Source organism: Rhinopithecus roxellana, chromosome 20 (assembly GCF_007565055.1).
Source record: "Rhinopithecus roxellana isolate Shanxi Qingling chromosome 20, ASM756505v1, whole genome shotgun sequence".
Lineage (NCBI taxonomy): Eukaryota > Metazoa > Chordata > Mammalia > Primates > Cercopithecidae > Rhinopithecus > Rhinopithecus roxellana.
The window spans coordinates 52,212,916-52,282,742 of NC_044568.1; the positions used below are offsets into that span (position 1 = coordinate 52,212,916).

General features: G+C 53.5%; 1 protein-coding gene across 3 annotated transcripts; it reads left to right on the plus strand.

The window, feature by feature from the left end:
* Positions 1-14,726: 14,726 nt before the first annotated feature.
* C20H16orf74 (chromosome 20 C16orf74 homolog) lies at positions 14,727-58,250 on the plus strand. 3 transcript variants are annotated; one of them, XM_030924930.1, is made up of 4 exons: positions 14,742-14,930; positions 29,889-29,934; positions 55,479-55,622; positions 57,693-58,250. In XM_030924930.1, exons 1-4 carry the CDS (start codon positions 14,793-14,795, stop codon positions 57,749-57,751), a joined length of 387 nt encoding a protein of 128 aa, XP_030780790.1. In that variant the 5' UTR covers positions 14,742-14,792; the 3' UTR covers positions 57,752-58,250. The 3 variants fall into 3 exon arrangements, 2 of the variants coding, with proteins under 2 accessions (XP_030780789.1, XP_030780790.1); XR_004055417.1 differs by having other exon boundaries at positions 14,761-14,930; positions 55,501-55,622; XM_030924929.1 differs by lacking the exons at positions 55,479-55,622; positions 57,693-58,250 and adding an exon at positions 31,790-32,429 and having other exon boundaries at positions 14,727-14,930.
* Positions 58,251-69,827: the final 11,577 nt, after the last annotated feature.

Here is a 69,827-nt window from a genome sequence, read left to right on the forward strand (position 1 = left end):
TGGAGTGTGAGTCATTCCAACTGAAATTAAATGAGATATTGAAATTAAATGGCATGTAGAGAAGAGAGTTCATTTTCTTCTCACCGTTGGCTGGCAGCGCCTGGAGGGAAGATCGCGTTCATTTGATGCACAATTCATTTGCTTGTGGAGGAGAACTCGCTGCCGGGAGAGAATTTCTGAGCATCTAGCTTTTTTCTGGGGAGCTGCAGGGAAGCCATAACCGCCCTCCATCCTCAGCTGAGGCAGCCAGGGGCTCCTGGGGAGGTGAGCTGGCTCTCCAGGCTCCCAGGACAACTTAAGGGCGGGCTCTGGAACTCAGGGTTCCCCCTTCTGTGCAGACACCACTCTGTCAAATGTTTTTATAGCTGGAAGATGGAAAGATGGGGTGACTGGTTGTGAAGTCCTCAGCAACCTTTGATACGCTGGTGTGTTGGACCTTGGTGTGCCGGGGGTGCCCTTCCAGAGAGACTGGGCCATGTTGGGAGAGGGCCCAGCCCTGAGGCTCAGCCGTGAGCCGTCAGCAGCCAGCATGGGTACCACCTGCCTCTCAAGGGGTTAGCCCTGGGCACCAAGTGCTAGTGGGTGATGTGGCACCTGCAGACTTTAAATATAATTTTCAATCTCTGGAAAAAGAAAGAAATGAGCATTGATTAGAGGCAGTACACAGAAGGGGGTAAAAATGCAAATTCTGAAGCTGACTGAGTTCAAATCCTGGCTCCGCCACTTAACCTAGCTGGTAACTCTGGGCAACTTACTTCACCGCGCTGTGCCTCAGCGTCCTAGCTGTAAAATGGGATCATAATGAGTGTCTGCCTTTTATGCATGCTGTGCTTACGTGGCTTTTTGGTGTCTAGCACATGGCAAGCTCTCACTAAATGTTCACGACTGCTAATGTTGAGGGGCTTCTGTTTCCAGATGCTGGTCATTAAAACATGGCTGCATTTTTGTCTCACATCAGAATAGCACTGTTGACATAGGTACTGTCAATGCCTGTTTTTCAGACATAGGAAATGAAGCACAGAGAGGCTAGGTGACTTTCTCAAGGTCAGTCATTCTTTTTTATTTTATTTATTTATTTATTTATTTATTTATTTATTTATTTATTTATTTATTTTGAGACAGAGTCTCGCTCTGTCGCCCAGACTGGAGTGCAGTGGCGCAATCTCGGCTCACTGCAATCTCCACCTCCTGGGTTCACGCCATTCTTCTGCCTCAGGCCCCTGAGTAGCTGGGATTACAGGCGCTCGCCACCACGCCCCACTAATTTTTGTATTTTTAGTAGAGATGGGGTTTCACCATGTTGGCTAGGCTGGTCTGGAACCCCTGACCTCAAGTGATTCACCCACCTCAGCCTCCCAAAGTGCTGGGATTACAGGCATGAGCCACCGCACCCGGCCTAATTTTTGTGTTTTTAGTAGAGATGGAGTTGCACCATGTTGGCCAGGTTGGTCTCAATTGCGATCTCGTGATCTGCCCTCCTTGGCTTCCCAAAGTGCTGGGATTACAGGTGTGAGCCACCACACCCGGGCAAGCCTGGAATTATATCAGGGTCAGTTCCGCGACTAGGCAGAGATCCCCTTGGTAAAGGGTCTGGGTGTCCCTGCGTTTTGTATTCCTAGACCTGCACTGTCCTGACTGGCAGCCACCAGCCACAGGTGGCTCCAGAGCCCTTGACCCCTGGCTGGCTCGAGTCAAGGTGTGTTTTAATGTAAAATACACACCAGCTTTCCAAGACTTAAGGCAAAAAGAAGAGAAATGGAAACTATCTTATTTTAATATTTTAATATTAAATCAAATATTAACATTGATTTAATATTAAAATTAAAACAATTTTAATATTGATGACATGCTGAAATAATTTTTGGATAAATTGGGTTAAATGAAAGACGTTATTACAATGAATTTCACCTGTTTCTTTTGACTTTTCTTTTTTTAACGTGGCTACTGGGAAATTGTAAGTGGCACTTGTGGCTCGAGCTAGATCTCTATTGGCCTTAGGCCTTGCCAGCCTGGCACCCCACAGGAGGTGCCCAGGAGAGCTTTGTAAATGGATGCATGGATGAATGAATGAATAAGTGGGTAAGTGACTGAATGAAGGAGTATGGGAGTGACCAGACCCTTGAGAACAGGACCACGGTGCATCAGAGTCCCGGCTAGCCCCATCCCTGGTGTTCTCAGACTGTACAGAGAGGCAGGTCCCTTGGTGAGGGGTCTGGTGCCCCCAGGTGAAGTGAGTGAATGGGCCGAGGAGCCGTACCCATGAAGGACTGCCCGAGCATTCTCCAGCCAGCCTACTCCCTGGGCAGGGCCTCACGGAAAGCCCCATGCTGACCCAGGAAGCAGCATCCTGCAGAACAGCTCAGGCCCCTCTGGGGTCTGGTGTGCACCCCTGGCCCCTCCCAGCCCCTGGCCGATGCATGTGACACCCCCATGCTTCTAGTGTTGCCTCCATGTGTTTATCCAAAGCCCACGGGGGCCCAGGACCACACTGTAGCAGGCTTCGAGCCACCTGCTCTGCCTGCCCCAGAGGCCTCAGAAGAAGAATGTCAAAGCTGTGCTCAGTCCCCAGAGCGTGGTGCCCAGGCCAGCCCAGGCAGGGGCCTGCACACCACAGCACCCACTTTGACGCTCGAGAAAAATTAACTTTGAAGCTGCCAGTCTGGGCAGCTGAGCCAGGCAGGCTTTAGGAAGAGTGCTAAGGCTTCTAACTCTGCAGCCTCTGGTGCACCCATGTACAGATGGGGCACGTGGTCTGAATTTCGCAGGGAAGCCCACTGGACTCAACAGCACTCCCCTCTCTTTTCAAAGATGTGCAGAAACTCTACTCATTTGGAACACTTGGGAACAAATATTTTACTTAAGGTCTCAGGTAACTGACTTTTAGCCCTTAAGCGCAATGCTTAGTTAAACATGGTAACGGTTTAGGGGAGGAGTGTCTAACAATGGCATTCTACTTTTCTTTATGACCAGTGGTGGTGTAGGGAGGTACGAGGCTGGACTCTGTGGGATCAAAATGCTCTTGGCACTACTGGGCATGGAATACTGGCTTGGGAGTCCCTCCATAGCTCTCCCAGCAGCCACCCTGTTTGGATGTTGGGTCTCCTTTTCACAGTTCTTCGCTCCCCTGCTCTGGTCATCAGCTGTCCCTCCTGTGCAGGGCAGGGCAGCGTGCTCAACCTCCTTCCCTCCAGCCTCCCCCACAGCCCACCTAAACCACCTTCAGACGGCTGCTGCTGCTCCACTCAGCTGGAAAAGCCAAGCTTATCCAGCGTATGTACAGTTAGGCCCAAAGTTTGGGCCAGCTCTTGCCTCTGATCACTGGGGGGTCTTTGGTGCCAGACTTTGGGTCTCCCTAGGCACCTCTGCTGCCTCCTGATTCTCTGTCGAGGTGTGGACAGGTGAGGTCGCCAGGTATGCCCTCAAATAAATGGCATTCCTGTCCTTCTCCGGATATAATTGGTCTATGAACAGAAATGGCTGTTGCACGAAGGCAGCAAGCTCCCTACAGTTAGCAAAGCACCAATCTGTGTGTCTTCGAGATGGTTTCAACATCTGCTACTTCCTGAATTTGGCGGGAAATAATTAATTCAACAAAGCAAGTTCACCCATGGGCTGAGGGGGGCACAAGGCTGAAATCTGGGAGCTACGCTTAATCCCTATCCACCTGGCCACAGATCCTGTCCCTTCCCCTACCCCACCCACACCACGTCTCAGGGACTCACTTTACCTCAGCACTCCCCCACCCACCCATCCCACCTTTCCCTACCATGTCGTCAACCCCAAGCAAAGCTGGGGCCTCTGACTCTCTTGTTTTGGGAGGTCCCACTCCTGAGCCCAGCAAGCTTATAAAAAATTCCACCCATTTACACCATTAAATACCATTAGTTCGGAACATTTAAAAAATATTTTTTGTAATTTTGCATTTGAAATTATTTGGCTATGGTAACTTAAATGGTGGGTAACTTAAATTTGGCTATAGGTAACTTAAAACGGTGGACCAGGCGTAGTGGCTCACACCTGTAATCCCAGCACTTTGGGAGACCAAGGCGACCTCACTTGAGGTCGGGAGTTCGAGACCATCCTGACCAACATGGAGAAACCCCCTATCTACTAAAAATACAAAATTAGCCGGGTGTGGTGGCGTATGCTATAATCCCAGCTACTTGGGAGGCTCAGGCAGGAGAATCGCTTGAACCCAAGAGGCAGAGGTTGCGGTGAGCCGAGATTGCACCATTGCACTCCAGCCTGGGTAACAAGAACGAAATTCTGTCTCAAAAAAAAAAAAAAAAAAAAAGTAGGCCGGGCGCGGTGGCTCACGCCTGTAGTCCCAGCACTTTGGGAGGCCAAGACGGGCAGATCACGAGGTCAGGAGATCGAGACCACCCTGGCTAACACGGTGAAACCCCATCTCTACTAAAATTAAAAAAAAAAAAAAAAATTAGCCAAGCGTGGTGGCGGGTGCCTGTAGTCCCAGCTTCTCAGGAGGCTGAGGCAGGAGAATGGCGTGACCCGGGAGGCGAAGCTTGCAGTTAGGAGAGATCGTGCCACTGCACTCCAGCCTGGGTGACAGAGTGAGACTCCGTCTTAAAAAAAAAAAAAAAAAGTAACGGAGGCCATGACTGCTTGGCAATGACGCATATTCAGGAAGATTGGTGAAGTTAAACTTCATTTTGCTTCTAAACATACTGAAATCGTTGTGAAGACTACACTTAATGACAGAGTTTCTGTGTCTTAAGTAAACTTTTATTAGCTTGGATTTTGCAGTTTTCTCCATATTTTAGAACCCATAAGTTTTTTTTTTGTTTGTTTGTTTTGTTTTTTAACTTTTGGACTAGATAATACATTTTCATGATCCAAGTTGCAAGAGGAACAAAGGACATAGAGAAAAAGTCTCCCAGGACCTCTGCCCACCCCATTCCCTTCCTCACAGGCAGCCAAAAACCCTGGTTTCCAGTGGAAACGTATGCAAATGTTTTATGCTTTAAAAAGTGCAGATCCAGATTCTCCTCCCTTTTTGTTTTATTTTTATTTTTATTTTGAGATGGAGTCTCTCTCTGTCACCCAGGCTAGAGTGCAGTGGCGTGATCTCAGCTCATTGCAACCTCCACCTCCCAGGTTCAAGTGATTCTCCTGCCTCAGCCTCCCCAGTAGCTGAGATTACAGGTGACCACCACCACACCCGGCTAATTTTTGTATTTTTAGTAGAGGTGGGGTTTCACCATATTGGCCAGGCTGGTCTCGAACTCCTGACCTGGTGATCTGCCCACCTTGGCCTCCCAAAGCACTGGGATTACAGGCATGAGCCACTGCACCCGGCCTCTCCTCCCTTTTTTATGCAATGATTGAACATTTGTATGGTCTTCTACACCTTGCATTTTTTCACTTGGAGATCTTTCCATAGAAGCACATAACAGCCCAGGCGCAGTGCCGTGCACATGTAATCTCAGCACTTTGGGAGGCTAAAGCGGGAGGATCGCTTGAGGCCAGGAGGTTGAGACCAGGTTGGGCAATATAGTGAGACCCCGTTTTTACAAAAAATGAAAACAATTAGCCGTGCATGGTGGCGTGCTCCTGTAGTCCCAGCTCCTTGGGAGGCTGACATGGGAGGATCGCTTGAGCCCAGAGGGTAGAGGTTGCAGAGGGTGATACACCACTGCACTCCAGCCTGGGCCTGGGCCACAGAGCAAGATCTTGTCTAAAAAAAAAAAAAAAAAAAAAAAAAAAAAAAGGCAGGATATATTCTTTGTCATTCTTTCTTTATGGCTACAAAGCAATCTTTTGCTTTTGGTTTTGAGGGTTTTTTCTGCCCCAGAACATCTCTATAGGCTCCTAGAGTGCTCACTGACCCAGGCATTGCCCACCTCCTGGCACAGCCCCCATTCCCCTGACTGAGCTCTCTGTGCCCCAGCAGCCCTGCCCTGTGCCCACTCACCCCAGGAGCAGGTGGAGCCAGCTTCCCAGGCTGCCCGTCCCTGCTGAAAATGCCTCCGTAGCCAGCTGCTAGCATTGGCACAGAGTCCCAGAACAGGACCCCAGTGCCTGCAGGTCTCCGAGGATCACACCGCTCACTCCCTCGGGTCCAGCCCGTTGGCCTCCTAACCAGCTGATCCTGCCCTCTCAGCCCTGTCCTCCCTAATCCCAGCCCCGCCATCTGCCCCTCCGGCCCCTCCACTTTGCTTCCACACCCACCTCACGCACACTGTCAGTCAGGATCTCTGCCCATGGCCGCAGGCTCCATGAGGTGGGGGTCTTACTTGTCTGTTCCCCAAACTGCCAGCACGTGAGCGAGCGTCCAGCACTTATGAGATGCTCAGGAAGTAATGTCAGGAATGAACGAGCGAGTGTGAGACTGCCATAGTTCTTCCTGTCCCAAGCATGGGCTAGGAAATTTGAGACCTGACTCCTAATCCCAAATGCCCCCTCACTCATGGGGGACCTCTGGCAACTCGCTTCCCATGTGACAGTTTGACTCTCCTTGCCTGCATCAGTGGGGTGCCCCCAAGGCTGGCGCAGCTCCTCCGTCCTTTTCAGCACCCTGCCCATCTCTTTTCCTCCCCTTCATCTCCTGCTGTCCCGTGGCTTCTGCTTTCTGGCTTCCTTCCTCTTTCAGTGTGAATCCTCTTGTTTTCTTAGCACCCACTTTGCCCTCGTACCTCCTCCCTGCAGGAGGGCTGCCCCCCACCATCAGGGGCCAGGCTGTTCCTCTGTGTGTGTTTTTGAGACAGGTCCTCACTCGTTTATCCGGGCTGGAATGCAGTGGCGTGATCGTGGCTCACTGCAGCTTTGAACTCCCGGGCTCAAGTGATCCTCCCACCTCAGCCTCCCGAGTAGCTGGGACTACAGGCGTGCACCACCATGTCCAGCTAATTTTTAAATTTTTTGTAGAGATGAGGTCTTGCCATGTTGCCCAGGTGTGGAACTCCTAGCCTCAAGTCATCCTCCTGCCTAAGCCCTCCAAAGTGTTGGGGTTACAGGTGCACACTGCCATGCCTAGCTATGTTCCCCCCTCTCTGCTGCAGAGCCAGCCACTGGAACTGCGGGGCCCATGCACCCTCGGCTCTGCCACAGCAGTGGGGCTGCCTGGCATCTGTGGGTTATACGGTCATGCCAGGGCCTGGCTGCTGTGCTGGGTGAAACGATTCTTCCCTCCCTTGACCTCCCTTCCCTCCATTATTGTTTTATTACACCTCATTGAGGAGGCATTTTCTTTTTTTCTCTTTTTTTTTTTTTGGAGATGGAGTCTCACTCTGTCATCCAGGCTGGAGTGCGATGGTGCAATCTCAGCTCACTGCAACCTCTGCCTCTCAGGTTCAAGCAATTCTGCCTCAGCCTCCTGAGTAGCTGGGATTATAGGTGCGTGCCACCACGCCCAGTTAACTTTTGTATTTTTAGTAGAGATGAGGTTTCACCATGTTGGCCAGGCTGGTCTCAAACTCCTGACCTCATGATCTGCCCACTTTGGCCTCCCAAAGTTCTGGGATTACAGGCGTGAGCCACTGCATCCAGCAAGGAGGCATTTTCATGCCATAAAATTCACTTGTTTTAAGTATTCAATTCAATACTTTCAGTGAATTGACAGGTCTCTCTGCCCCTTAAATGCCCACCTCCTTCCCAGCCTCAGTCCCAGGTAACAACCCATCTGCTCTCTGTCGCTAAGGACTTGCCTGTTCTGGACATTCCATATAAATGGAGCCATACAGTATGTAGAGTTGTGTGACTGGCTTCCTTAAGCATGTTTTTGAGGTTTATCTACATTGTAGCATGTATCAGCACTTTCTTTCTTTTTATGGCTGAATAATACTCATTCATAGTCCGGGCACAGGTGCCCACATCTATAATCCCAGCACTTTGGGAGGCCAAGGTGGGCAGATCGCTTGAGCCCAGGAGTTCCAGACCAGCCTGGGCAACATGGTGAAACCTCATCTCTACAAAAAAATACAAAATTTACCGTATTTTTGTATACAAAATGCTGTGGTGGTGCAGCATGCCTGCAGTTCCAGCTACTCAGGAGGCTGCGGTGGAAGGATCACTTGAGGTCAAAGCTGCAGTGAGCCAAGATCATGCCACTGCACTCCAGCCTGGGTGACAGAGTGAGACCCTGTCTTCCCCAAAAAGCAAAAACAAAAACATCCGCCATCATCTGGCTGGACCACATTTGGTTTATCCGTTCATTCGTTGACCCACAGCCCACAGTTGGCTTGTTTCCATCTGTGGCTACTGCGAGTCAAGCACTGTGAACACGTGTGTCTAAGTCTTTGTATGAACATGTGTTCTCTTGGGTAGTACCTAGAAGTGAAATTGATGGGTCGCATGGTAAACAAATGCTTAACTTTTTAAGATTCTGCCAAACTGTTTTCCAAAGTGGCTGTATTATTTTACATTCCCAGCAGTAATTTAAGCATTCTTACCCACCCTTACCAACATTTGTTTTCTTTTTTAAAAAAAATCACAGCCATCCTAGTGTGTATGAAATGGGATCTCACTGTGGTTTTGATTTGCATTTCCCCGATGACTAATGATGCTGAGCATCTTTTCACGTGTGTTTTGGCCATTTGTATATCTTCTTTGGTGAAATATCTACTGAAATCTTCTGCCCAGTGGTGTTTTTGTTTTTGAGACAGGGTCTCGCTCTGTTGCCCAGGCTGGAGTGCAGTGGTGCCATCATAGCTCACTGCAGCCTCTACCTCCTGGGTTCAAATGATCCTCCTGCTTCAGTCTTCCGAGTAGCTGGGACCACAGGAACACACCACCATTGCCTGGCTAATTTTTTACTTCTTGTAGAGACGGGGTCTCCCAGTGTTGCCCAAGTTACTCTGGAACTCCCAGGCTCAAGCCATTCTCCCACCTTGACCTCCCAAATTGCTGGCATTGCAGGCGTGAGGTACTGCACCCAGCCCAGTCTTTTGGGGGTTTTTTTGTTTTTGGTTTTTTTTTGAGACGGAGTCTCGCTCTGTCGCCCAGGCTGGAGTGCAGTGGCACGATCTCGGCTCACTGCAACTTTCGCCTCCCGGGTTCAAGCTATTCCCTGCCTCAGCCTCGTGAGTCTTTTTTTTTTTTTTTTTTTTTTAAAGACTGGGTCTTGCTATTTTGATGATGTGGCCGACTATCCCCTCTGTTGGGAGATGCTTTTTGTGCTAGGTACAACGGCCTGGGCTTGCTTGGGTCCGTTTCCTGTTGTCCCTTTAACATCTGGGCGGCCACTGTGTGTGACTCTGATCCATGTCCACTGAGGGACAGCACAGTGAGCATCCACAATCAGACTGCCTGATGGGAACCCAGTCTCTGACCCCCACTCACCTCTGCAAAAGTGAGGACACCGCTCCATGCATCAGTCACTTCATCTGCAAAAGGGGAACCAAAATAGTACTGACCTCAGAAGTCTATGCAAAGTTTGCATTTGAAGTATGCCTGGAACTTAGGCAGCTCACAACAAATACTAGTTATGATTCGTCTGGTTCCCTCGACTTCATGGTGAATTTACACTCACGCTCACTGCGTCTTCACAGTGGTCCTCTGAGTGGTTCTCCTCAGCCCATGCTGGGGTGAGACACTGACACTCAGAGAGACCAAATGACATTGCTAAGTTCTCACACAGCCCGTGAGGGACTGCTGAGGCCTCAACCCAGGTCAGGGGATTCCAGATCCCCTGCCGCCTCGCTCCCCCATGGCTGCTCCCAGGAAGACAAAGTGAGGTTCATTCCATCCATATGAAAGCTCAGGCAGAGGCTGTTCTGATATCCCTGGGCCCCACACTGATGCCGCTCAATACACCAGTGTGTGCCAGGGGCTCAGGCATAGGACTGAGTGGTAAGAGACTCAGCTCCCGCTGCTGCAAGAGGAACCCTTGGCCCTGAGGGAGGCAGAGCTGTGAGGACACAGGGTGGGGATAGAGGCCGCCAGTGTTTGGGGACACTCAGGAGGCCAGTGTGGGGCATGAGGAGGGGGCATCACAGAACGGGGGCTATGGAGCCACAGGCTGAGCCTCCTGCATGGATGGGGCATCCCTGCCTGTTCCCCCTGCCAACCCCGCTCCTGGGGCCTGTCTCCCCAGAGCCTATACTTTTTGAGACAGAGTCTCACTCTGTCACCAAGGCTGAAGTACAGTCATGCATTCTTGCCTCACTGCAACCTCCGCCTCCTGGGTTCAAGTGATTCTCATGCCTCAGCCTCCCAAGTAGCTGGAGCTATAGGCATGTGCCACCAGGCCTGGCTAATTTTTGTATTTTTAGTAGAGACAGGGTTTCACCACATTGGCCAGGCTGGTCTCGAACTCCTGACCTCAGGTGATCTGCCCACTTCAGCCTCCCAAAGTGCTGGGATTATAGGTGTGAGCCACTGTGCCCGGCCCTGTACTTCTTTTTGTTTGTTTGTTTGTTTGGCTTTGTTTATTTATTTTTTGTTTTTGAGACAGGGTCTCACTGTGTCGCCCAGGCTGGAGTTCAGTGGTGTGATCTCAGCACTGTGTCCGGCCTGCAGCCACCTTTAACCCTCCACCCTGCTTAAGAAACCATTGTTGGGCTGGGCACAGTGGCTTACGCCTGTAATCCCAGCACTTTGGGAGGCTGAGGCTGGCGGATCACAAGGTTAGGAGTTCGAGACCAGCCTGGCCAGAATGGTGAAACCCCGTCTCTACTAAAAATACAAAAAAATTAGCCGGGCGTGGTGGCACGTACCTATACTCCCAGCTACTCAGGAAGCTGGGGCAGGAGAATCGCTTGAACCCGGGAGGCGGAGGTTGCAGTGAGCAGAAATCACACCACTGTACTCCAGCCTGGGCTACAGAGTGAGACTCTGTGTCAAAAACAAAACGAAACAAAAAGAAACCACTGTTGAAACCGATTGTCACAGGTGCACCACGTGTTGGTAGGACGTGGAGAGTTGTGAATGGGAAGACAGTCTCCCTCCTGGCCCCACTCTCCGCCCTGCAGGACCCCTAGGAGGTGATGACCCCTGGGCTCAGGTCCCTGCAGAGTGGGGTGTGGCTGCAGGGTGCTCCTCCTTGTCCTGCACCCTGAACCCAGAACTTTCCTGGGAGATTTTCCTCCTGACATCCACAGAGCACCTCCCTTGTACCTGCCAGGGCTTCCTCTACAATCACTGGCTCATAGAGGCTTTTTCCTGCCCATCCTGTCTACAATTTTGAGTCCCCATCCCCACCCTTTATAGCCTCCGCTGTAAACGTTTTCCCCGTAGCACTCAGGCTCTGATACCCACGAGGGGCAGGGTTCGGCCTGTCTCTCTCAGCCGCTGTATTCTCAGGGCCTGGAGTGGTGCCTGATAGGCGCCAATAAATGTGTAGAGCTCTTGTCGAACTGTGCACAGGAAGCTGCTCTCCCAACCATTAATCCCCAAGGGGAGACGGAGGGAGGAGGGGGAGAAATTGTTCTAATTCTCCTACTTCCTCTGCAGACTGAGTCTCCAGGTCTGAGAAGGAAGGACTCAGAGGGCTTTGGTGTCAGGGGCCTACCTTCCTGTCCTGCACCCCACACCTGAAGAATCCCAGCCTCCAGCATCTGCCTTGCCCTGCACTCCAGGGGATTCTGATCACAGGCAGGTGTGGGGCTGCAGCCCTGGCCTCGTCTCCAGGGTCTGTAGGCTCAGTGCTCCCTGCAGCTCTTCCCAGGTGGTGGGACAAGGTGAGGCTGCTGAGCAGGACTCTCCTCCCACAGCCCATGGGTCCCCACTAGCAGCTGCCCGCTACCAGCCCCCACCCCCAAGATGAAGATCAAGTTCCTCGGGCAGGCACCTCACCTGCCTGCCAGGAAAGTGATGTGCAGGTGGGCTGTCTGCTGCTAGATTCAAAATTCTCTGTCAGAGCCAACTATTAACATCACCTGGGTCAGCCTCGACCTCCTAGGCTCAAACAATCCTCCCACCTCAGCCTCCTAAGTAGCTGGAACTACAAGCATGCACCACTATACCTGGCAAATCTTTATATATTTTTGTAGAGACGGCAGGGGTTGTGTGTGGGGGTGTCTCACCATGTTTCCCAGGCTTGTCTCGAACTCTTGGACTTGAGCAATCCTCCCACCTTAGCCTCCCAAAGTGCTGAGATTACAGGCATGAGCCACCACACCTGGCTTCACCTAGGGGTTTTTACATAACACCCATACCTGGGCCCTAGCTGGGCCAATTAAATCAGAGCCCATGGGGCAAGGCCAGGGCCTGGGTGTTTGCTTCATTCATTTTTATTTATTTATTTGTCAGCTCACCAGGTGATCCTGGCATGCAGTCAGGGCCGGGAACTATTGGAAAATACTCAGGGGTTCTCAGCCAAGAGCATGGTGCTCCCAGGGGACAGGTGGCAATGTTGGGAGATATTTTTTGGTTGTCATGACTTTGAGGAACGGCTCACCTAGCACCTTGTAGGTAGAGGCCAGGGATGATGCTCAGCACCCACAGTGCACAGGACAGCCCCCAGCACAAAGGGTGACCGGCGCAGATGCCGACAGCGCGGACGCTGGGAAAGTGATGCTGGAGTGTAAACCCACTGTTCTCACGGCAGCAGCCTCCTGAGGGAGGAGGCAGCCGGATTCTTTCCATTCCTCATCTCAGTCTGTACAGTTGACAAAACACATCCTCCTCAGACTCCACTCATTACTGCAGCGTCCCCTCCCCCAGGGCTGAGGCTTGGGCCAAACTCCACTGGGATGAGCAGCTCCTGTCTCCGCTGGAGGCAGGAGAGCACAGAAGTGGAGACGAGCAGTCAGAAGGCACTCCTCACTGGCTGGGAGACCCATGACCTGTAACTTCCCTAAGTCTCGGGCCCCACACCTGAGAGGGCTGTCATGAACAGGCAGTGACATCAGGGCTGCCTGCACAGTTGGTGCCAGGTTAAATACATAACCTGATAAATAAGGAAATCCCCAGTTCTCCTTTGAGGAAACAGAAGCCCAGAGACAAGCTGATCTCCACTAGTGTCACCCCTTCTGCACCCTTCCAGAATAAGAAGGTAGGGTGAGGGCAACTGCTTGTCATCCCTAGGGACTTCTGCGGCCACCATTAGAGGAGACAGTTCACAGCGGCTCTGCCCCAAAGCTCCCGGGAGAGGAGCAGGACACAGGACGCTCAGCAGCCCAGGAAATGGCCCCTTGGGACCTTCAGGACGTGCTGCACTTCCCCAGGGACCCGCTGACTCCTGAGGGGCTGGGACGCAGGGAGTCCCTGGGAAGGGCAGGAACTGGCAGTGCAGGGGAGATAGATATTAATCAAATCTTTGCACAATCATGAAAGGGAACCTGGCTCCAGGGCAGGCACAGCTGGGCTGGGAGGTGACTGACAGAGGAGGGAGACCCTGTGCCGTGGGGTCTGGGAGCCTTAGTTCTTAGTCGCTTAGGCTTGTCCATCTCAGTTCCTCAGGAGCCTAGGTCTGGTCCCTGCCTCCCCACACCCAGCGAAGGGACGGCACACAGCCAGGCATGATGATTTGCCCACAGCCAGCTTGTTGAGCCCCCTCCCCCTCCTGCCCTGAAGTCTCTGAGCCCTTCCTGGCTTTCTAGCCCCTCCCCAGGGATGTGCCCTCAGCAGACAGCCACCTACACAGACCTCCCCCAGCCCAGCAGTTGGGGCAACAGCTTTGATGGGCACGCCCACCACCCCAGCATCGGCCAGCAGCAGGTCCCATCCGGCCTCTGGAGGATGGGGACGAGTGGAAGGAACGTCCTGCCCCTTCTCTTTGTTAGAGGCGGGGGAGTGGGGGACATGATACATTTCCTGCCTGTCTGGACTCTGTAAGGTCAGGGGAATCTAAAGATCGCCCCATTTTTAGGAATGACTCAAGCAACAGCACACGGCTAGGACGATGACTCCATTTCCTGCAACTCTTTGTCACATTCAGCAAAGGAATGTCACTTTCCTGCTCCGTGACTCAGTTTCCCCTTCTAAGCCTCCAGAAATATATAGGGCACGGGGTGTGGAGACCTTGGGCTTGTAGGGTGGAGAGGGTACCACAGGCTTGTGACAATGACATGGAAAGCACAGGGCAGGCATCTTTCTGTTCCTCCTGCCCCACTGGACAGGTGTCTGCAGAGGCCTCCACACAGGTAGGGCTGATGGAGGGAGTGTGCCTCCTAAGAAGCCCATCTGCCAAAAGACCTCTGTGTCCACACCGTGGGGAGCTGGGCGATTCCTCTCCCTGGAGCTTATCAAGGTCATCGCCAAACACCTGAAGCTTCCCAGGGGGTCAGAAGGCAAGCCCTGACCTCCTTGTAGGCTGCAACCCCAGGTTCACCCCGAAAGTGGGGTACAAAGGCTTGCGTGGAGAGCAAAAGGGAACCCCCACAGCCGGAGCCACAGAGAAGGGGCACTGCCTACCAGTGCCTGGGGTCCTGCACCGGGGAGAGCGGCTGCAGACGGCGAGATGGGGCGGGGGAGCTTCTTGTTCTCGCCTCCCCTCTTCGCATCCGGGCAGCGAGGTTCACTGGAGCCCGGCCCCCCAGTATGGGAGGAACCCTGGTGCCCCTTTTCACCACCCAGGGCTGGGGTGCAGGGCCGCAGGGAGCCCGGCACACAGCCTCAGAGAGGGGCGCACGGTGGGGAGCCCAAACTTTCCCCGGGACCTCCCAGGGCCTAGCGGGAGGAAACAAGCGAGCAGCGAGGGGTCGGGACCGCCGCCGAGGGCGCCGGGCGGGTCCTGGCACGCTCCCCAGGGAGACGGCGGGCGGGCCCGCTCCGCCCCGCGCCCGGCCGGTGCAATCCTGGAGCCCGCGGCCCGGCGGCTGCCGTCAGCGCCGCCCTCCAGGAGCGGGGCGGGACCGCGGGAGGCGCGCGGCGGCCCGAGCGCCGGTCGGGCCATGACCCCCGCTGCTCTCTCTTGCAGGCTCGTCGCCGCGGCACCCCCCGAGCCAGACCGCCGCCGCCACCACCAGCGCCCGGGCGGGCCTCGCGCGCCCCGGGCGCGGCTCCGCAGTGAGCCCACCAGGAAGGAAGCGGTGAGTGCCCCGCGCCTCGTGCCCGCCGCCCCTTCCCCGGGACGCCCGCCTTCCTCGAGCAACACGGCTCCTGCCGGGCGGCGATCACGCCCCGCAAGCTCCAGCCGCTGCAGGGGCGCGGCTCGGGGGGCCGTGGGGGACCCACGCGGGCCCGGGCGTCCCCCCAACTTCTTGTAGACTTTGCTGCGAAGACCCAGGCTTTAGGAAACTTGGCCCGGCTCTGGCGGCGCTGGGCAACTTGCACCGGCCGTGGGGGTGTGTCCCCGCGCGGAAGCCTCTGGCCCCCACTCCCCACCGGCCACCCCGCACCGTCACGAGTTCCTTGGGAATGGACCAGAATGCCATTCCTGAGAGCTGGAAGGCAGCCCGGCGGGGGGCGGGAGCAGGAGGCCTCCCGAGGAACCATTTCCCCTCTATCGAGTATTTCCAAATCTATTATTTATGAACCGCCTCACTTAGGGGCCCCCCTGCGCTCCCAGGGCATCAAAGCATGTTTGCAACCGCAAAGGGCGACCCGTGTGGACGCACGCGCGCCTTCTCCTGGCTGGCTGAGGTCAGGCGGAACTGGGGGAGGCCTCAGTAAAAAGGGGCACCCGCAGCTCCCTCAGGGATAGGCGAAGGGCGGGGTCCGAGGGCGGCTGGGACTTCTCTCAGACCGTCTCTGGCTGCAGGGCCCAGATGGGATCAAGGGAAAATCTGTGCAGGCTGGACAGACTTTGGAGCCCGGAGGAAGAGGGAGGAAGGGAAGGTTGCGAGGCAAAGGCACTTCTGAGGTAGTGCAGGCCTCGGGAACGAACGCCTCAATGTACAGGTGAGGAAACTGAGGCTCTGAGAGGCATACCCTGAGTCACAGGCTCTGGCGTTTCCTGCCTAGACCCCACCCACCCAACGCTGTGGCGAGGCCCCTGTCCTGGGCTGGGTTAACGCCAAAAAGCACCCTCACCTGTGCAGGCCACGCCCTCCTTGGGTTCTGCGCCCCCACCGCTGGGGACCGGGTCCTGTGGATGGGAGGAGGCCATTTATTTATGGAAACACTTAATCCCTCTGCCAGCCCCAAGGAGGCTGAAAGCTCACCACCTAATCTCCTCTCCCTGGAAGCGCCTTCTCATGCCCGTGGGGTGCACCCCAGACCCACGTAGGGTGTATTTTCCCAGCCCAAAGTGTAGGTCACCTCTAGAGACTTGGGAGCGTCCCCTCAGTGGACACTGAAAAAGAGAACAGTGATATTTCATGCTTACCAAGCACTCCTCGTGCACCAGACCCTGCGTTTTGTGTTTTAATCCCCTGACCAACTCTCCAACCAAATACTGTCAGCCCCGTTTTAAAGATAAGGAAACAGGGCCAGGCACAGTGGCTCACGCCTGTAATTGCAGTACTTTGGGAGGCCAAAGCAGGAGGACTGCTTGAGGCCAGGAGTTTGAGACCAGCCTGGGCAACATAGTGAGACCCTCCCCCCCAGCTACAACAAATTTTTAAATTAGCTGGGTGTGGTGCATACCTGTAGTCTCAGCTACTTAGGAGGCTGAGACAGGAGGATTCCTTAAGCCCAAGAAGTTGAGGCTACAGTGAGCTATGATCACACCACTGCATTCCAGCCTGGGCAACAGAGGGAGACCCTGTCTCCTAAAAAAAAAAAAAAAAAAAAAAAAACCCAAAAATTAAAAAATGAGGAAACAGAAGTTGGTAAACGCAAAGTGACTGACGCAAGGTCACATGGCTAGAAAATGGCAAGGCCAGGGCTGGAACCCTGAGCCGTGGTACTGAATTGCTCTGAACTACAGTGGAAGCCAGGCTAGGCCTCTGGGCCTGCTGAGAATAATCCCCCATCATTAAAAAGATTAGTAAGTAGTGATGGGGCCCAGGCACAATGGCTCACACCTGTGATCCCAGTGTGTTGGGAGGGTGAGGCAAGAGCATCACTTGAGGCCAGGAGTTTGAGACCAACCTGGGCAACATAGTGAGACTCCTTTCTCTTAAAAAAAAAAAAAAAAAATTAGTAAGAGGTTATAAACCAAAACAAAACAAAACAAAAAACTTGAAGTCTCCCAGTCATCTGAGTGGATCACTCCCCTCGGCTAAGGGCACTCCAAAGTTAACCTGAAAAGCTAGTTCAGGCCATCATGGGAAGTGGGGTCAGACATGCCTCATTATACTCTCTTCCTTTTTGAAATTCAGGCCCAGCTGACCAGCATTAACATCAGTGCAGACCTTCAGATTAATAGGAGAGTTCCTTTAAGTCTGATAAGAAACATGTACAATCTATTCTCTCTCAAGCCAAACCCCTTATGGTAACCCAGACATTCCTTTCTATTGGTTCCAGGTCTTTAGATAATAACTCTTTTGGGGTTTTTTGTTGTTTTTTCAGATGGAGTCTTGCTCTGTTGCCCAGGCTGGAGTGCAGTGGCATGATCTTACCTCACTGCAACCTCTGCCTCCCGGGCTCAAGCGATTCTCCTGCCTCAGCCTCCTGAGTAGCTGGGATTACATGCATGTGCCACCATGCCTGGCTAATTTTTGTATTTTTAATAGAGATGGGGTTTCACCCTGTTGGTCAGGCTGACCTCAAACTCCTGACCTCATGATCCTCCCGCCTCAGCCTCCCAAAGTGCTGGGATTACAGGCGTAAGCCACTGCACCCAACCCAAATAATAACTCTTCCAACCATTTGCCAATCAGAAAATCTTTGAATCTTCCTATGACCCAAAAGCCATGTCCCCCCATTCCCACCTACTCCCTGCTTCAGTTCTCCCACCTTTCCAGATGGAACCAATGTAAATCTTTCTTTTTCTTTCTTTTTTTTCTTTTTTTGGCGGGAAGACAGAGTCTTGCTCTGTTGCCCAGGCTGGAGTGCAGTGGTGCGATCTTGGCTCATTGCAAGCTCCGCCTCCCAAGTCCACGCCCTTCTCCTGCCTCAGCCTCCCAAGTAGCTGGGACTACAGACGCCCACCACCAAGCCTGGCTAATGTTTTTGGTATTTTTAGTAGAGACAGGGTCACCGTGTTAGCCAGGATGGTCTCGATCTCCTGACCTTGTGATCTGCCTGCCTCGGCCTCCCAAAGTGCTGGGATTACAGGCTTGAGCCACCGCGCCTGGCCTTTTTTTGTTTTTGTTTTTGTTTTTGTTTTTTTTGAGATGGAGTCTCGCTCTATCACCCAGGCTGGAGTGCAGTGATGCAATCTCGGCTCACTGCAAGCTCCGCCTCCCAGGTTCAAGCAATTCTCTACCTCAGCCTCCTGAGTAGCTGGGATTACAGGCGCCCACGCCACACCCGGCTAATTTTTTTGTATTTTTAGTAGAGACGGGGTTTCACCGTGTTAGCCAGGTTGGTCTCAATCTCCTGACCTCGTGATCCGCCTGCCTCGGCCTCCCAAAGTGCTGGGATTACAGGCTTGAGTCATCCTGCCCGGCCAATTTTTGTATTTTTTTGTGGAGACAGGATTTCACCATATTGCTCTGGCTGGTCTCAAAGCCCTCTTATTTTTTGGTAAATGTTTTTATTGACGTATAATGTACAGAAAGGTGCTTGAGTCCTAAGGTGTTCAGCTCTATTACTTCACAGTGGCCCAGAGACGTCAGTGGGCAAGTATTTTGCTGTGAGTCACATGGCTCATCCGTGGGAGGCCAAGCAGGTGGGGATTTCGATGGGCCTTCTGCCCCCACCCCATCCTGTTTCGCTTCCTGCTGGTGAAGGCTTCCTGTGGGCCAGGTGGAGGTCCCAGCCACTCAGAGAGAGGCTCACTGTCCCTGCAGGACCGTGGCTAAGCTGAAGGCAGCCCTCCCTTTTGCACTCTGTGGACCAGGATGGAAGCACATGAATGCTTGCAGCATCACTTCCCAACCCAGTTCCTTTGGCTGGAATTGCAGGAATTCTAGTCCTGCTGCAGAAAGAAAGTGGCTTTCCTAAAGAAGGAAGAAAAGCACCATGTGTGTCTGAGCCTGCTGGGAGCCCTGCTTGCAGTGTGACCAGGCCCAGAGAGCTGAAGAGGCTTACCCAGCCTCCCCCACCACCCTGCCCCACTGGGACTGCAGCCCACTCACCTGGCAAACAGTCACATTCCTCAGCTGTGACTCTTCTTCAGCCCTACCCTCTTCTGGGTCCTCCCAGGAGGTCTCTGTTAGGCAAGCAGGGCAAGGTGCCACCGTGACTCAGGACCTCCATGGGGTTACTCTGATTTCATCTGGGAGGTGGCTCTGCAGGAACCAGTTCATTCACTTTCCCTGTCTGGTTCTCCAGGTCCCCATCGGGGACAGCCAGACGTTAGAAACCAGATGACCTTGAATAGGGCGGTCAGATTCAGCAAATAAACACAAGGATAACTAAGTTATCCAGCTAAGTTTTTGTTGTTGTTTTTTGTTTGTTTGAGGTGGAGTCTCACTCTGCCGCCTAGGCTTGAGTGCAGCGGCATGATCTCCACTCACTGCAACCTCTATCTCCCAAGTTCAAGCAATTATCCTGCCTTGGCCTCCCTAGTAGCTGGGATTACAGGTGCCCTCTGCCACGCCCAGCTAATTTTTATATTTTTAGTAGAGATGGAGTTTCACCATGTTGGCCAGACTGGTCTTGAACTCCTGGGCTCAAGTGATCTGCCCACCGCCTCATCCTCCCAAAGTGCTGGGATGACAGGAATGAGCCAGCGCAACCAGCCCCAGCTAAGTTTAACTGCAGATAAACAAAGAAGAGTTTTTATGAGTGTGTCCCATGCGATAACTGGGCATCCTGTATTTTACCTAGTCACCTCTCTCTGACCACTTCCAGCTCTAGACTTGCATGAGTCTCTCCAGGGTGGGCCTATGTCATACCCTAGAGCTGAGCTTCTGTGATCCACAAAAGTGGTAACTGAAGGGAATCGGCAAACATTGGAGCCCGCTTTGAAAAGCAGGGTCCCTCCAGCCAGCGGGAGATTCTGTCCCTGATAGTCAGTGCACAACTTGGTTGCTTTTGACTTTATGAAAGAACACAGCATTTTGCTTTTCTGTTTGCGCTGAAAATCTGTAGAGGGCGAGCTGGCAAACAGTCATGTTGTGGGCTGGTAATTTGTGGCACCTGCCTTCAAGGCTGTTGCAAAAACAAACACAGCCAACATGGAAGTGGGACCTGTCCCTGGAGATGCTCTTGGCCTTAGAGAAGCTGTGTGGCATGCATGACATCTGATGTCCTTCTGTCTTGCTGCCCCGTAGGAGGGGGTGGACCTCTGCAGAGGAAGTCAGTTTTTTTTTTTTTTTTTTTTTTTTTTTTTTTTTTTTTTTTTTTTTTTTGAGACAGAGTCTCGCTCTCTCGCCCAGGCTGGAGTGCAGTGGTGCAATCTCGGCTCATTGCAAGCTTTGCCTCCCAGGTTCACGCCATTCTCCTGCCTCAGCCTTCCGAGTAGCTGGGACCACAGGTGCCCAGCACCACACCTGGCTAATTTTTGTATTTTTAGTAGAGATGGGGTTTCACCGTGTTAGCCAGGATGGTCTCAATCTCCTGACCTCATGATCTGCCTGCCTCGGCCTCCCAAAGTGCTGGGATTACAGGCTTGAACCACTGCGCCCAGCCAGAAGTCAGTTTTTATAATTGTGCATCCTTGTCACCAGAGAGAATCCCGTGACCATTTGGCGACAGGGAGATTTTTTTTTTTTCTTTTTTTGAGATGGGGTTTCATCTTGTTGTCCAGGCTGGAGTGCAATGGCGCAATCTCGGCTCACCGCAACCTCCAACTCTCAAGTTCAAGCGATTCTCCTGCCTCAGCCTCCCGAGTAGCTGGGATTCCAGGCATGCACCACCACGCCCGGCTAATTTTGTATTTTTAGTAGAGACGGGGTTTCTCTGTGTTGGCCAGGCTGGTCTCAAACTCCTGACCTCAGGTGATCTGCCCGTCTCGGCCTCCCAAAGTGCTGGGATTACAGGCTTGAGCCACCGCACCAGGCCTTAAATCTTTATTTTCTAGTTACAAAGATACATGTTTTTGTTTGTAACAAACTCAAACAATCTAGAACTCCAGCGTGTGGAATAGAACACTGCAACCCATTTCAGTGATGTGGGCTTGGCTCTGGGGTCTGGCAGCCCAGAGCTGTAGCTTGCTAGCCCTGGGTGCTGGGAGTCGCTGGACATCTGTGAGCTCCAGCTCCTCATTTGTAAAACAGGATGGTGATCATGTTTATCCCTTAGGGCATTGTTCAGGTTCAGTGGCATCGTTTTTATAGCAAACTTGGCCCAGAATTTGGCACATTGAAAACAGTGGGGTATCTATCAGCTGATATTGTCATGATGATGATAATCAAGTTTAAGGTAAAAGTAGCTCCTCCCCATGGTTAGACAACTGTATGGCTTCTATTCAGACAGATGTAGAATCAAAGCTATAACTCCTCCTTCTCAGACATTTCAACTCATCTAAGCGGCCCTCTCCCGTGTAAGCATCTGTGGTCTCTGCAGGGGGCTGACCCTGGATCTCACGAAGTGGACAGGGCTCTCCACACTCCCACATAAATTCACCCCCAACACAACAGGCCACACTGTGGAACTGGAGCCACATAGTGGGGCTGCCCTGGTGGTACCTAGTGGCAATCGCACTGATGACAATGATGAGGATGATGATGGTGAAGGTGGCAGCAACAATGATGACAGTGACAAGGATGATAACAGTAGTGAGGTGACAACTGTCTTAGTCCATTTGTGTTGCTGCAAAGGAATACCCATGGCTGGATAATTTGTAAAGAAAAGAGGTTCATGCCGGGCACCGTGGCTCACGCCTGTAATCCCAACACTTTGGGAGGCTGAGCCAGGCGGATCACCTGAGGTCGGGAGTTCGAGACCAGCCTGACCAACATGGAGAAACCCCATCTCTACTAAAAATACAAAATTAGCCGGGTGTGGTGGCACATGCCTGTAATCCCAGCTACTCAGCAGGCTGAGTCAGGAAAATCGCTTGAACCCAGGAGACAGAGGTTACAGTGAGCCGAGATCGCACCATTGCACTCCAGCCTGGGCAAGAAGAGTGAAACTCTGTCTGGAAAAAAAAAAAAAAAAAGGTTCCTTTGGCTCATGGTTCTGCATGCTGGACAGGAAACATGGCACCAGGATGGTGAGGGCCTCAGGCTGCTTCCACTCAAGGCAGAAGGTGAAGGGGAGCCACAGACATCATGTGGCAGGGAAAGTGCCAGGCTCTTTTTTTTTTTTTTTTTTGAGACGGAATCTCGCTCTGTCACCCAGGCTGGAGTGCAGTGGCATGATCTCGGCTCATTGCAACCTCTGGCTCCTGGGTTCAAGCAATTCTCATTCCTCAGCCTCCTGAGTAAGTGGGATTGCAGGCGTGCACCATCATAGCCAGCTAATTTTTGTATTTTTAGTAGAGATGGGGTTTTGCCATGTTGGCCAGGCTGGTCTCAAACTCCTGACCTCAAGTGATCCACCCGTCTCAGCCTCCCAAAGTGCTGGGATTACAGGTGTGAGCCACCACGCCCAGCCACCAGGCTTCTTTTTAACAGCCAGCTCTTGCAGGAACCAATAGGGAACGAACTCATTCATTACTGTGAGGATGGCACCAAACACGCTGTTCATGAGGGATCGCCCCATGACCCAGACACCTCCCATCAGGCCCCACCTCCCATGCTCGGAATCAAATTTCAGCATGAGGTTTCGAAGGGACGAATATCCAAACTATATCAATAAGAACGATGAGAACGATGATGATAATGACGGAGAACGGTGGTGGTGATGATGAAATGATGGTGACAACTCTGTCCCAGGCCCTGTCCTGGACGCTGGTGATCGATGCCTGTTTGGCGGAGGAGGACACAGAGCCTAGGGGACCGAGCCCCAGCACCTCAGACTCGGGAAAGGACTTGCTTAAGGTGACACAGCTGCTCTAGACTCCCGATTCTTTCTCATCCCCTCAGCCAGTCCTGTGCCCACTGCCTTCGCGCTGTTGTGGGAGGGAGGCAGAAGCAGGATGACAATGAGGGCAACTGCAGGGACACTGAGGGGGGTGAGAAAACTTGCCGTGTGAAAACTCCATGCAGGAGTGCCACACACCCCACATCGAATTGCCCTATGTGGACGTGACCACCCTCAATGCTGCACCTGTCTGACCCTCACCGCGTCCTGCCCCCAGTGTCACCTGAATCCCGACTGGGGCTGCTCCTGGTCCCCCATCCTCTGGTTTGCTTCTTCCCTCCTTCCCTGCCTGCCTGCCTTCCTTCCCCTGTGTGTTTTGAGGTAGGGGTCTTTCAAGTTGCAAGACAGCTGCTCAGACAAAGCCTGTCAGTTCCAGACACCTCTTCTGGGAGGTGGTGCTGCCTGGCACGGCAAATACAGATCCTTTGCTCGGCCAGGGCCTGGCCCCAGGAACACATCTCCACCAAATCACAGAAGCTGTTGGAGGAAAACGGTATCCGACACACATGCTGCCGCCTGCGTCCTGCCATGGGAGACCATAGTGGGGAGCCCAGGCATGCGCAGACTGTCATTGAGCTGCCCTGTCTCTTCTGGGTGTTGCCTTTCTTTCCTTGTTAAGCCTTTTTCTTGAAGCAGTTTCAAACTTAAAGAAGAGTTGTGAGAATATAAAGAGGCCCTGCAAATATCCTTCGCCAGAAATGAACATTTACCTATATGCGCGTTCTCATCTCTCCCTGCACATATTCGTGCATATCATTATTTTCCTGCTGAACAATTTGAGAGTTAAGTTATGGAAATGATGACTCTTGACCCCAAACGTGTCAGTGTATATATATATATATTTTTTTGAGGGTCTCACTCGCCCAGGCTGGAGTGCAGTGGCACAATCTCCGCTCACTGAAACCTCCGCCTCCCAGGTATCTGGGATTACAGATGCCCACCACCATGCCTCCCCTTTTTTTTTTTTTGAGACAGATTCTTGCTCTGTCCCCCAGGCTGGAGTGCAGTGGCGCAATCTCGGCTCACTACAAGTTCCACCTTCCAGGTTCACACCATTCTCCTGCCTCAGCCTCCCAAGTAGCTGGGACGACAGGCACCCGCCGCCACGCCTGGCTAATATTTTGTATTTTTAGTAGAGACGGGATTTCACCATGTTAGCCAGGATGGTCTCGATCTCCTGACCTCATGATCCGCCAGCCTCGGCCTCCCAGAGTGCTGGGATGACAGGCGTGAGGCACCGCGCCCGGCCGCGCCTGGATAAGTTTTTGTATTTTTAGTAGAGATAGCGTTTCACCATGTTGGCCAGGCTGGTCTGAAACTCCTGAGCTCAGGTGATCTGCCTGCCTCGGCCTCCCAAAGCGCTGGGATTACAAAGCGTGAGCCACCATGCCCAGCCATCAGTGTAGATTTTCTAAGAGCAAGGACCATTTCTTTTTTTTTTTTTTTATGAGACAGTCTCGCTCTTGTCGCCCAGGCTGGAGTGCAATCTCGGTTCACTGCAACCTCTGCCTTGTGGGTTCAAGCGATTCTCCTGCCTCATCCTCCCAAGTAGCTGGGATCACAGGTGCCTGCCACCACGCCTGGCTAATTTTTGTATTTTTAGTAGAGACAGGGTTTCACCATGTTGGCCAGGCTGGTCTCAAACTCCTGACTTCAGACGATCCACCTGCCTCGGCCTCCCTAAGTGCTGGGATTACAGGCGTGAGCCACTGCGCCCAGACGAGTAAGGACCGTTTCTTAAAGAACACAGTACAATAATCAGAATCCAAAAATTTAATATTGACCCCAGACTGTTATCTAAAATACAGTTGTTTCCCTTCTGACCATTTTATTACTTATCTTCTCTTTTCTTTTTTGAGACAGGGTCTCGCTCTGTCTCCCAGGTAGTGCAGTGGCACAATCACGGCTCACTGCAGCCTCCACTTCCCAGGCTCAAGCGATCCTCCCACCTCAGCCTCCTGAGTAGCTGGGATTACAGGCATGCGCCACCATGACTGATTAAATTTTGTTTTTTTTTTTTGTAGAGATGGGGTTTCGCCATGTTGCCCAGGCTGAGCATTACTTTTGAAGCAAACACACCAGGATGTCATGCTCTCCTATCTCCCAGTCTCAACAGTAAACAACATCCCGCTGGTCTCGTGGTGGCGCCTCCCTGTGCCCCACAGCATTTTGTTCTTGTTGTTTTACTGGAGTATTTTTACAGCAAATTCCAGACATCATTCCATCTGCGAGGACTTCCGTACAGATTACTGGCTTTCAAAATCCACCGGGTGGGCTGCGATCAGTGCTGAACAAAGACAGGATAAAAGGGAATAGATGATAGAATCCGAGTATGTTTTGCAGGGCCGGTCCGCACTTCACTGGGATGTTTAGTCTATCTTCCCAGCAGCTGCCGTCCGGGGAGGCTGGGAAGCCTGGCCAGCAGAGGCCCTGGGGCTCTGTGCAGCTTTCCCTCTGGCTTCTTTGTGGTTGATCCTGACGTCAGGGCTGCAGGACCCCTTGGCAAGGCTGGCGGCAGGAGAGCCAGCATGGGCACAATTGATAAGGGATGGAGATAAGGTCTGCTCCACCCTCCCCTGTTCCTGGAAGCTCTGTCCCCTGGGGACTCCAAGACTTTCCAGGTCTGCCTGGTCACTAAAAGCGTAGGCTCCACAGTCCAAAGTTCTGGCTCCAAATCCCTGCTCTGTCACTTGCTACCCAGATGACCTTAGGCAAGTTAACTAATTCCTCTGTGCTGTTTCCTGTTAGATGTTTCCTGTGAAATGGGACAGGAATGGTCCCAACTTCATGGGGTTGTTGTGAGGATTCACTGTATATGTATATGTATATGTATATGTATATGTATATGTATATGTATATGTATGTGTATAATATACATAAAAGGCTCTGAACAGTGCCGGGCCCATGGTGAGTGCCAGGAAATGTGTCTGTCACTCCCGCAGGCCTGGGCCCTCCGTCCCTCAGCCCGAGCCCCACTGCTTCGCTACCCCTCACTCCTCCTGTAGGGAAGGATTCTCTCTCCTGCATGTGAGAGTCCTGCAGGGAACTTTTAAAAATCTCAGTGCCAGGCCAGGCGCGGTGGCTCATACCTGAAATCCCAGCACTTTGGGAGGCTGAAGTGGGTGGATAACTTGAGGTCAGGCGTTCGAGACCAGCCTGGCCAACATGATGAAACCCCATCTCCACTAAACATACAAAAAATAAATAAATAAATAGCTGGGTGTCATGGTGCACCCCTGTAGTCCCAGCTACTCAGGAGGCTGAAACAGGAGAATCACTTGAACCTGGGAAGTAGAGGGTGCGGTGAGCCAAGGTTGTGCCACTGCACTCCAGCCTGGGCGACAGAGTGAGACTCCGTCTCAAAAAAAAAAAAAAAAACTCAATGCCAGCCACACACCAGACCAATTGCCCCAGAATCTCTGGGGGTGGGACTCAGGCAGCAGTTTTGTTTGTTTGTTTGTTTGTTTGTTTGTTTGTTTTTTTGAGACAGAGTCTCGCTCTGTCACCCAGGCTGGAGTGCAGTGGCCAGATCTCAGCTCACTGCAAGCTCCGCCTCCCGGGTTCACGCCATTCTCCTGCCTCAGCCTCCCGGGTAGCTGGGACTACAGGCGCCGCCACCTCACCCGGCTAGTTTTTTGTATTTTTAGTAGAGACGGGGTTTCACTGTGTTAGCCAGGATGGTCTCGATCTCCTGACCTCGTGATCCGCCCGTCTCGGCCTCCCAAAGTGCTGGGATTACAGGCTTGAGCCACCGCGCCTGGCCTGTTTGTTTGTTTTTAAAGAGACAGGCTCTTGCTTTGTCACCCAGGCTGGTGTGAAGTGGCACAATCAAGTTCAAGGTTCACTGCAGCCTCAACCTCCTGAGCTCAAGTGATCCTCCCGCCTCAGCCTCCTGAGTAGCTTGGACTACAGGCACAGGCCACCACGCTTGACTAATTTTTTTTTTTGAATGTTTTATAGCTAGGGTGTCCAAACTTTTGGCTTCTCTGGGCCACATTGGAAGAAGAATTGTCTTGGGCCACACATAAAATACACTAATGATAGCTGATGAGCTTAAAAACAAAAAATCGCAAAAAAAATTCATAATGTTTTAAGAAAGCTTACAATTTGTGTTAGGCCACATCAAAGCCGTCCTGGGCTGCAGGTGGCTGGAAGGCTGCGGGTTGTACAAGCTTGTTTTTTTGTTTTAGAGACAGAGTTTGGCTCTTATTGCCCAGGCTGGAGTGCAATGGCATGATCTTGGCTCACTGCAACCTCCACCTCCCAGGTTCAAGAGATTCTCCTACCTACGCCTCCCAAGTAGCTGGGATTACAGGCACCCACCACCACACCCAGCTAATTTTTTGTATTTTTAGTACAGATGGGGTTCCACCATGTTGGCCAGGCTGGTCTCGAACTCCTGACCTCAGATGATCTGTCCACCTTAGCCTCCCAAAATGCTAGGATTACAGATGTGAGCCACTGCACCTGGCTGTAAGCTTGTTTTATAGAGACATGGTCTTCTTATGTTGCCTAGGTTAGTCTTAAACTCTTGGCCCCAAGCGATCCTCATGCCTCAGCCTCCCAAAGTGCTGGGATGACAGCTGTGAGTTACCTAATCCGGAAGAAGCAGTATTTTGTAAAGCTCCTGGGCGATGTGCGGATGCTGCAGGGCCCAGTTCTTCTTGGCTGTAGTGTGGATGCAGGTTCTGAGTGGGCAGGGCCAGCTCAGGGCCTGAGACTCTGCAGGCACAGCTCCCAGGAAGCTTGTGCTGCTGTTCCATGGGCCATTCTGGGAACAGCAAGGCCCTGGAGAAAAGGCCTAGCTGGAAACCTCAACCTCCTTTCCCTCCCTCGCTGTCATAAGGGACGGCAGCAGCTGACGTTGCTCGGACTTTTCCTCTGTTCCCAGCACAGATCACCTCCCGACACTCGGTCCTCGCTGCTACTCAATGAGACCATTATGTGCCTCATCCCTTTTTAAAAAAAAAATTTTTTTTTCTCGAGATGAATTCTCACTCTGTCACCCAGGCTGCAGTGCAGTGGCGCAATCTCAGCTTACTACAACCTCCACCTACGGGTTCAAGTGATTCTCCTGCCTCAGCCTCCCGAGTAGCCGGTATTACAGGCACCCACCACCATGCCTGGCTCATTTTTTTACTTTTTGTAGAGATGGGGTTTCACCATGTTGGCCTGGCTGGTCTTGAACTCCTGATCCACTTGCCTTGGCCTCCCAAAGTGTTGGGATTACAGGCTTGAGCCACTGTGCCTGGCCACCTCATCCCATTTTAAAGATGAGGAAAGTGAAGTCTTGAGATAAACTCTCCGTGGTCACATGGCTGGGACCTGGCCCAGCTGGTGCAGTGGGGAAGCTCCAGAGACCACTCCTAAGTTGGAATGGCCACCTTTCATACGCAGCTGACCCAAGCCTGTTCCATCAGTATCTCTCGCTCTCCCTGTCTTCCCCAGGCCCTCACTCTATGTCCTGGTGGTATCTCCCACCCATGTCTTACTAGCTCCACCTGGACTTCCAGCTCCCTGTCCTCCAAACTCTTCCTGACCTGCCATCTTCACATTCACCTCCCCGATTTCTGGCCCAGAGCAAGCATCTCTGACCTCAGAGGCACAGGAATCCCTGGGACCTTGTGTGCCTGGTTGGACCTGAGCTGCTGCCTTGCTCCCCAGCCTCCGGGTTGCTGATGCTACCAGTCCACCAACAGCCTGCAGACGAGGGCCAGGCCTGGGGTCTCCTCACAGGCCCTAGCCACACACCCTTCTAGAAAGCAGACTTGCTCCTTGGCATCCTCAGAATAAGCTCTTAACTCCAAACCAGCCCCGAAAACCCCAGGTCCAACCCATCTTTGGTTTCTCCCCACCTGTTCCTGCCTGACCTCCTACCCCCTGGGGCTCCTCCCGTGGACTGTGCCTTTATCTTCCTCTGGACCTCTGCACACTACAGGCCCCTGTGGGGTGGGGCTCCAGCCTGGGGATCAGGACAGTCCTGGGTTCGAGTGTCAGCTCCACAGTCCCTAGCAAGCTGGTAGCCTCAGGCAGGTGCCACCACCTCTCTGAGCCCTGATTTTTGTGTCTGTGAAGTGGGGACAGTAATAGTACCTTGCGGGGCTGTTACTGAGGAATGAGTGTCCAGAGCACGCGGGGGCCCCGCACCACTGGCTGCTGCTTTTATTTTTCAATTGCTCAGAACTCAGGATGCCTCATGTCACAGGAACATCATGACAACACTGGTTGGGACAATTCTAATACCCCGTGGGCTGGGGGCCACACGGCCTCTATAGCTCAGGCTGTCAGATCTGCAAACAACCTGCATTAGGGAAAAAAAAAATGGCAGCATTAGAACGGGAGGTGCGGCCGGGCGCGGTGGCTCAAGCCTGTAATCCCAGCACTTTGGGAGGCCGAGACGGGCGGATCATGAGGTCAGGAGATTGGGACCACCCCGTCTCTACTAAAAAATACAAAAAACTAGCCGGGCGAGGTGGTGGGCGCCTGTAGTCCCAGCTACTCGGGAGGCTGAGGCAGGAGAATGGCTTAAACCCGGGAGGCGGAGCTTGCAGTGAGCTGAGATCCGGCCACTGCACTCCAGCCTGGGCAACAGAGTGAGACTCCGTCTCAAAAAAAAAAAAAAAAAAAAAAAAAAAAAAAAAAAAAAAAAACGGGAGGTGCACTGCCATGGGGGCCTCTGGGCCACCCCTGAGCCCTCGCTGGCAGGTCTTCACATCTCTGCAGCTGCAGCCGTCCTGTGAAAGGAAAGGCTTGGCGGTGTCGGTTCCCCATGATCAGTTCACTGCAGCCTCCGCCTCTTGGGTTCAAGTGACCTCACAGAGCCAGGGCTGCAGACGCTGCCTTGGCTTCCTGTATATTTAACTTTGAGGCACCCGTTAAGTTTTTTCCACCAGCACAGACTCCATCTTTGAGCAAATCCAGCCCAGATGTAGTTGACAGGTGGCGTGACCTGGAGGCCGGTGGTTTCTCTCCACCACAACCTCCTGTTTTGCACTCGTCAGGGCCAGGGGTGGGGGCCTGGCCGCACGTGGCCAACACAAACAAGTTGTGCCCGCCCCCCTCTGAGCGCTCTCCTCTCTCCACAGGCCTGCAGAGGCGCCAGCATGGGGCTTAAGATGTCCTGCCTGAAAGGTAAGGCCTGCAGCTCTGCCCCCACCAGCTCTCATGGCAGGGGGTGGGCTGGGCTGGGGGTCAGGGCGGAGAGGAGACGAAGCCCTCTGCCCTGCAGAGAGAGCGGGGCACCATCCCTTAAAGCAGTCCTGTACACAGCAGGTACCCTAAAAATGCTTGTCATGACTCTGAGCACACCCCCCCAAGGCCTTCCATTTCACTAGCAGTGAGTGACTGGGAAGGTGGCAGTGCCCTGCGGCCTCAGTTTCCCCCTCAGGGGGCCTAATCCCAGGCTGTGGAGAGTGAGGGAGGAGGACCTTTGCGAAGGAGCCAGGCACACGCTGGGCTGTTTTTTTTCCCGAGGACACACCCGGGGCCTGTTATCACCCAGACAGGAGGTCCAGCGTCCAGGTGCTGGGAGAGAAGGCCAGCAGGAGAAAGTTCTAGAAGGACACAAAACCACTGAAGGGTGTTGTGGGTGTTGGCGAAGGTGGCCCAGACTTCTGTCCTGTGTGTGGATGACCCTGGGGCAGACCAATGCGTCAGGAGACCTCCCATCCCAAGTCCATTGCTGCCGCCTCTTCTTTACCTTGGTGACAGTTGCTTTGGTCTCCCCAGCCAAAAATCTGGGAGTCACGTGGGCAGCCCCCGGTCCAGACCCAGCATGCCCGTCTGCTCTGACTTGCGGCCCCGCTGCCTGAGACCGACTCTGGCTCCAGGTGTCCCATGGCCAGCAGTTTGAGGGCCGGGCTCCTAGCCTGCCCCAGGGCCACCTGCCTGACCCCAGCAGCCCCTTCCAGGCAGAGGTCACCTACACACCTGGAGAGGTGGTCAGGAGCTGAGCCAGACCTGCAATCAGCCTGCATTGTGTGAGTTGTGGCCTCACCAATGCCTCTGTAAGACCTAGATCAAGAGCCTCAGTTTCCTTATCAGTAAAATGGGGATCATGGCGGACCGGTCTCAGGTCACCAGGGGCACCAGAGCAGGGCCTGGCGCACCCTGGCGGTGGCTGCTCTTAATTAATTGTATTTTTCCTTCGTCAAATTCACCAGGCTCTATAGCCCATCCTTTGGGTTTAGGCAGGCTTAGGGCTTTTGGATGCAAGCTACAGAAGCGGATACTGGTTAACAAGAAATTTACTGGAAAGCTGAGGGGAGCCCACAGGAAGAGTGAAGTAAGGAGGAATGAAAAGGTCCCTGCTGGGAGCCGGGATGAATGGACCACCTTTTAGTTTCCCAGGCTGGGAGGAATCCGCTCCAGGAGAGCATCTGATTGGCCCAGCTTAGGCCTTAGGCCCGCCCCCTTGGCGTGGAGGGAGGTGCATCTTGATTGACAGCTCCTCCAAGACTGCTTGCAGAGAGATTGGTTCCCATGGTGAAAATCGGGGTGTCCTTTGCTAAGCGGGATGGGATGCCAGACAGACACAAACAGCCCACGTCCCCTCCAGGGCCTGGCTTCCTCTGAGAGTGCAGCCTGACCCCATAGAGGAGCAGGGAGATGTTTGTCGAATGAGTATCTGTGCGTGGCTGAGGTTGATCCAGCGGCAGACAGTGGTTGAGAGGGTCAAGCCTGAACCCTTGAAACTTGAGGACTTTTCTTCCCTTTGACATGAGTTTCCCAGTTCCTGGCACAAAGTAGGCATTGAGGACACTTTTCTCTAAAAAATAATATGTATCACATAAAACTTACCGTTTTAACCATGAAGTGTACAAGTTAGTGGCATTAAGCACGTTCACAATGTTGTGCAACCATCACGCCACCCATCTTCAGAATGAAGGTTTCATCATCTCCAACTGAAACTCTGTCCCCATTAAACACTAACTCCCCATTCCCTCCCCCAGCCCTTGGCAGCTACCATTCTACTTCCCGTCTCTAGGAATCTGCTCTAAGGACCTCGTGTCAGTGGAATCATCCAGCATTTGTCATTTTGTGTCTGGCCTCCGTCGCTCAGCGTGGCGTTTTCTAGGCTCATCCACATGGAGGCGCGCGTCACTGCTTCATTCGTTTTCACGGCTGAATACTACTCCACGATGTGGACAGACCACATTTTCTTTATCTGCTTCAATGATGGACACTGGGTTGTTTCGACCTTTTGGTGATTGTGTCAGGACATCTTTGACAAAGAAACCGGGCCCCCTGGAGGTGTCTCTGGGACCACTTTTCTTCCAGCCCAAGGCTGAGGCTTGATCAGGAAGGTAGACCAAGACTCTGCAGATCCTGACAGTGCCTGGGAAATGCACTCTGACTCCACCCACCCCCGGCCCCTCATGAGTGAAAGCACAGGCAGCCAGCTCAGGGCTCCCGGAGCTGGGAGCTTTTAAAAGGACCACCTTCCTGTCGGCCCTAGAGCTGCTAAGTGCTGGAATGGCACCTGCCCCAAGTTAGGCTTGTCCATCTATTTTTCATGGCTGGCTTTGGTTCTGCCGGCCCCTGCCCACCCCACCTGCCCAGCCTGGGTCTCTGAAGGTGATGAGGCCCACACAAGCATGGTGGTGACTCAGGGAATGGGGAGTAGGGGGGCCAGAACTCTTTTTTTTTTTTTTTTTGAGACAGTCTCACTGTGTCACCAGGCTGGAGTGCAATGGTGCAATCTCAACTCACTGCAACCCCCGCCTCCTCCCGGGTTCAAGCAATTCTCCTGCCTCAGCCTCCTGAGTAGCTGGGATTACAGACGCCTGCCACCACGCCCAGCTCATTTTTGTATTTTTAGTAGAAACGGGGTTTCACCATGTTGGCCAGGCTGGTCTCCAACTCCTGACTTTATGTGATCCGCCTGCCTCGGCCTCCCAAAGTGCTGGGATTACAGGCGTGAGCCACCACGCTCGGCCCGGAGAGAAACATTTTAACTCAACATTTGAAGTAGCCAGGAACTCTGTAACATGGGATCTTACTGTCCTAAGGCTGCTGTAAGAGATTACCCCAAACTAGGTGGCTTAAAACAGGAATTTATTCTCTCTCAGTTCTGGAGGCCAGAGATGTGACACCCAGGTGTGAGCAGGGCCTCGTTTCTTCTGGAAGATCTAGGGAGGCTCCTTCCTGCCAAGTTCCTGGTGGCACCAGCCATCCTTTGGTTTGTGGCCGCTTAGCTCCAGCCTCTGCCTCGAGGCACATGGCTTTCCTCTTCTGTCTTCCCTTCTCTTTTAAGGACAACTGTCATTTGCTTTAGGGCCCACCCTATTCCAGGATAATCTCATCCCAAGATCCTTAACTCAATTATATCTGCAGGGCTGCACGGTGGTACATGCCTGTAATCCCAACACTTTGGGAAGCTGAGGCAGGAGGATCTCTTGAGCCCAGGAGTTCAAGACCAGTCTGGGCAACATCACAAAACCCCATCCCTACAAAAAATACAAAAATTATCTGGGAATGATGGCATGCACACCTGTAGTCCCAGCCACTTGGGAGGCTGAGGTGGGAGGATCCATTGAGCCCAGGAAGTCAAGGCTGCAGTGAACCATGATCACATGATCATACTGCACTCCAGCCTGGGTGACAGAGCCAGACCCTGTCTCAAAAAAAAAAAAAAAAGACATCACAAAGACCCTGTTTTCAACAATGTTAGATTCCCACTCATAGGTTCCGGTTAGGTGTGTCTTTTGGAGCAGGCACCGTTCAGCCCTGGATACAATTACGCTCACTCCCTGGGGCCTCAACACTGCATGCTGCCCAGGGCACCAGGAGGAGGGACCCGCCAGGACCCTGGCCCTCTGCCTCTGCTCTAGCCCTGCAGCCTGGCCAGGGACTCAGACCCACCCAGTTTCCAGGTGACCCTCCTGTACCGTGCCCTCAGCTCCAGGCCTCCCTGGGTTCAAATCCCAGCTCTGCCCCTTACCAACGGTTTGGCCTTGGAGCAGGGCCAGTTTCACGGGCATGTGACCTCTGCAGCTGCACAGGCCCCATGCTCAGTTTAATGCTCTTAATGCGTATTGAACAATGGGCCTCACACGTTCATTTTCCACTGAGCCCCGCAGATTACACAGTGGCTCCTGCCTTGGGGCAAGTGACCTTGTCTCTCTAGGCCTCAGCTTCCTCTGGGGTAAACTGAGGCATCCTGCATCCAGCCCACAGGTTTTACTGAGCGCTGGGTTCTGGAGAGGACTTGAAGAATCGTAAAGACAGGACTCTGCCCAAGGGCATACTATCTAGAGCCACACCATCCAGTAGAAATAGATTTTAACGTTTCTAGCAGTCCCATGAATAAGGTAAAAAGAAATGGGTATAATTACTTTTAATATGTTTTATTTAATTCAGTGTATTCCAGACATCATTTCAATGAGTGGGGTCCAGTTCACTGGTCTGGGAGGTTCAGTCAGCTGATTGGGGTAGGGATGGGGGGGCGTTCAGTTGTCTAGGAGAGTTAGTTTTATGGTTTGGGGGATTTCGTTGTCTGGTCTAGAGGTTTAGTTGTCTGGTCTGGGGGGGATTGTCTCGTATGGGGAGGTTAGTTGGCTGATCTAAGGGGTTTAAGTTGTCTGGTCTGGGAGTTACTCGGCTGGGCTGGGGGCTTTACTTGGCTGGTCTTGGGGGGTTGATTGGCTGGTCTAATAGGGTTTACCTGTCTTGTGTGGGGGTTAATTGGCTAATCTGGGGGTCCAGTTGGCTGGACTGGGGTTACTTGGCTGGTCTGGGGGTTCAGTTGGCTGGTCTGGGGTTATTTGGCTGGGCTGGGGGCTTTACTTGGCTGGTCTTGGGGGTTTAGTTGGCTGGTCTGGGGGTTTAGTTGGCTGGTCTGGGGGTTTAGTTGTGTGATCTGGGGGTTTGATTGACTGATGTGGGGGTTCAGTGGCTGGTCTGGGGGTTCAGTTGGCTGATGTGGGGGCTCACTTGCCTGGTCTGGGGGATTTAGTTTGCTGCCCTCCTTTCTCTTCCCCTCCAGTCTGGGAATCTCTCCCTCTAGAACCAAAGTAGGCTTTCTGAGCCAGGAGGCACCTTGGCAGTCGTCTTGCAAAGTCTTACATTACATATAGGGAAACTGAGGCCCAAGGAGAGGAAGTGACCAGCTACGGTCACACCAACTAGAAATGAGACATGGGCTCCTCTAGGGAGGCGGCTCCGAGACCTGTTCTTATTCCCTTAAGAGGCGTGGTTATGGGAGGCATGGTTACGGGAGGTGTGGTTATGGGGGCGTGGGCTGAGCCCACTCAGTAGAGTGTGAGGCATGGTTACGGGAGGCGTGGTTACGGGAGGCGTGGTTACGGGAGGCGTGGTTACGGGAGGCGTGGTTACGGGAGGCGTGGTTACGGGAGGCGTGGTTACGGGAGGCGTGGTTACGGGAGGCGTGGTTATGGGAGGCGTGGGCTGAACCCACTCAGCAGAGTGTGAGGGTCACAGTGGGTATGACATTCTTCCCTGCGGGCTTCATCTCACCGACTCTGACCAGCCACAGCCCCAGCCCTCGCCACCTCCTCCTTCCTCAGCTCCCCCATGGGCTCTGAGGCTGTGTAACTGCCCAGGAAGACACAGGCCCCTTCCCTATTGGGCTGGCTTTGTGTCGATGGCACCCAACGTGGCTGGCTGGGATGGGGTCCGCCCACTGCTGGGCTGGCTTCCGTCTCTACCGTGTGGGACTGTCCGGTGGCTGCTGTGACAAATGACCACACACTGGGGGTTTAAAACAGCAATTTTTATTCTCTCATGGTTCTGAAATCGGCCCTGGCAGGGCCACCCTCCCTCCTCAGCCCCAAGTGAGGAACCTTTCTGCCTCTTCCAGCTTCTGGTAGCTTCAGGCATCCTGGATCCAGTCTCTGCCTCCGTCTTCACGTGGCCTTCCTCTCTTCATGTTGCCCTGCATTCAACCTCCCTCTCCTCCTCTTGTAAAGACACCAGGCATTGGATTTAGAGCCCCTCCGCCCCCAAATCCAGGATGAGCTCATCACGAGATCCTCAACTAATTACATCTGCAAAGACCTCATTTCCAAATAAGGTCACATTCTGAGGTTCTGGGTTGATGTGAATTTGGGGGACTCGATTCAGTCCCCATCAAGTCATTTCACCTCTGAGCTTCCCCTGTGGGGGGCAGGAATGTGCTTCTCCTGTCTGGCAACAAAGACTCCGCCCAAGGGTGGTAGATATCGAGAGGGTGGCATAGGAGGAACACAGCTGTGCCAACACCCCTTTGTTTCCGAGTCCAAAGGAGAGGGGCTGCAGCGGCACCCCTTAAGCAGAGTCCCTCTGCTCAAGGGCCTTGCCGTGGCGACTGTGACCCATGGGAGTGTCCCACAGGCCAAAGAACATCTCCCTCGTGCCTCACCCTATAAAGACTGGCACATGCCAGCATCAACAGGAGCTGGGCACAGCCACCCTCATCACAGCTGAACTCTACAGATGGGGAGACTAAGGCACAGGGGATCTCTCACTGGCTCAAGGCCACATGGCCAGTTAGGAGAGGTTGGCTCCACAGACAGAAGGGGAACGAGGGAGTCGTCTCCTTGGTTCCTAAGTGCTCCTTCACCAGGCTCCAGCAGGGCAGCACAACCAAGGAAATGGCGTGGTCCTGCTGCGTGGTTCTCAGTGGGGTCCGGGACCTTCTGCATAGGCATCACTTGGGAACCAGTCAGACCATCAGATTCTCAGGACCCACTGGATCAACTGAGTCAGGAACTCAGGGTTTTCAACACGTCCTCTGGGGGAATTCCAGTGGCTGTGTACTTTTGAGGACCACTGGCAAAATGGCTCTGGAGTCAGAGATCCAAGTTCATGTTCTGGGTCAGCCTCTGACTGACTGCAACTTTGTGCAAGTCACTTCCCATGCCCAGGCCTCAGTTTCTGTGTTTGTAAGATGGAGCGGCAGCTGGGAAGCTCTCCTGGGTCAGGTGTCGAGAGTTTTCTGAGATAGGCACTAAAGATGGTACCCAAGGAGCCTTTACACATTCCTGCTATGGAGGTAGTTGCAGGTGTGTGGGGGCCTCCGCAAGAAGAGTTAAACTGCAGGCATGGGCTTTCCCGCTAGAGTAGCTGGCTGGGATGTCAGGGCTACCTGGGAGGACCCCTGTGGTCTTTGAGGTTCTGCGGGGGGACGTCAGCTCCAGCCTGGGTTAACTCCAGCATCACCATGGATACCGGCTCCTGGGAACCAGACTGGCCCCAGCAACTGTCCTGGGGAAGGTCCCTTAGGGCTGCCTGGGGCTTGGTGGGAGAGATGAAGGCTTTCTCCTGGGTTGGTAGTTTGTCATTGGTTTTTTTAAATAGACTTGATTTTGTAGGACAGTTTTAATTTACAGAAAAATTAAAAAGATAGTACAGACAGTTCCCACATACCCCACACTAGTTTCCGCTGTTATTAACATCTTATGCTCACACGGTCCACTCATTACAGCAAACCAATCAATACAAATCCATTGTTCTTTATTACTATTTTATTTATTTGTATACCTATTTATTTATATTTTTGAGACAGGATCTCACTCTCTGTTGCTCAGGCTGGAGTACAGTGGCACAGTCACAGCTCACTGCAGCCTTGATCTCTGGGGCTCAAGTAATTCTCCTGCCTCAGCCTCCCAAGCAGCTGGGACTATAGGTGTACAACGCTATGCCCAGCTAATTTTTTTTTTTTTTTTTTTTTTTTTTTTTTTTTTTTTAGAGAAGGGGTCTTGCTTAAACTCTTAACTTCAAGCCTTGACCTTCCAAAGTGCTAGGATTATAGGCATGAGCCACCGCACCTGGCCAGATCCATTCTTATTAACTAATATCCACACTTTTTGTTTTTTTGAAATAGGGCCTGGCTCTGTTGCCCAAGCTAGAGTGCAGTGGCACAACCTCAGCTCACTGCAACCTCCATCTCCTGGGCTCAAGCAATTCTCCCACCTCAGCCTCCCAAGTAGCTGGGACTACAGGCAAGCGCCACCACACCCGGCTACTTTTTTTGCATTTTTAGTAGAGATGGGGGTTTTACCATGTTGCCCAGGTTGGTCTTGAACTCCTGGGCTCAAGCTATCCTCCTGCCTCAACCTGCCAAAGTGCTGGGATTACAGGCATGAGCCACTGCGCCCGGCTAGATCCGTTATTATTAACTAATATCCACATGATTCCAATTTCCCGCATACATTTTTTCTGTCACAGGATCCCACATGGCATTTAGTTGTCACACCTCCTTAGGCTCTTGGCTGTGACAGTTTCTCAGACACTTCTCGTTTTTGTGCAGCCCCCTGGCTGCCAGGCATGGCTCTGACTCCCTCGCTCGGGGGGCTGAGCCTGGGAGTGGTTGGTGGTTGGCTGTTATGGCGCCCATTTTCCTGATTTGCCTTCAGAGACTTGCGTCTAGCCCCTGGTTCAACCCAAAACCCAGAATCCCTCCATATGGCCCCGTGACAATGTGAATGCCTGGCTCTGCTGGCGGACAGCTTGCAGGCCAGAATTGCATGAGAGACTGTTCCTCCCACAAACCTTTATTGTGTCCCTGCACTGGGTGCTGGCCCAGGTCCCAGGGCTACAGGGATGAACAAGGCGGTGTGGTCCCAGCCACTGGAATGTACAGAGGTGAGGAATGACCGTAATGCTAACTCAGTGCTGGATGGAAGCTAGCGCCTGCCTACCCAGGGTTGCTAGGGGTGGCATCACCCAGGAAGCACCCCAGCCTAAAGAGCTGGCCTGGTACAGAGCGGGGAAGGGACGGCTGTTCTTGGTAGCAGAAACTCATGGGCATGGACTGGGAAGCAAGCAGGAGCCTGGCGTGCATGGTGGAGGAACTGGAGGGACCACAGCGCCAGAGAAGATGGGAATGGCCAGCTGAAGCCAGGCAGGGAATGTGGAGTTTCCACCCCTGGGGACAGGAGCTCTGTGAAATGGGAGGGTAAGAAAAGCATTCATTCCACTAATACATTTGAGCAGTGTTCAGAGCGAATTGGAAATTTCATACAGTTGAAGGGAGGTCACATGGTAGAATCCAGTCCCCGCTGAACCAGGAGTTAGAAAATAGCCAAGGTCAAGCACCCCACTTCCCTGAGCTTTCCTGTCCCTGTCTGTAAAATGGGCTCAGGCTCCTGCCTGCGGGGATCCTGGGGGAGGTCCTCACCCGCTGCCTGCCGCTGCTACCGCCATGTTCCAGGAGTCTTTGTCTACTCTGCCGACCTCCACACCCAAGCCGCAAACAGGAGCCAACACACAGTCGCTGTTCCATGGTGCTGGTTCCCTTCCACTGTGGGACAGAGCCCAGACGAGGGTGTGTCCCGGGCAACTTCTCACAAACATATATTGAGTACTTGCTGCATGCCAGGTGCAGCAAGTACTCAGGATGCAGCAGTGAGCAGCACAGAGCTCCTGTCCATGTAAGAGAGACGGAAAGTGTGCGTGAACAAATGCACACCCAGCAGGCTGGATTTCGTAGTGAGCGCTGTGAAGGGAGTTGAGCAAGGGGGTGCAGTCGAGGGGATGAGGTGGGATGAGGGGTTCTCTGTGGTGCCGACACTGGAGTGAGCCATGTGGATGCAGGGAACAGTGTTCCAGGCAGAAGGAACAGCAAATGCAAAGGCCCTGAGGCAGGACCAAGCGCACTGAGCTGGTGAGCAGCGAGAAGGCAGGTATGGAGACCAGGCTGAGCTGGAGGAGCTGAGGTCTCTGGGGCCAGCAGGTGGTAGAAGCTGAGGTGTGGATTGAGAACTTAAGAGTAATACAGGCCAGAAGCAGTAATATAGGCCAGCACTTCAGAAAGCCAAGGCGGGCAGATTGCTTGAGGTCAGGAGTTGAGACCAGTCTGGGCAACATAGGGAAACCCCATCTCTACAAAGAACAGAAACATTAGTTGGGCGTGGTAGCATGCTCTTGTAGTGCCAGCTACTCAGGAGGCTGAGGTGTGAGGATTGCTTGAGCCCAGGAGATGGAGGTTGCAGTGAGCCAAAATTGCACCACTGCACTCCAGCCTGGGCAACAGAGCAAGACCCTGTCTCAAAAAAGAAGAAATACAAAGCACTAGAATCGTTCTAGCCCAGGAGTCTAAACCTCCACCATACATCAGAATCTCCTGGAAGGCTTCCAAATTGATGCAGCCCCAGCCCATTCCCCAGAGGCTGGGATGAGATTGGTGTAGATGGGTCCCAGGCACTGGTGCTCTAGGAGGCCTCCTAGGTGATTCTCCTGGGTGGCCCAGGCTGACAACCAATGCCCTTGCCTTGCAGATGGGGCTGCGGTGGGGACTGGCTGCCCAAGGTAACAAGGAGCAAGTCAGCCTGGCTGGGAACCCAGGTGTGCAGGCTCGATTCCAGGGCTCTTTCTGGAACCTTCTGAACAGACCTCTGCCCAGGAGGCAGGAGCTTCTGAGAGACACCCCCCTCCAGCCTCCCTTCGGCTCAGGGCAGTGGGGTGGATCATCAAAGCTTGTTTTAAACAAGGGAGCAGATGGCGTCTGATCTCGCCCCGCCCCCTGCCCAGGACAGAGCGGGCAGCCCTCCTGGCTCACAGCAGGGACTTAGCCGGTCTCCCCCATCAGTCACCCATGCTTAAGCTAAACCTCCGGCACCTGATGTCCTCAGAAAGGAGGGAGGCCAAGCCAGTGACGCAGCAGGTGGGAGACAAAGCGCCATTTCCAGCCGTGCCTGGGTAGGTCAGCCCAGCTGGTCTCTACCCCAGTACTCAGCGTTAGTATTCAGGTGATAGTTCCCAAGGACTTTCTCCTCCTCCTCACACTCCTGGCACCGTGAGGTTAGGAACCACACTGCCTTCTTCATCCCTCTAGCCCTGATACCTGGCCCAAGACTTGGCACACACAGACCACATAACGAATGTTTGTAGAATGAATGTGCTCTCAGCCTTAGCCACCGTGTGGAGACCCTCCCTGGACTGATCCTCCCGCTGGCTGGAGTGACTGCTCCGTCATCCCCATTATCTCGTCATCCCCATCATCTCCGTCATCCTCGTCATCCCTATTATCCTCGTCAATGCCATCATTCCCATCACCCCCATTATCCCACTCACCCTATGGGAGATGACCGTGGCAATAGTGTTAACAGCCTTCCCATTTTTGCCAGTCTGTTGGGTGAAAAATCATAACTCAGGAGAAATTCATGCTTCCTCTCTTTTTAACAGGAAACTTTTTTTAAGTACAGATGGGATCTTGCTTGTTGCCCAGGCTGGCTTCAAATACCTGGCCTCAAGTGGTCCTCCTGCCTCGACCTCCCAAAGTGCTGGGATTATAGGTATGTGCCACTGCACTTTTTTTTTTTTTTTTTTTTTGAGACAGAGTCTTGCTCTATCGCCCAGGTTGGAGTACAGTGGTGCAATCTCAGCTCCCTGCAGCCTCCACCTCCCGGATTCAAGCGATTCTTCTGCCTCAGCCTCCTGAATAGCTGGGATTACAGGCACGCACCACCACACCTGGCTAATTTTTTGTGTTTTTAGTAGAGACAGGGTTTCGTCATGTTGGCCAGGCTGGTCTTCAACTCCTGACCTCAGGTGATCTACTCACCTCAGCCTCCCAAAGTGCTGGGATTACAGGCGTGAGCCACCCCACCCCACCTGGCCTAACTTCTGACCGAAGTGTAACATACATACAGGAAAAAGACGCAGGTCCTAAGTCAGCTGCTCCATGCATTTCACACTGACTGACAAACATGTCAGCTGCCCAGAAGCCCCTCAAGCTCCCTGCAAGGGCAACCGGGCTCCTGACATCACAGATCTTGACTTGCATATGAGCTCCACGTGTCTCTTTTGTTGAGCAAGGAACTCATACCCGCCCACACCACACCTGAAGGTCCTCTGAGACCCTCCTCTGATGGCTCAATGCACTGGCCGCCGAGAAGGGAGGGGTATGCCTCCAGCCGGTAGATGGAGGCTGTGTTCTCAGCTCCCCCACCCCTGAGGGACCCTTGGTCCATGCCTGAACTTCTCCAGGCCTCAGTTTCTGTGAAGTGAGGGCTGACCTGCCTCTCCCAGCGCTAACACAAGGACTGCAGAAGATGCTGTAAGTGAGGTGCCATTTCCTGGCTGTCACTCTCGAATGTCATTTGTCACCAAAAAGAACTTCATCATTTACAGGTGGGACACCGCCTCTGGTAGGATGGGCTGTGTGCCCTTAGCTGTGTGATCTTGGGCAAGTAACTCTACCTCTTTTTGCCTCCGTTTCTTCCAGGATGAGTTGGGCAGGTTAACATCAAGGGCTATTTAGATCATTTCAGGAAGTCAAGTCCTGTAGAGACACTGGCATCATGGCGCCCGGTGCACATAGGCCTTCATAAAACATGTTGAGGGGCCTGTCACTGTACCTGTCTCTTCTCAGCACTGGGACCAGCAGCTCCTGGGGCCCTGGGCCGGGTCTTTCCCGGCAGTGGTGAGCCCCTCTGTAAGATTCGCTGAGGTTGCCTGGGCAACAAAGGCCGGGTCCCAAAGCATGTTGTTGCTGTCGGAGTCCAGGAAAGTCCTGGTCCCTGATGAGGGAGCAAGCAGAGCAAGGCAGTCCTGGGGCCCTGGGCCCACTCAGGGGGAGCCAGTACTCCCCGGAGAGCTCGCCTTGCGGAGTGGCTGGACTTGAGCTGGGAGTGACAGTGCTTGGTGCCACTTCAGCCCCTGAATGCTGCTCCTACCTGGAGCTGCAAGTCCAGCTCAGCCTTCGGTCTGCTCTGCTCTCTGGCTGCAGCCTCTCCCAGCTTCAGCTGCCCACAGTGCCCAGGTTCCCCTGGGAGACCCCCAGTTTGCTCAAGTAGGAACGTTCACCACCTTTCTCTGGTACTAACTGGAATCAGCCTGCTTATATTACTGCTTCCATAGCAGTCATAATAGTACTAATAATATGGCCCCACTAAATGCTTGCCATTCAATACCTTACACTTAGTACCTGCATCCTTATGACAGCCTTGCAGGATACAGGTTATTATCTAGGGCAAAAGTTACAGTCAGAGCTGGGCACAGTGGCTCACACCTATAATCCCAGCTTACTTAGGGGGCCCAGGCCCTCCTTACTTCCTGAGCCCAGGAGTTAGGAGGCCAAGGCAGCAAGATTGTGTGAGCCCAGCAATTTGTGTTCCACCTGGGCAACATAGGAAGACCACCACCTCTTAAAAAAAAAAAAAAGAAAGAAAAGGTTAGAATCTCTATTCCAACAAGAGGGCTGACTGTGTGTAGCAACTGTTAGCGCTGACAACTCCCTTTACAGTAGGAGACAGGGTAAGAAACTTGTTCTGACCACACAGCAGGTCAAGGGCAGACTGGAGGCTTGGGTTCCTCTGGCTTGGGCCATCCTGGAGCTCCTCCGTGTAGCCCCAGGCACTGGGGCCACATGGGGACAGAGGAAGCCAGCAGCTCCATGCCAGGCATGCAGCGCCAGCCCTGAAATGCCCGGTCATTGTTGCAGTGAATGTCAGTGACCCCTGTGGTTCCAGATCCTGGGTGACTGGCCTGCTCCCCCGACAGGCCCATGCAGAGTTGCCAGATTGAGGATGAAAAAAAACCATAAAAACAGGATACCCAGTTATATTTGAATTTCAGATAAGAAATACTGTCAAGTAGAAGCATGTCCCAAATATTACATGGGACATGCCTCTGCTAAAAAGCTATTTGTTAGCCTGAGATTCAGATGTGATGGATGGCCTGCATTTTACCTGGTGACCCTGCCCTCCAGGGACAGTTGGCAATGTCTGGAAGTATTTTTAGTCATAGAAGCTGGGGGTGCTGCAGGATCTAGAGGCCAGGGACACTGGTAAACGTCACATGACACAGAGGACAACCCCACCTCAGAGAATGACCCAAGTGTCAGCAGTGCCAAGGCCAGGGGACCCTGGGCCACACACGAGCATTTCCATGGCCAGGCAGGGTGCCAAGTGCCAAGTACGTGGCTTTTTTTTCTTCTTCTTCTCATGGTCGTCCTGCTTTTGTTTCCATTTTAGGGATGAGTAGATTGAGGGCTGGAGGAGGGGACACTGCCAGGATGTGGTGGGACCAGGGCTGGACCTGGACTTCATTTTTTTCTTTTGTTTGGAAACAGAGTTTTGCTCTTATTGTCCAGGCTGGAGTGCAGTGGCACAATCTAGGCTCACTGTAACCTCCGCCTCCCAGGTTCAAGCTATTCTCCTGCCTCAGCCTCCTAAGTAGCTGGGATTACAGGTGCCCACCACCACGCCTGGCTAATTTTTTTTTGTATTTTTAGTAGAGATGGGTTTTCACCATGTTGATCAGGCTGGTCTCGAACCCCTGCCCTCAAGTGATCCACCTGCCTCAGCCTCCCAAAGTGCTGGGATTACAAGCATGAGCCGCCACGCCCAGCACCACCCTCCACCACTTTTTTTTGGTGGTGGTTTTTTTTCTTTTGAGACAGGATCTCTCTTGTCCAGGCTGGGGTGCCATGGCGTGATGGCAGCTCACTGTAACCTTGAACTCCTGGGCTCAAGCAGTCCTCCCTTCTCAGCCTCCCAGGTAGCTGGGACTACAGGTGCACATCACCTCGCCCAGCTGATTTAAAAAATTTTTTTAGAGATGGGGTCTTGCTATGTTGTCCAGGCCGGTCTTGAGGCAGGATTGCTGGGCTCAAGCAATCCTTTGTCCTTGTCCTTCCAAAGTGCTGGAATTACAGGCATGAATCGCTGTGCCTGACCCTGGACCTGGCCTTTGGAATCTGGGCTCACCACACTGTACCCACACCCTCCACAGCCTTCCCAGAGCACCCAGCACTAGGATGAGCAGGAACAGACCACGGGAACTGGGAGGGCTGCCCAGGAGGGAGGAAGTGCAGTCAGTGCCCAGGGCAGGAATGTGGTTTGGCTTGGCAGAGCCAGGCAGCTGGGCTCCTTCCCCCACCTTGGTGTGTCGAAGCTCCTGTCTCTAGCTCCTCTCAGGTTGTCTCTCTCCAGCAGCTCATCCCTGACGCAAGCTAGGGCTTTTTCCTTAATTAAAAAGAGATTTAAAACATCCACTGCTGTCTCTATTGGGCCCGGGATGCCTCAAAAAGGTAAAACCACCAAGAGCTGCCCCAGTCTCATCCATAATAACACAAAGCTTTCCCTGTAATTGGAATTAAAAAAAAAAAAAAGAAAAGATTAAATGCATCTGGAACCCTTGGAGGAATTTATCAGTTTACTTTTGAAAGACCTGCACTAAATCCAGAGACCTGGTTATCTCTGAGGGGTTAGTGTCAGCCCCTGTGGCCCCTGTGGCTCCTGTGGCCCCTATGTTCCTGCCTCAGGGCCTTTGTGTGTGCCGTGGGTGCCTTGGGGATCTCTCCTGCCGCTTTCTGATTGACCCCTTGTGAGAAGCCTTTTCCAGCTCCTGGTCTCCCCTAAACCCTGCTTCTCCCCGCTGTGAGCGGGCTTATCATCTGCGCCTGGTCCCCACTTGCATTGACCCAGGATCTTGGAAATACCTTTGTGCTTCCAGCCCCCAGAGCACAGGCTGTGCACGAAACCCTGCATGGCTCCTGCAAGGGCCCTGACTTCTCTGTGCCTCAGTGTGCCCGTATGGAAGCTGGGGTCTGCCTCACTGGGAGGATCAAGTGACGAGTGCCTGGAGGCACTCACACAGTCCAGCCTCCCTCAAGCACTGTTCTCAAGGCTCAGCATCCTGGGCCCCTCCCAGCGATGGCTTGAATCACTGGGGACCCTCCTCCTTTTCCTCCAGCTGACCCGGAAATCTTGGGGACCCCATTCCTGCTACTGGAGCCTGGACAGGAGGTGTAGAGGGGAAGGCACAGATAAACCTCTGTAGAGGCCATCCTTTCCTCAGCATTGTCTGCAGCACCTGGGGCCATGCAGAGCACACAGCAGGTGCACAATAAATGCCTGTTGACTGGCCACCTCCCTGGCCCAGGCTCAGAGCTGGGGCATTACACCTGTGCTGCAAAGGAGGGTGACATAAGCTGGCCGTCCAGGTGAGAAAGCCCAGGCCAAGAGGCAACATCACAGCAGGAAATGGAAGTGAGAGTCAGATGGTGGATTTCCTCCTTCCCAAGCCCCTGGCCATTCCCACAGAATAAGGGAAAATTGTGCCCCGAGAGTCAGGTTGGAACCAGGAATATTTTGTGTAGCACCCACTCCAGCTGTGTGACCGCAAGGGGACAACAAGGCCCCCGACCCACACTCAGGGGGCTGTAACAGTAGCCGTTGGCACCCAGTAGGTGCTGAATGTTGGTGGAATCAATGAACAAGTGCCCTGACTGAGGACAATTACATCTGTGGTTCAAATCACGTGATGTGAATCTAAGCTTAGTATCAACTCGTGATCTGAATGACAGCTTGTGTTTACTGAGTGTGCACAGCAAGGCCAGCACTGGGGTTTTCTCATCCACACAACGCATATAGAATCATCGCACCGCCTTGGCTGGAGTGAGGACTCAAGTGTGGTCCTTAACCTCTCATGCCTGCCCACCCAGACCTGGGCACTGTTATTTACTCCAGTTCTGCAGGTGAGGAAGCAGAGGCCCAAAGAGGCGGAGCCACTGCCCAGGTGGCCCATAGCCCAGGTGGGCCTTCTGGCTTTCCATCACATTGTGGGTCGGACAGGCTGCAGCCCTCTGTGTGTGTGATGGCGCTTTGGGGAAGAGGGCGTGGTCCCGTTCAGGGCCTCCAAGCGGAACGCCTGGGGTACAAGCCTGAACTGTTTTTAAAAGAATCAGGCCACGTGGGGTGGCTCATACCTGTAATCCCAGGACTTGGGAGGCCAAGGCAGGTGGATCGTTTGAGCCTAGGAGTTCAAGACCAACATATCGTTATAGAGATAGAGGCCCTATCTCTATAAAAAAGTTTTAAACTGGCCGGGCGCGGTGGCTCAAGCCTGTAATTCCAGCACTTTGGGAGGCCGAGACGGGCGGATCACGAGGTCAGGAGATCGAGACCATCCTGGCTAACACGGTGAAACCCCATCTCTACTAAAAATACAAAAACTAGCCGGGCGAGGTGGCGGGCGCCTGTAGTCCCAGCTACTTGGGAGGCTGAGGCAGGAGAATGGCGTGAACCCGGGAGGCGGAGCTTGTAGTGAGCTGAGATCCGGCCACTGCACTCCAGTCCGGGCGACAGAGCAAAGTTTAAAATTTAGCCAGGTGTGGTGGAGAGTGCCTGTAGTTTCACCCAGCACTTTGGGAGGCCAAGATGGGAGAATCGCTTGAGTCAGGGAAGTCAAGGCTGCAGTGAACCTGAGCCACAGAGACCCTGTCTCAAAAAATCAATTAATTAATTGAAACGAAAAAGAACCAGTAGAGGTCGCACGTGAGCCGTGATGCCAGCACTTGCTCCTGTCTCCAGCGCGTGTCTGCGGTGACCTCTGGGCGGCCGGGAGTTCACCAAGAGCTGGCACAGGGAGTGGTGCCCTGACCCCAAGGACCTGGGCATCCTGCACAGAGCCTGGATGTGGCGTCTCGGGCACGGGCTTGCCTGACTCAGCGTTTGAGGAATCAGGGCTGCTGATCCCAGCAGCAGTGAGGGCAGTGGGGCCTGGAGCCTCGTCAAGCCCCAGCTCTGCTCCCCAGGCTCTGTGTATTCCCAGCACGTTACCTCCCTTCTCCAAAGCGCCGTGTTCTCCTTTGTAGCATGGGCCTGATCCTAGTGTTCTCCCTGAGGGATGGTGTGAGGGTTGATAGCAGGGGTGCAAATGGCAGGCTCGGCCCAGAGCCAGCTTCGGACGCTTAGGAAATGATGGTCTCAGCGGAGAGGCAGCACAGCACCCCCAGCTCAGGACCCCCCAGGCCCTGGCCAGTTGGCTGCCCAAGGGCCATTTCTTCCCTGGCAGCCCCACGCCCCACACCTGGCACTTCCTGCAAGGCTGGTGCCATAACAGTTTTACAGCCAGGGAAACTGAGGATCCAAGAGTAAAGCCACCTGTTCCCACAGTGGCCCTAGCTCAGGGGTTCCCATCCCTGGCTGTTAGAGTCACCTGGGAGCTTTTCAAAATCCTGGTGCTCCTCATGGAGCCATGAATCAGCCTGTCTAGGGTGAGGCCCTAATTGGTGCTGTGAACTTCCCAGGTGATCTCAATGGGCAGCCGTGATGGGAACCACTGTCCTGAGCCAGGAGGGCGCAGAGCCGGGTCTCAAAGCCTGTCTGACCTCACCACGCCAGCACCCGCCTGTGTAACCCATGTGGAAGGCCGGCTCCGGGGCCTGGGTTCTATGGTCTGGTCTGTGTAGCTCTGCCCCCACTGCAGAGGACATGGCCACAGAGCAGGGGTCAGGGCCTGGTGACCCGGAGCACGAGGCTGGGCTGCCTCCCCTGAAGGGGGAAGGGCTTCCCGCACAGGCTCTATCCCCTTGAAGCCTTGGGATGGGCCTGGGTCCCTGGGATCTGCTGCCTTCCTTCTGGAATCCCAGGCTCAGGAAATAGGCTTTTAATAGCCTGAGGCAGGCACATAATTAACAAATAACAATTCTGGCCTTAGCACAAATGAGCTCCTTGTCTGGGGCAGGGCTGGCATTTGGTTTTTAATCCCCAGCATTGGCTTCATCCTCCTGAGAGCTTTCCCTCCTGTTTGGCCACCTCTGCTGCTGAGGCTGGGCAGCCCCTGGGGATGTGAGAGGGGCTGGGGTCCCTCCCTCCTCCCTGCCTGCCCTCCCCTCTCCCTCCCTTCCTCCTCCGTCTCGCCTTCCTCCTCCTCCTTCCTCTTCCCTGTCTCCTCCCTCTTCCTCCTCTCTTCCCCTTCCTGCCCTGTCTTTCCTCCTCCCTCTTCTCCCTCCTTCCCTCTCCCCTTCCCCCTCCTTCCCTCTCCCCTTCCCTCCCTCTATCCTCCTTCCCTCTCTCTTCCTTCTCCCCTCCTCCCTCCCTCCCTCCTCCTTCCTCCCCTCTCCTTCTTTCCTCCTCTATTCCTTCCCTTCCTCCTCTTCCTCCTCCCTCCCTCTTCTCCCTCCTCCCCTCTCCTCCTTCCCTCCCTTCCTCCTCTTCCTCCTCCCTCCCTCTTCTTCCCCCTCTTCCTCCTCCCTCCCTCTTCTTCCCCCTCTTCCTCCTCCCTCCCTCTTCTTCCCCCTCTTCCTCCTCCCTCCCTCTTCTCCCTCCTCCCCTCTCCTCCTTCCCTCCGTTCTCTCCTCCCTCTTCTCTTCCTTTCCTCCTCTCCCTCCAACCCCCTCTCCTCCGAGACTTCTGCCTGTCCAGGGCTCACTGAGAACCTGATCCTTCCAGATTATATGTGTGGGTTTTGCCCTCAAGCTCCAGACCATGTTAAAATGCAAACGTGGGGTGTTTTATTTTAGAATCTTGGAGTATTCACCGAGGAAGGGGTTTGGAGACTGAGCAGGGAGGCTCCCTCTTGTTGCAGATATGATCATCAGCGATTCCTTTTGTCAGGGGACTCCACGAGGAGCTCTTTATGGATGATAATAGAGAACACTTACGGGGCAGCTGGCTAGGCAAAGTACTTTCTTGAATTCATTCATTTCCTCACACGCAGCCCTTCAAGAGGGGGCTGCCCTGCCCACCTGCAGCTGGGGTTCTGGCTGTGGCTTTTGTTTTTGGCATGAACAAGCCTCAAGCTTTTGAGGTTCCGTTATTGCCAGTTACAACATCGGGTGTGTCCTAGATCCCAGCTCCCCTCCGCAGTCAGTCCTGGATGTTATAGAGCAGGGATTGGCAACCACAGCCCCGAGACCCAATCCCGCCTGACACCTGCTTTTAGAAATCAAGTTTTATTGAGACAGAGTCATGCTCGTTCATTTCCGTGTTGTCTACGGCTGCTTTCAGGCTGCTGTGGCAAAGTCATATGTGTAGTTTGTGTGGCTCACAGAGATCAAATATTTCCTGCCTGGCCCCTTGCAGAAAGTTTGCCAGCTGTTACATGGGATCATGGCTACGGGAAGCACCAACTCTTGGGGTCAGCCCGATTCCAGTTTGGGGATGGATCCTGGCTCTGCCTCCCACTAGCTGTTCAGTTGTGTGCGGATATTACTCTCTTAGGTCCCCAGTTTCCACATCTGTGAGATGGGGCTGGTGACACCGAGCACGGTGGCAATGGAGCCTGAAGGAGCCCACGCCTACCACCCCCGTAGCCTGTCTGGGCGGTTGGCAACACATCCCTTTGTTTGTGGTTGTTGGGATAGGGGTGCCTCTCTCCAAGTGACTTCCTTTGATTTGTTTCACACTCTGGGCTTCTGTGCAAGACTGCAGGAGAAACGTTCTCTTCTTTAAAGAAGGTTCAAACCCCACTGCGTTAGACCTGCTTCGGAGGGGCTATGTGGGTGCTGCTGAGGGGCTTAGAGTTCTGTCGGGCTGAGGTGACCTCTTCCCTCAAAACTACCCAGTCAGGGGCCAAGAGACTTCCAAGACCGGGCGTGGTGGCTCACGCCTATAATCCCAACACTTTGGGAGGCTGAGGTGGGTGGATCACAAAGTCAGGAGATCGAGACCATCCTGGCTAACACGGTGAAACCCTGTCTCTACTAAAAATACAAAAACTTAGCCGGGTGTGGTGGCGAGTGCCTGTAGTCCCAGCTACTTGGGAGGCTGAGGCAGGAGAATGGTGTGAACCCGGGAGGCAGAGCTTGCAGTGAGCTGAGATCGCAGCACTGCACTCCAGCCTGGGCAACGAGCGAGACTCCATCTCAAAAAAAAAAAAAAAAAATTAGCTGGATGTGGTGGCGGGCACCTGTAGTCCCAGCTACTCGGGAAGCTGAGGCAGAAGAATCACTTGAAGCCAGGAGGCGGAGGTTGCAGTGAGCCGAGATCACGCCACTGCATTCCAGGCTGGGCAACAGAGCAAGACTCCATCTCAAAAATAAAATAAATAAATAAATAAATAAAGTCTTCCAAAGGAGGAAACAGGGTTGGGGTTCAGAAGGTGGGGAGGTGACGGGGCAGTGCCTGGGTGAGGGGTGGATGCTGGTCACTGGGTTGAGAATGAGGGGAGGGAAGTGAGTGGCTGTGCACAGGTCAAAGGGGGCTCATTGTGGGTCACCTCACACCAGCTGCGTGTGCCAGGAACGGTGGCAGTCTCTCCCCAGCCCAGGGACTCAGCTGATTTCGCCACTACCACCCCGCGCTTGTCCATGAAAACAAGAAGGGTGCAAAGAGTTAGACTAACAAGTCGGGGCGGGGGGCACACATGACCACCCACCCTCTGCCAGTAGCTGCAAGTTTGGGGGTTCCCCAAGCCACCCTCATGTTTGTTCGGTTGCTGAAAGGACCCACAGAAGTCACTGGAGGCTCTGATTCCCGGTTATGGCTCATTCCAGGGAAGGGACCTAGGTTAAGACCAAAGGGAAGACGCTCACAGGGCAGATCCCACGAGAGCTCCAGGCACAGGCTCCCACTGTCCCCTCCCTGTGGAGCCATGGACAGTGCCAACTCCTCCTGACAGTGGTGCGTGACAGCACGGAGCATCGCCAGGAGGGAAGCCCCTGGCCTCCGTGTCCAGAGTTCTTACAGGGCATTATGGATTGAACTGCGTCTCCCCAAAATTCCTAAGTCAACCTCCTCACCCCAGGGCCTCAGAATGTGGCCGTCTTGGGAGTAGTGTCTTTGCAGGTGTCATGAGTTAAGATGAGGTCATTTTAGTAGTGTGAGCTAGTCCAATATGACAGGTGTTCCTTATCAAAGGGAAATCTGCACTGGGTGCAGTGGCTCATGCCTGTGATCCCAGCACTTTGGGAGGCCGAGGTGGGCGAATCACCTGAAGACCAGCCTGGTCAACATGGTGAGACCCTGGCTCTACAAAAAATACAAAAATTAGCTGGGCGTGGTGGCGCATGCTAACTACTTGGGAGGCTGAGGCAGGAGAATTGTTTGAACCCGAGAAGCAGAGGTTGCAGTGAGCTGCGATCATACCACTGCACTGCAGCCTGGGTGACAGAGCAGGGATCTGTCTCAAAAAAAAAGCTGGAGGTTGGGGGCGGGAATCTGGACGGAGACAAGACACAGGGAGAATACAATGTGAAGGCAAGAGGCAGAGATGGGGCGAGGCTTCTACAAGCCTAGGAACGCCAGATTGTCAACAACCACGAGAAGCCAGGGAAGAGGCTTGGAACAGGCTCCCTTGCAGCCTCCTGAGAACCAACCCTGCCGACACCTGGATCTGGAACTTCTGGCCTCCAGATCTATAAGACAATGAGTGTCTGTTGTTCCAGCCACCCGGTTGATGGTGCTTTGTTGTGGCAACCCCAGGAGACGAAGGCACTGGAGCTCCTCTAGAGGCTGATTGATTGCTCACTTTGGAGCTCAGCCTGCAGGCTGCCGTCTCTCTGGGCATGACCCAGAGCCCACCTCCATCAATCATGCCTTTGGACACCCAGTGTAACCACAGCCCCCGGCAAACAAAGACTCTCCTATCAGGCAAGATATTCCAAGGGCTTAGAGAGCACCTCCCAGAAACCGTGGACGGAGACCAGACCTCTTTTTAGGCAAGGTTAAATTCTTTTTTTTTTTTTTTTTTTTTTTTGAGACGGAGTCTTGCTCTGCCACCCAGGCTGGAGTGCAGTGGCCGGATCTCAGCTCACTGCAAGCTCCGCCTCCCGGGTTTACGCCATTCTCCTGCCTCAGCCTCCCGAGTAGCTGGGACTACAGGCGCCCGCCTCGTCGCCCGGCTAGTTTTTTTTGTATTTTTAAGTAGAGACAGGGTTTCACCGTATTAGCCAGGATGGTCTTGATCTCCTGACCTCGTGATCCGCCCGTCTCGGCCTCCCAAAGTGCTGGGATTACAGGCTTGAGCCACCGCGCCCGGCCCAAGGTTAAATTCTTTACTACACAAAGGGCCTGGAGAGTAGGTGCAGTGCACCCGGGGTCACACAGCTGGTGGCCTGATTCCAAAGCCAGTGTGCCTACTGCCTTCAGTTTTTCTGAGCCTACCGCCTTGGTCAAGTTGCAGATGAAACAATAATTTGGCCTGAATGGCATGGCTCCAGGTCCCCTAGTTGTACATTTTTTTGTGGATTCAACCAGATTGTCCCTGACAGCTCAGGTGTAACCTGCCTCTCAGAGGAGCACCCCTTAGGTGAACAAAGGTTGCCCTGAGAAGCCCCCTGTGATTTCCCCACAGCCAGGTATGAGATTCCCACTGTGCACCTTCCATCCCTTCCTATTGGAGTCAGGGAAAGATTTGCTAACTCTATCAGTAATCTATCACTGCATAACAAACTATGCCAAAACTTTGTGACTTAAACATCAAACCTTTATTATCTCAGAGTTTCTGTGGGTCAGTAATTGAGGAGTGGCTTATCTGGGTGGTTCTGGTTCAGGGTCGATCATGATGTTACAGCCAAGATATTAGCCAGGGCTGCAGTCTCATCTGATGGCTGGACTGGGGCTGGAGGCTCTGGGGCTGAGGTGGCTCCCTCGTGGTTGTTCGCTAGAGGCCTTGATTCCTCACCCACATGAGCTTCTCCACAGCTTGAGCATTCTTATAACATGGTGACTGGCTTCCCCAAGAGCAAGTGTTCCAAGAGAGAGCAAAGAGGAAGTTGCAATGTCTTTTATGACCTCACTGTGGAAGTCACACACCATCATGTCTGTCCTATTTGTTGGAAGCAAGTCACTAAGTCCATCTACACTCAAGGGCTTAGACTCCACCTCTCAGAGCCATATGTTAGAACCCCCACACTGACCCTACAATGGTCACTTAGGAACATTGTCCTAATGGTGGTCAAGGAAGGCCTGAGAACAGTAAGAAAAATACCCCCCCCCCTTATTACTCAGCTTCTCCCTTTGGTCAGGGGCTCTGATACTTGAGCTAATTTAATCCCAGCCTGGCATTGTTTGGGGCAAAACCAAAGTGATGGGGCATAGAGACAAGGATTTTAACACCTAGCTTAATGCTGCCTGAAGGGTTTTTGGTTGTGTTTAAAATTATTATTATTTTTTTTTTGAGACAGAGTTTCACTCTTGTTGCCCAGGCTGGAGTGCGATGGCACGATCTAGGCTCGCTGCAACCTCTGCCTCCCGGGTTAAAACTATTCTCCTGCCTCAGCCTCCTGAGTAGCTGGGATTACAGGCACACACCACCATGCCCAGCTAACTTTTTTTGTATTTTTAGTAGAGATGGGGTTTCTCCATGTTGGTCAGGCTGGTCTCAAACTCCTGACCTTAGGTGATCTGCCCACTTTGGCCTCCCAAAGTGCTGGGATTACAGGTGTGAGCCACCGTGCCTGGCCTTTTGTTTTAGATGGAGTCTCACTCTGTCACTTAGGCTGGAGTGCAATGGTATGATCTCAGCTCACGTCAACCTCTGCCTCCCAGGTTCAAGCAATTCTCTTGCCTCAGCCTCCTGAGTAGCTGAGATTACAGGTGTGTGCCACCACGCCCAGCTAATTTTTGTATTTTAGTAGAGATGGGGGTTTCACCATGTTGGCCAGGTTGGTCTTGAACTCCTGACCTCAAGTGATCTGCCCATCTTGGCCTCCCAAAGTACTGGGATTACAGGTGTGAGCCACCATGCCCGGCCTTTTTTTTTTTCTTTTTTTAGACGGATTCTTACTCTGTCACTTAGGCTGAAGTGCAATGGTATGATCTCAGCTCACTTCAACCTCTGCCTCCCGGGTTCAAGCGATTCTCCTGCCTCAGCCTCCCGAGTAGCTGGGATTACAGGTGCACAACACCATGCCCAGCTAATTTTTTTATTTTTTTATTTTTAGTAGAGACGGGATTTCTCCGTGTTGGTCAGGCTGGTCTTGAACTCCCGACCTTAGGTGATCTGCCCACCTTGGCCTCCCAAAGTGCTGGGATTATAGTTGTAAGCCACCGTGCCTGGGCTTTTTTTTTTTTTTTTTCCCATGGAGTCTCACTCTGTCACTTAGGTTGGAGTGCAATGGTGCGATCTCAGCTCACTTCAATCTCTGCCTCCTGGGTTCAAGTGATTCTCCTCCTGCTTCAGCCTCCAGAGTAGCTGGGATTACAGGTGTGTGCTATCACGCCCGGCTAATTTTTGTATTTTAGTAGAGACAGGGTTTCACCATGTTGGCCAGGCTGGTCTCGAACTCCTTACCTCAGGTGATCTGCCCACCTCGGCCTCCCAAAGTGCTAGGATTATAGGCATGAGCCACCACCCGGCCAGCATTTAAAATTTAAAGCACTCCTACTTACTCTGTCTCGAGCATGCGCTAGGCTCAAGGGAAACACAGATGAATGAAGTAGAGACTGTCCTCCAGGTGTTCACAGCAAAGAGAGGTAGAAATAAAAACAAATCATGGCATTCATTGATGAATAAGTAAATGCAGACAGGCAGAAGAGGGAGAGGCCAGATCTGCTGGGACACCTTTCCCAAGGAAGAGCCCGTTGCACTGGGGTTTGAAGGATAAGCAGGAGCTTGTTACTCAGGCAGAGGAAGAAAGAGCATCCCAGGCCGGGGGAACAGCATATGCAAAGGCACAGAAGGGCCCCGGGAGCCCAGGGAGTCTGGGGAAGTGTGAGCGCTTTGCAGAGTAGGGGCTGGTGGCTGGAAATGGGGCTGCAGCTGGCTGGGCCACATGGTGAAGGCTGAAAACTGGACCTAGAGGCCAACTAGCCTGTGATCAGCATTTCCCAAAATCTGTTTCCCGACTCATGGTTCTGTGAGATGTGTCGGGGGCTCCTTTGACATTCCTGAGAGTCAGGTTTTCATCTGTGATGCGGGGACAGCTGCGCCCCTTGCTGCGAGGTGTCAGGACTCAGGTGATGAAGCGGGGGGTGGCGCCCGCGGTTCCCGGCGGCCACTGATGCCTGTCTCTCTGTCGTGTGTGTACGTGCGTGTGTGCTCCACGCCTGGCTTCTCAGGCTTTAAAATGTGTGTCAGCAGCAGCAGCAGCAGCCACGATGAGGCCCCTGTCCTGAATGACAAGCACCTGGATGTGCCCGACATCATCATCACACCCCCCACCCCCACAGGCATGATGCTGCCGAGGGACTCGGGGAACACAGGTGAGGCCATCCCCTCCGCCGCCAAGCAGGGTCAGGTCTGGGGGCCCGGTGGAGACAGCTCTCAGGGGCGTCCACCTGGGCTACGGGGCCGAGCTTGCGTCCCCACCTCCACCTGGGTTCATTAAACATTTATGGTCAGACCTGTGTACACTGCACCATGAGCCCCCTGCCACGGCGCCAGCCTCAGCACGACGCGGCGTGTTAAGTAATTAGTAGACAGCCCCTGCCAGCAGCCAGTACGATTGATGGATGGGTCCGGGCTGGCCTGCCACACCGTGGCTCCTGCCAGCCAAGGTAATTGATGGATGCTCCTTCCCCTGCCAGCGGGAGGACCGCTGCTCCATCTTGTTGGCCGCTGCAGTTTGGCTGGACAGGACAGACTTGGAAACACAGCCCATGCCCAGGCTGGGGCCGGACCCTGGGCCTTCAAGATGCAGCTCACTGCTGGGAGCACGGAGGAAATAGAGTTCTTCCCAAGGAGAGGGTGAGGAGGTGGAGACAGGCCCAAATCGGCTCCCCCACCTGCCCCTCGGTGATACCTCTGGCGCTGGTGGGACAAATTGTTCACGTATTCATTGAGCAAAGATTTATTGAGCTGGGCCTACACCAGGTGCTGAAGGCTGCTGCTATGAATGATATTGGGGATGGTCATGATAGGTTGCACTATACTGAGTGTAACGAGTGGATTTTCTTATTTAGTTCTTACAGGAATTCTCAGAGTTAAGTACAGATTTCATCCCCATTTTATTATTTGTATTTATTTATTTTTTAAGACGGAGTTTTGCTCTGTCGCCCAGGCTGGAGTGCTGTGGTGCAATCTTGGCTAACTGCAACCTCCATCTCCTTCGTTCAAGTGATTCTTCTGCCTCAGCCTCCTGAATAGCTAGGACTACAGGCGCCCACCACCATGCCCAGCTAATTTTTGTATTTTAGTAGAAATGGGGTTTTGTCGTGTTGGCCAGGCTGGTCTCAAACTCCTGACCTCAGGTGATCCGCCTGCCTGGGCCTCCCAAAGTGGTGGGATTACAGGCTTGAGCCACCGCACCCAGCTGCATCCCCATTTTAGAAATGGGTAAACTGAGGTTGAGAGAGGCTGAGACACTTGCCATGCAGCTGGTCAGTGGTGCAGCGGGGAGGCAGCCCCAGGCTGTGTGATCTGCGCTTCACCCCATGGCCCCCAGGCCGGATGCCCTCCCCGCAGGTGGCATCAGTTAGTTGACAGCCATCATGACGTGGGTCTTGCTGGGGCCATGCAGGAGACACAGCACCCATGAGGCTGATGTAGGGTATGTGGAAGGCTGTCTGGGAGGGGGGATCTGTAGACCCTTCCAGATGTCCTGAGCTTGGGTCTCCGCTTGCCCAGCAGAGCAAGTGACTGGGAGAAAGCTGTCAGGCCCCTCTGGGTTGGACCAGTGCAGGTGCTGGGTGGAGCCATGGTGGGTGCAGTGGGGTGCCTTCCTCTGTGACATTTCCAAGTGCCTGGCACCAGGCTAAATGCTTTTCACAAATCTCATTTAATTCTCATTCCAACCCTTATCTCTAGTTTAGAAATGGGGAAAGAAACAGGTCCAGAGAGGGACAGTGCCTTGCCCAGGGACACACAGCAAGGTGGGAGAAGAGCTGGGCTCCTGCTGCAGTGCTCCTCATGCACCCCAGTGCTGTCTAATCAGAGAGCTCAGCATGGGTGGACAGAGGCCCAGGTCCTGAGCTCAGCTGTCACAGTCTCTTTCCTCTCTGAGCCTGTGTCCTCACCTATAAAATGGGATCATGCCACCTTGCCTGCTTCCAGGACCAGTGTGGGCAGAGGGGAGACACAGGGTTACTCTGCAAGATCCGAGCCCTAGGGAGGTTCCAGAACCCTAGGAGGAGTTCCTCTTAAACTTAAGCAGCTCCGGGATCTGACTCACCCAGAAGGATCCAGCATCACTGGGCTGGGTCCCATCTCTGCCTCTGGCAGCACCAGAAAGCAAGGAATCCCAGAGGCCTCAGCCCTGCAGCTCCCAGGGAAGCGGGCCTGGGTGTGGTGGGGGTGGGGTGCATCCAGGTGTCACCATCCCCTCTTTCTCCTAGTCTGGTTGGATGAGACAGGGTCGTGCCCGGATGATGGAGAACTCGACCCGGAAGCCTGAGGAGGTGTCGTGGATTTGTCTGGTGGGCTGCTGCTCCAGGGTCCCAGCTTCAGGTGTCCGGGGGTGTGGCTGCCTGGAGCAGGTGTGTTGAATACCCTGGATGGGAACTGAGCGAATCCGGGTCTCTGCTCAGAGAGATGTGGCAGGACCAGCAAGGAATCCAGCCTGCCTGCTTCCAGAACAGTGTTTCTTAGACCCTGCTGAGTGGACTGGACCTCTGACACCTCCAGGTTCTTGCTGACTCCAGCCTGGTGAAAGGGAGCTCCGTGGTCCTGGCTGTTGGGGTCCCAGGGAGAGGCTGTCTTCTGGACAAACAGACCTTCCCAGCCCCCCGGGCTGTGCAAACACGTGCCCCTGCCATAAGCACAAACAAGAACTTCTTGCAGGTGGAGTGGCTATTTTTTATAAGTTGTTGTACAGATGTGGGAACAGTCCAAAATGGGATTTATAATTTCTTTTTTTGCATTATAAATAAAGATCCTCTGTAACAAACGGTGAATCCTTTTTTATTTTTTATTTTTGAGACAGAGTCTTGCTCTTGTTTCCCAGGCTGGAGTGCAATGGTGCGATCTCAGCTCACTGCAGTGGCCGCCTCCCGGGTTCAAGCGAGTCTCCTGCCTCAGACTCCTGAGTAGCTAGGATTACAGGCATGAGTCACCATGCCTGGCTGATTTTTGTATTTTTAGTAGAGACAGGGTTTCACTATGTTGGCCAGGCTAGTCTTGAACTCCTAACCTCAGATAATGCACCTGCCTTAGCCTCCCAAAGTGCTGGGATTACAGGCGTGAGCCACCGCGCCCGGCCACAAATGGTGAATCCTGCTTCTTGGGTCAGGAGGAGGCGATGGAGCCTGCCAGGGATAAGGTGGGCCCCACAGCCAGGGCCAGCTCTCCGAACGTGTCCAGCACACTGCCACAGGGCCCGTCTCAGAAGACCCATGCTGGGCTCAACGTTCTGCTGTTGCACCTTGAAATTCTCAATTGGGGCCCAGCATGGTGGCCCATGCCTGTAATCCCAGGGCTTTGGGAGGCCAGGGTGGGTGGATCACTTGAGCCCAGGAGTTCAAGACCAGCCTGGACAACATAGAGCCCCATCTCTACTAAAAATTTTAAAAATTAGCCAGGTGTGGTGGTGCACACCTGTACTCCCAGCTACTAGGGAGGCCAGGGTGGGAGGATCACTTGAGCCCAGGACATTGAGGCTATACTGAACTACAGTGGTGCCATCGCACTCCAGCCTGGGCGACAGAGTGAGATTCTATTTCACTTGATACTAGGAGTTTGAGAGCAGCCTGGCCAACATGGCAAAACCTTGTTTCTACTAAAAATACAAAAATTAGCAGGGCATGGTGGCACATGCCTGTAATCTCTAGCTACTTGGGAGGCTGAGACATGAGAATCACTTGTACCCGAGAGGTGAAGGTTGCTGTGAGCTGAGATCACGCCACTGCACTCCAGCCTGAGCGACAGAGTGAGACTCTGTCTCAAAACAAAACAAAACAAAACAAACAAAACAACAAAATGGAAGGAAGGAAGGGGGAGGGAGGGAGGGAAGGAAGGAAGGAGGGAAGGAAGGAAGGAGGGAGGGAAGGAAGGAAGGAGGGAAGGAAGGAGGGAGAGAGGGAAGGAAGGAAGGAGGGAGGGAGGGAAGGAAGGAGGGAAGGAAGGAAGGAGGGAGGGAGGGAAGGAAGGAGGGAGGGAGGGAAGGAAGGAGGGAAGGAAGGAAGGAGGGAGGGAGGGAAGGAGGGAGGGAGGGAAGGAAGGAAGGAGGGAAGGAAGGAAGGAGGGAAGGAAGGAGGGAGGGAGGGAAGGAAGGAAGGAGGGAAGAAAGGAAGGAGGGAGGGAGGGAAGGAAGGAAGGAGGGAAGGAAGGAAGGAGGGAGAGAGGGAAGGAAGGAAGGAGGGAGGGAGGGAAGGAAGGAGGGAGGGAAGGAAGGAGGGAGGGAAGGAAGAGGGAAGGAAGGAAGGAAGGAGGGAGAGACGGAAGGAAGGAAGGAGGGAGAGGGAAGGAAGGAAGGAGGGAAGGAAGGAAGGAGGGAGAGAGGGAAGGAAGGAAGGAGGGAGGGAGGGAAGGAAGGAGGGAGGGAAGGAAGGAAGGAGGGAGAGAGGGAAGGAAGGAAGGAGGAGGGAAGGAAGGAAGGAGGGAAGGAGGGAAGGAAGGAAGGAGGGAGAGAGGGAAGGAGGGAAGGAAGGAAGGAGGGAAGGAAGGAGGGAGGGAAGGAAGGGGGAGGAGAGAGGGGGAAGGAGGGAGGAGAGAGGGAAGGAAGGAAGGAGGGAAGGAAGGAGGGAGAGAGGGAAGGAAGGAAGGAGGGAGGGAAGGAAGGAGGGGGGAGGGAAGGAAGGAGGGAGGGAGGAAGGAAGGAGGAGGAGGAAGGGAAGGAAGGAAGGAGAGAAGGAAGGAAGGAGGGAAGGAAGGAGGGAGGGAAGGAAGGAGGGAGGGAAGGAAGGAGGGAGGGAGGGAAGGAAGGAGGGAAGGAAGGAAGGAAGGAGGGAAGGAAGGAAGGAGGGAGGGAGGGAAGGAAGGAGGGAAGGAAGGAAGGAAGGAAGGAGGGAAGGAAGGAAGGAGGGAGGGAAGGAAGGAGGGAAGGAAGGAAGGAAGGAAGGAGGGAAGGAAGGAGGGAGGGAGGGAAGGAAGGAGGGAGGGAAGGAAGGAGGGAAGGAAGGAGGGAGGGAAGGAAGGAGGGAGGGAAGGAAGGAGGGAGGGAAGGAAGGAAGGAGGGAAGGAAGGAGGGAGGGAAGGAAGGAGGGAAGGAAGGAGGGAGGGAAGGAAGGAGGGAGGGAAGGAGGGAGGGAAGGAAGGAAGGAGGGAAGGAAGGGAGGGAGGGAAGGGAGGGAGGGAAGGAAGGAGGGAAGGAGGGAGGGAGGGAAGGAAGGAAGGGAGGGAGGGAAGGAAGGGAGGGAAGGAAGGAGGGAGGGAGGGAAGGAAGGAGGGAGGGAAGGAAGGAAGGAGGGAAGGAAGGGAGGGAGGGAAGGAAGGGAGGAAGGAAGGAGGGAAGGAGGGAGGGAGGGAAGGAAGGAAGGGAGGGAGGGAAGGAAGGGAGGGAAGGAAGGAGGGAGGGAGGGAGGGAAGGAAGGAGGGAAGGAAGGAAGGAAGGAGGGAAGGAAGGAGGGAGGGAGGGAAGGAAGGAGGGAGGGAAGGAAGGAGGGAAGGAAGGAGGGAAGGAAGGAAGGAGGGAAGGAAGGAGGGAGGGAAGGAAGGGAGGGAAGGAAGGAGGGAAGGAGGGAGGGAGGGAAGGAAGGAAGGGAGGGAGGGAAGGAAGGGAGGGAAGGAAGGAGGGAAGGAAGGAGGGAGGGAAGGAAGGAAGGAGGGAAGGAAGGGAGGGAGGAAGGAAGGAGGGAAGGAAGGAGGGAGGAAGGAAGGAGGGAAGGAAGGAGGAGGGAAGGAAGGAAGGGGGAAGGAAGGGAGGGAGGGAAGGAAGGGAGGGAAGGAAGGAGGGAAGGGGGAGGGAGGGAGGAAGGAAGGGAGGGAGGGAAGGAAGGGAGGGAAGGAAGGAGGGAGGGGGAGGGAAGGAAGGAGGGAAGGAAGGAAGGAAGGAGGGAAGGAAGGAGGGAGGGGAGGGAAGGAAGGAGGGAGGGAAGGAAGGAGGGAAGGAAGGAGGGAGGGAAGGAAGGAAGGAGGGAGGAAGGAGGGAGGGAAGGAAGGGGGAGGGAAGGAAGGAGGAGGGAAGGAAGGGGAGAGAAGGAAGAGGGAAGGAAGGAAGGAGGGAGGGAAGGAAGGGGAAGGAAGGAGGGAGGGAAGGAAGGAGGGAAGGAAGGAGGGAGGGAAGGAGGGGAAGGAAGGAGGGAGAGAAGGAAGGAAGGAGGGAAGGAAGGAGGGAGGGAAGGAAGGAGGGAGGGAAGGAAGGAAGGAGGGAGGGAAGGAAGGAGGGAAGGAAGGAAGGAGGGAGGAAGGGAAGGAAGGAAGGAAGGAGGGAAGGGAAGGAAGGAAGGAAGGAAGGAGGGAAGGAAGGAGGGAAGGAAGGAGAAAAAGGGAATGCCTGCTGATGCTTGATGCTTGCCTTCTCTTCTACTTCTGTCCTATCCTCTGCTGCCTGCTTAATGTCTGAGCCCTCCACTGCCTGCTTAGCAGCCTCCAAAAACTCTCCACGCTCCCTAAGGGGCCAAAGGCTTAGCCTTGCTCACCCTCCACTCCAATTAAGCTGAACTCCTTGATTTTCCTTGTACACATGCCTCTTGTTCTGGTTACCATTGCTGCACAACAAATATTTAGTGTGAAACAACAACCATCATCTGTTTTGCCCACAAATCTGCAATTTGGACAGGGCCTGAAGAGAGAGTTTGTCTGTTTCATGAGACACCAGCTGAGGCATGTATGTCATCTGGGGCTAGAACATCCACTTCCAAGATGGCACACCCACATGGGCAAGCACCTACCACGTGGCTGCCAAGTTGGTTCTGGGCTCTTGTTTTTCTCCACAAGAACCTCTCCCGGGGCGGCTTGGGCTTCCTCACAGCATGGCCCCTGACATCCAAGCAAGAGCATCTCCAGAAAATCAGGTGGAAGCCGCATCGCCTGTGATGGCCTACTCTCTCAAGTCACCTCACATCACGTTGGCGGTCATCACGGGCCTTCCTAGATTAAAAAGGAGGGAACATAGGCACCACCTCCTGATGGGAACAAAGTCAAAGGCATAAATAGAGCACAGGCTGAGTGCAGTGCTTCTGCCTATAATCCCAGTGCTTTGGGAGGCCCAGGGAGGAGGATCACTTGAGGCCAGGAGTTTAAGACCAACCTGGGCAATGTAGTGAGACCCTGTCATTACAAAAATAAAAAATAAAAATAAACTGGGTGTGGCAGTGTAGACCCACTAGTTGGAGGCTGCAGTGAGCTGTGATCACACTGCTGCACTCCAGCCTGAGTGGCACAGCATTAAGACCCTGTCTCTAAAAAAGAAGGAGGGGGTTGGCCGGGTGCGGTGGCTCACGCCTGTAATCCCAGCACTTTGGGAGGCCGAGACGGGCGGATCACGGGGTCAGGAGATCGAGACCATCCTGGCTAACACGGTGAAACCCTGTCTCTACCAAAAAAATACAAAAAACTAGCTGGGCGAGGTGGCGGGTGCCTGTAGTCCCAGCTACTCGGGAGGCTGAGGCAGGAGAATGGCGTGAACCCGGGAGGCGGAGCTTGCAGTGAGCTGAGATCCAGCCACTGCACTCCAGCCTGGGCGACAGAGCGAGACTCCGTCTCAAAAAAAAAAAAAAAAAAAAGGAGGGGGAGGAGGAGGAGGAAGGAGAAGGAGGAAAAAGAAGGAGAAGGAGGAAGAAGAAAGAGAAAGAAGAAGAAAATGTGGATGGGAGATGTTGTGGCCCCATTTGGAAACTACAACCTGCCACCCGGTTCAGGCAGTTCTTCTCCCTGGAACGCCTTTGCTACCAACCCCAGTCTCTCTGCAAGGTCCAGTTTCATGGAAGCCTAGTGCCCCTCTGTGCCAGGCCCTGCCAGCAAGAAGCTTTGCTGTCCTCCAGCTCCCACAGCACGTGTTCCCTCCCTCCCCTGTGAGCGGGGTGCTCTTCTGTTGTTTCACAGTCACTGATGTGCGGGACATCACAGGAAGAGGTGCCTTGTCGCTGGGGCTCACAGCCTAAGGCTGATCAGCTCACCTACACCCCTTGCCACTGTCTCTAATAAATAAATTTCCTAAAGGTAGTGACTTAGTCTCACACATCAGTATATTCCCAGCACCTCTATCATAGGCGCTACCGTATTTATTTAGTTAGTTTTTGTTTTCTGTTTTGTGTTGTTGTTTTTTTTTTTGAGACGGAGTCTTGCTCTGTTGCCCAGGCTAGAGTGCAATGTCACGATCTCGGCTCACTGCAACGTCCGCCTCCTGGGTTCAAGCTATTCTCATGTCTCAGCCTCCCAAGTAGCTGGGATTACAGGCGCCCACCATCGCGCCGGGCTAATTTTTGTATTTTTAGTAGAGACAGGTTTTTGCCATATTGGTCAGGTTGGTCTCAAACTCCTGACCTCAGGTGATCCGCCCGCCTCTGCCTCCCAAAGTGCTGGGATTACAGGCGTGAGCCACCGCACCCAGCCTTGTTTAGTTTTTTAGAGACAAGGTCTTGTGCTGTCACCCAGGCTGAAGTGTAATAGTGTGATGGAACTCTGGGGCTTAAGCAATGATCCTGCCTGAGCTCTGGGATTACAGGTGTGCACCACTGTGCCTGGCCCTTATTTAGCATTCATATTGCCTGCTATGTACCAGGACTGTACTTAACACTTGACAGATATTTTAACTCACATAATTCTCATGGAAACCCTGAGAGATAGTGTATTAGTCAGTTTTCTTTTTGCTGTGATGTTGCTGTGTAACAACCACCCCCTCCGCCCCCAAACTCAGTGGCTTGGAACAGCGAGCACTGATTCCTCACTCACGGGTCTGTGGGTTGGCCGTGGCCTTGCTGATTGGCTGCAAGGAGCTGGGCTTTATCAGCTACAGTTGGACTCCAATTTCCTTCAAGTGTCCTGTCATTTAGGCACCAACCAGAGTGTGCTCATTCACTCAGTAGGTGGCAGAGGCACAGAGCACAGGCAGAGCCAATGCATTTGCAGCTTCTGCTTGCGATACGTGCCCACATTCCCTCAGCCAAGCAAGTCGCATGGCCAAGCCCAACACTGTGAGCCGGGAAGTTGCACGGCACAAGGAAGGGACAGACAATTCTCCTAAAGACGGGGAAAGGTGAGTCAGAAACAATAACCTAATCTCTCGCAGGTCGGTGCTCTTTATTACCTGCATTTTACAGACAGGGGATTGGAGGCACCTAGAGGTTAAATCATTTGCCCAAGGTCATCCTAGGTAAGTAAGTGGCAGAGGTGGTAATCAAACCCAGAGCCTGTGGTTTTACCACCCAAGGGATCTGCTTCTCTTGCGCTTGTTGATTGGCCAGGCAAATAGTTGCCCCTTCCTTCTGGCTTCTCAGAGCCCCTTCTGCCACCTAGAAGCCAGAATGGACCCTCTGCCCCTCCTCTTGAATGCAGGGAGTGCTGGGTCTCAGGGTTGCTGGAAACCTCATGCCTCCCTGAATATTCCTCAGCGGTCTGCCGTGGCTGGTCACTGGCTTCCCGTAGGATTCCAGGGCCTGCAGCAACCTGGCTGAGGGCTCTGAGCTGGGGACACCAGAGGGAGGGCCAGCTAGAGGCTGCAAGGCCCCAGGACTCTGGGTGTGGCTTTCTCTCAGGGGCCTGGGCTGAGTTCCCTTATCCCCTAGAGGAACTGGGGCCCAAGGCATGCATAGCAATCCCCAGCTTTGGGCCTGGTGTAACCAGAGGCCTCAGTCCTGGTCAGCATCCCCAGCGAGGTCAGCGTTTTAGAGGTGTTACTCCATGATGATGTCTGCTGAGTAAGGGCCGAGAGACCCTTCCTGGTGACAGCTGCCCCCCCCCTCCCCACGCTGCAGTCAACCCCATGGCGTACCCACTGCACAGCTCCTCTGCCCCTCTTATGCTTCCCGTAAGCTCTGCCTCCCCTAGGAAGGGAGGGGCACGGCGGAGGGGGGCCTGCTCCGCACAAGCTGTCACACAGGAAGGCATGGGAGCTGGGGGAAGGGCACCCACTGCAGCCCTGGCACCAGGGAGTGGGTAGGAGCAAGAGCTTTGGTGCCAGCCAGCTCCCCGTTGTGCTATGTGATCCTGGAAAGTCACTCAACCTCTCTGAGCCTTTTCTTCACCTGTACAGTGGGGATAGTAACTACCTACCTTATGGAAGCATATGAGGATTGCATAAATCATCCATGCAGCCCATCTACCACCACGTGGAGTTTGGCACAGAGCAAACAGTTTCTAAATGGAAGTCATCATGATCAGGTGGGCTGTCAACCTCTCTGAGCCTCCGTTTGCTCTTCTAGGGAATGGGGACAATGCAATGGGAACCTGAGGATTGTGTGAAATTGCGCAAATGCATGAATGTGGGCTGGGGTAGTAAGAGGGAGGGCCCTCCAGCGGCCCACCTAGGGTCCTATCTAGTGGATGCTCCCAGTGCCCACCCATTGCTATGATGCCAGCAGCCCACTGCAAGCATCCTCTTCCTTTCCAAGGTTCTCTCTCGTGCATGAATAGGTGTGGCGGAGGTGGGGGCTCCTGAAGACCAACCAGGGGTACTAGGGACCTTAGACTCTCGGGAGCAGCCTGCACCCGATACCAGGAGGGGTCAATAGATAAATACCCCTGCCTCCTTGCCCCTTAGTGGTGGTGTGGTGGGCAAGTCGGAGGAACTGTTCTTCTCAAACTGTCACGTGCTGTCAGTGGAGATCTGGTTCAAAGGCAGAGGTCTGGGCTGGGGTCTGTGATTGTGCATCTCCAACCAGCTCCTGGGGGGTTGGCTCATGTCGATGGTCCACAGGCCACACTTTCAGTAGCGAGGCTTCATAGCTGCCCAGAGGTTCCCAAGTGGAACTGAGCCCTGGCTGCCGGCCATAGAAACCTGTTCGCTAACCTGAACCGACTCCTGAAGTTCCCCATCTCAACCTCTCTTCTTGGGACTGCCTTCCAAATAAACCACTTCCACTTGGATCCTGTTTGGGGCCCCAACCTCAGAGGACGCTCCCGCACTCCGCCTATCAGCTGGATGGCCTCGAGCAAGTCACTTGGCCTCTGTGGGCCTCAGTTTCCTTAATCTTCAAATGGAGACAGTAACCAGGAGGTGTAGAAGACGGCGTGAATGAACACGCGCAAAGAACCGGAAATGCTAGCACCAGTGGAGGTTTGCACAGCTGTGCTGGAGAAGAGTAAGGCTGATCCCCGTTGCTACAGCGTTGCTGGGGTGTTGGGCTCTCAGTGAACCGGACGCTTCATCAAAGGCTGGGGATGCTCTGTAGGTGGGAATGGGTGCCTCTTTGGAGCAAATCCAGAGTGAAGATTTATGTTGAACCCAAAACATCACTCCCCTATTCTTATTTTTTATCTGTTCTTCTTTAAATACGTCCTGGGGAAATGGTTCCTAACGTCTACAGTTTATTTTTCATTTATTTTTAATGCCAAAGCCAAGCATACTGATTAAAACCAACAATAAAAAAGCTTCGTGAATGGCTCCCCCAAAGTGTGTGTTGGGGGAACATGGGGCACAGTAAATGGCAAATGAAGAGGAAATAGATGGAAATTAATGGTGCCGGCTGCCGACAAAGCCCGTTAACCCTAACCCTGGTGTGTCCGGGGAAAGTTCCCAGGTTCCAAGCGGCCAGGGAACGTTCTGGTCTTGAAACTTGGGATTCATGTTGTATTCCTCCAGGAAGGGAGGTTGGGAGGGAGAAAAGTGTGAAAACAGATGGAAATGTAATTTTTTAATGACAGCAGCAGATGGCAAAAAGACACAAGAGTGTATTCACACCATGTCGGAGCCATTTGAGAACGCCTGGCCCAGCCGTAATGTGCGCGGCGGACTGTCACAATGGCTCCCCGGCCAAACCCAGGAGCCGGCGCGCTGCAGGCAGGAACATGCTGGTCCCCCAGGGAGGTGTGGGCCGGGCTGCCAGGCTGTGCAGAGCTACAGGTAGATGGGGAAATACCTGTGGCCACCTGGGTTGGATCTGGAAGCTTCCCTGTGCCTGGCTTTTCTGGGCAGAGTGTAGCTGGTCCATGGGCTCTAGATTCAGACCCCACTCTTGGTGCCTTGGCTGCTCGGCTCACCTGCCTCCAGGTGAGTCTCCTGATGCTATACTGCATCCTACCCTCGACTTCATGCACCCTAAATTCCCTTCTAAAGTGTATATCTAGGCTGGTCATGGTGGTGTGCACCTGTAATCCCATTGTTTTGGGAGGCTGAGGCAGGAGGATGGCCTGAGCCCAGGAGTTCGAGGTTGCAGTGAGCTATTATCACGCCACTGCATTCCAGCCTGGGGAACAGAGCAAGACCTGGTCTCGAAAATAAATAGGCTGGGTGTGGTGGCTCACACCTATAATCCCAGCACTTTGGGAGGCTGAGGCGGAAGGATTCCTTGAGCCCAGGAGTTTGAGACCAGCCTGGGGAACAAAATGAGACCTTGTCTCTACAAAAAATCAAAAAATTATCTGGGTATGGTGGTGCATGCCTGTGGTCTCAGCTATACAGAAGGCTGAGGCAGGAGGACCACTTGAGCCCAAGAGGTCAAGACTGTAGTGAGCTGTGATTGCACCACTACACTCTGGCCTGGGTGGCAGAGTGAAACCTGTCTCAAAAATATTAATAAAATAAATAAAATGCAGCTCTGTCATGTCACCCCAGTGTTTCCTATAATGAGATGGCTTGCCTTAAAGGGCTTCTCATTGCCTTCAGGATCAAGTCCAAGTTCTTCAAAGTAGCTCGCAAGGGCAGGCCCCTTCAGGCTGGCCCCCACCCATCTTTCTGGCTTCACCGCTGGCCCCCGCCCTGGTGGGATGCTGCACTCAGTGGGAGAGGAACGCCTGGCAGGGCTGTTGAGAGACAAGCCTTGCTGCTGCCTAGAGGACAAGCCACTGTCTATTGAGCAAGGCTGTGCCAGACACCACTGAGGACTTTACCTGCGTCAGTCCCTTTAAGCCTTGCAACAGCTCCAGGAAAAGGTGATGTTCAAAATAAGCCTCAGGTGAAGTGGTAGGGGCCCAGTCCATCAGACCCACTGCTGCTGGCCAGAAACACTGGGCCATGAGCACCAGGTGGAATCAGCCCTGCAGGAGGTCACGTGGTTGCCCCCCTTGCAGACCAAGGTGCGCTGCATGCCCAAGTGTCACAGCAGGAGTCGTAGAGGTGTCGACAGCACCCGGAGCACGTGGGACGCCCCGCTTGCGAAGTCATCCTTTCCTATTCTCAGGGCCCTGCTCCGTGCCATATCCCTGGCTTGTTTCAGTGGAGGCAGGGCAGGAAGAGTTACCCCCGAAGAGGTGTTCTCCATTCTGTGTGTCTTTTTGGTTGTGCCACTGTTTTTCTAGCCCCCTCCGCAGCTCAGTGTTGACACCACCAGCTGCTAGCTACTGCTTTCCCCTAAGCTCCCCACAGGAGACCCCAGGAGACAGGCTGGGCTCACTTGATGCCACAGCAGTGGCTCCTTACCTTAGCTGAGGAGTCTGGAAAATTCTGTTGTCCTGGCCCTGCCCCTAGAGGTGCTGATTTCTTTGGTCCAGGAGGAGGCCTGGTCATGGGGCAGGTGGTTCTACTGCAGATGGGGCTGGGAGTTTGAGGAGCCTCTCCCCCATCTCCTCATGTCTTCACTGCAACTCATCATTTTCCTAGGCCGCTGGTCTCCTCACTGTAAGAGGGTGAATTAAGGGTCGAATTAACACACTCTGTGCAGGTGACCCACAGGTGCTCAGCCCCAGAATGACCTGTGCAGGTGCCTCAGTGGGCAGGTCTCGCCCCAAGTGCTGCCAGCCCAAAAGTCAGACACACGTGTGAGTGGCCCACAGAGCACCCGGTCTCCTTGCAGGCACTCAGTCTCAGGGGCCACCTTGCAAGCACTGTTTCCCACATGCTGGGCAAAGCATCCCATCATTGCTGAAACATGACTGCTTTAAAATAGCACAACCAAGTCTCATTTTTGGAGGACCATTTGGCCTGTCTAAATTCTAATGTCACCAGAAGATACTGTTGCCGATTATCCCGAAATAGGTTCACAGATTCCACGGTGTTATAGTTTTAAGGCTGGGTGTGGTGGCTTATGCCTGTACCTAGCACTTTGGGAGCCCAAGGTGGGAGGATCACTTGAAGTCAGGAGTTCAAGACCAGTCTGGACAACACAGTGAGACCCCCATCTCTACACAAGATACAAAAATTAGCCTGACATCGAGACACATGCCTGTAGTCCCAGCTACTCATGAGGCCAAGGGAAGAGAATCACTTGAGCCCAGGAGACTGAGGCTGCAATGAGCTGGAATCATGCCACTGCACTCCAGTCTGGGTAACAGAGTGAGACTCCATCTCAAAAAGCAAAAACAAAAAAGAAACAATAACAAAAAAAACCACCCACAATAAATAAAATAAAATAGTTTATTTATATTCTCTTTTTTTTTTTTTTTTTTTTTTGGTTTTTCTTGAGACAGAGTCTTGCTCTGTCGCCCAGGCTGGAGTGCTGTGGCGCAATCTTGGCTCACTACAAGCTCTGGTTCCCAGATTTACACCATTCTCCTGCCTC

Excerpts from the sequence above, each read along its gene's own strand:
- C20H16orf74 (XM_030924929.1), top strand. The coding sequence starts at position 14,793 with ATGACCCCCGCTGCTCTCTCTTGCAGGCTCGTCGCCGCGGCACCCCCC. Across the intron at positions 14,931-29,888 it reads AGCCCACCAGGAAGGAAGCG|GCCTGCAGAGGCGCCAGCAT; the intron begins GTGAGTGCCCCG and ends CTCTCTCCACAG. Across the intron at positions 29,935-31,789 it reads TAAGATGTCCTGCCTGAAAG|GAATCTGCTCTAAGGACCTC; the intron begins GTAAGGCCTGCA and ends TCCCGTCTCTAG.